Consider the following 72,089-nt stretch of genomic DNA (forward strand, 5'->3'; position numbering starts at 1 on the left):
TATAGCTGTTGTGGCGTGCAACCCGATCCAATATAATATCTGTTGTGGCGTGCGACTCGATCCAATATAATATCTGTTGCGGCGTGCAACCCGATCCAATATAATATCTGTTGCGGCGTGCAACCCGATCCAACTATACAGTCACCAATAATCATAATTAACCGTCCGGCAAGGGATCAACAATAGACTACACTATCCCGGCAAGAGAACTCAGCAGTACAAGTATATACGTCCTGGAAACGGAGAATCAGCTATAACCAATCTTAACTCAACTCCTACTCGTCTCAATTACCACCATTTCTCAATCATAAGTAGATTCCAACAAACTAAGTCTTTGCTCAATATCAAGGATTTACTTACTATTTCAACCATAGTAACATTCAAGAATACAACAAGTATCAATTTAAGACGCACGGTCATGCTTGACACCAACGTATAGATACTCGTCACCATGCCTATATATCGTACTCAACAAGGAGCAAATCACAAATAGGACTCAACTCCTAATCCCTCAAGCTAAGGTTAGACCGAACACTTACCTCGATCCCTCGAACACAACTCAAGTTTCAATTATAGCTTTACCCCTTGATTCCACCGCCAATTCCCTCGTATCTAGCCACAAGTTACTTAATTACATCAATAAACGCTAAATGAATCAATTTGAATGCATGAAAATTAGTTTTCCAAAGTTTTACCCAAAAAGTCAAAATCACCCTCGGGCCACGTGGTCAAAATCCGAAGTTCGAACCAAAACCCGATTACTCATTCCCCCACGAACTCAAATATATAATTTGTTTTGAAATTGGACCTCAAATCGAGGTCCAAATCCCCAATTTGAAAAACCTAGGTTCTACCCAAAACACCCAATTTTCCCCATGAAAATCATTAATTTGAAGTTAAAATCATGTTAAAAGATGTTAATAATTGAAGAAAACTAGTTAAAAATGACTTACAATTGATTTGGAGAAGAAAGGTTGTTTGAAAAATCGCCTCTTATGTTTTTGGGGTTTTGAAAAATGAAAAATGATTGAAAATCCCGTCTATTAATACCCCTCTTAGACCCCCTGTGCGGACCGCACAAAATGGACTGCGGCCGCAAAGGCCTTCCTAAGATTACTGCGGTCCAGTGCCCTGTGCAGACCGCACAAAGTCGACCGCGGCCGCACAGCCTCCACCGCGCACCGCACAAGGTCCACCGCAGACCGCACTGGGGGTTCAGAGACCTGTAACTTCTGGTTTTAAGCCTAAAACATCCTGAAACCTACCCGAAACTCACTCGAGCCCTCGAAACTCCAAACCAAGTGTGCATACTAACTCAAAAACATCATATGGACCTATTCGGGCGATCACATCATCAAAATAACATATAAAATCATGAATTAAACCTCAAAACTTAACATTTTCATCAAGAACTCTCAAAGTCCATAACTCCTCAACCGGAAGTCCAATTCACATCAAATAAACTTCGTTTTTCACCAAATTTCACGAAAATGTCTTAATTGGTATATACGACCTGTACCGGGCGCCGGAACCAAAATACGGGCCCGATACCATCATGTTCTAAGCAAATTTCATTTCAATTTTCCTTAAACAGTTTCAGAAAATAATTTCTTTTAAAAATTCATTTCTCGGGCTTGGGACCTCGGAATTCAATTCCAGGCATACGCCCAAGTCCCATATTTTTCTACAGACCCTTCGAGACCGTTAAATCACGAGTCCGGGTCCGTTTACCCAAAATATTGACCGAAGTCAAATTAACTCATTTTATAACCAAACTTTATCATTTTTCACAGAATTTCATATTTAAGTTTTCCGGCTATGCGCCCGGACTGCCACGCAAATCGAGGTGACTTTAAATGAGGTTTTTAAGGCCTCAGAACACAGAATTTCGTTTTTAAACAAGTGAGTACCCGAACATTCTCCACCTTTAAAACAATCGTTCGTTCTCGAACGGACAGAAGAAGGAAGTACTTGAGTCGGGGAAAAGATGGGGATAACGGCTCCGCATATCGGACTCGAACTCCCAGGTCGATGCCTTAGGAGGCTGACCTCTCCACTGAACACAAACAGAAGGAAAACTCTTCGACCTCAACTGGTGAACCTGCCGGTCTAGAATAGCCATCGGCTCCTACTCGTAAGATAAGTCCTTTTCCAACTGGACAGTGCTGAAATCTAACTCGTGGGATGGATCGCCGTGATATTTTCGAAGCATGGACACATGAAACACTAGATGCACGGCTGATAAGCTCGGTGGCAATGCAAGTCTATAAGCCACCTCTCCCACTCGATCCAGAATCTCAAACGGGCCAATGAACTTAGGGCTAAGTTTGCCCTTCTTCCCAAATCTCATCACGCCCTTCATAGGCGACACTCAAAGCAATACCCGCTCACCAACCATAAAAGTCACATCTCGAACCTTGCGGTCTGCATAACTCTTTTGCCTGGACTGAGTTGTACGAAGCCTATCCTGAATAATTCTGACCTTATCCAAGGCCTCCTGAACCAGATCCGTACCCAATAATCGAGCCTCTCCCGGCTCAAACCATCCAACCGGAAACCGACACCATCTACTATATAACGCCTCATAAGGAGCCATCTAGATACTCGACTGGTAGTTGTTGTTATAGGAAAACTCTGCTAAAGGCAAAAACTGATCCCACGAGCCTCCAAAGTCAATGACACAAGCTCAAAGCATATCCTCCAAAATTTGAATAGTCCGCTCGGACTGCCCGTCAGCCTGAGGATGAAATGTTGTGCTCAACTCAACCTGCGTACCCAGCCCTCGGTGAACTGCTCTCTAGAAACGCGAGGTAAATTGCATACCTCGGTCCGAAATGACAGACACAGGAACACCATGAAGACGAACAATTTCCCGGATATAGATCTCAGCTAACGTCTCGGATGAATAGGAGACTGCCACAGGAATGAAATGCGCTGACTTGGTCAGCCTATCAATAATGACCCATACTACATCAAACTTCTTCCGAGTCTGTGGAAGTCCAGTAACGAAGTCCACAGTGATCCGCTCCCACTTCCACTCGGGAAGCTCAATCCTATGAAATAACCCACCAGGCCTCTGATGCTCGTACTTGACCTGCTGACAATTTAAATTACGAGCCACATATGCTACAATATCCTTCTTCATTCTCTGCCACCAATAATGCTGCCGCAAATCCTGATACATATTTGCGATGCCCGGATGAATAAAGTACCGGGAGCTATGGGCCTCCTCTAAAAATCAACTCCCAAAGCCCATCCACATTTGGCACACACACTTGACCCTGCAATCTCAAAACTCCATCATTATCTAGGGTAACTTACTTGGAACCTCCACGCTGCACCATGTCTCTAAGGATGCACAAATGGGGATCATCACACTACCGATCACGGATACGCTCCAATAAAGAAGAACAAGCGACCGTGCAAGCTAATACACGACTAGGCTCAGAAATATCCAACATTACGAACTGATTGGCCAAGGCCTGAACATCCAAAGCAAGCGGCCTCTCACCGACCGGAATATAAGCAAGACTACCCATACTGGCTGACTTCCTACTCAAGGCATTGGCCACCACATTGGCCTTTCCCGGATTATATAAGATGATGATATCATAATCTTTTAACAACTCCAACCACCTCCTCTGCCTCAAATTCAACTCCTTTTGATTGAACAAATACTGAAGACTCTTGTGATCCGTGAACACCTCACATGACACGCCATACAGATAATGCCTCCAAATTTTCAATGTGTGAACTATGGCTGCCAACTTTTAATCATGAACTGGATAGTTCTTCTCATGAATCTTCAACTACCGCGAAGCATAGGCAATGACCTTGCCATCCTGCATCAACACTGCACCAAGACCAATACGAGAAGTATCACAATAAACTGTATAAGGCCCTAAACCTGTGGGCAAAACCAACACCAGTGCCGTAGTCAGAGCTATCTTGAGCTTCTGAAAGCTCGCCTCACACTCGTCCGACCATCTGAACTGGGCACCTTTTTGGGTCAACCTGGTCATCGGGGCTGCGATAGATGAAAACCCCTTTACAAACCGACGATAGTAGCCTGCCAATCCCAAGAAACTCCTAATCTTTATAGCTGATGCTGGTCTAGGCCAGTTCTTGACTGCCTCAATCTTCTTCGGATCAACCTGAATACCCTCTGCTGACACAACATGACCCAGGAATGCAACTGAACTCAACCAGAACTCACACTTCGAAAATTTAGCACACAGCTGACTATCCCTCAATGTTTGAAGAACCACTCTGAGATGCTGCTCGTGCTCCTCCCGGCTGCAGGAATATATCAAAATATCATCAATGAAGACTATCACGAACGAATCCAAATAAGGTTTGAACACCTGGCTCATCAAATCCATAAAATATGCTGGGGCATTTGTCAACCCGAACGACATAACCAAGAACTCATAATGCTCGTATCGAGTGCAGAATGTTGTCTTAGGGACATCAGATGCCCTAATCCTCAACTGATGGTAGCCAGATCTCAAATCAATCTTTGAAAATACCTTGGCACCCTGAAGCTGATCAAACAAATCATCAATCCTCAGCAATGGATACTTATTCTTGATTCTAACCTTGTTCAACTACTGGTAATCAATACACATTCTCATCAACCCATCCTTCTTCTTAACAAACAACACCGGCGCACCCCAAGGTGAAACGCTGGGCCTAATGAAGCCCTTCTCAAGCAAGTCTTGCAATTGTTCCTTCAACTCTTTCAACTCAAGCGGGGCCATATGATACGGCGGGATAGAAATGGGCTGAGTGCATTGAGCCAAATCAGTGCAAAAATCAATATCCCTATCGGGTGGCATACCCGGCAAGTCTGAAGGGAATACCTCAGGAAACTCACGACAACGGGCACAGAATCAATAGAGGGAACCTCAGTACTAGAATCACGAACATATGCCAAATAGGCCAAACACCCCTTCTCGATCATGCACCGAGCCTTCACATAAGAGATAACACTACGGGTAGAATGACCAGGAGTCCTCTCCACTCTAAACGAGGCATACCCGGTAAAGCTAAGGTCACAGTCTTGGTATGGCAGTCCAAGATAGCGTGGTAAGGTGATAACCAGTCCATCCCCAATATAATATCGAAATCGACCATGTCCAAAAGCAATAAATCTATATGAGTCTCAAGACCCCCAATCACCACAATACAAGCACGATGGACTCGATCAACTACAATAGAATCACCCACCGATATAGACACATAAATGGGAACACTCAATGAATCACTAGGCATAACCAGATATGGTGCAAAATAAGATGACACATACGAGTAGGTTGACCCTGGATCAAATAACACTGAAGCATCTCTATCACAAACTAGAATAGTACCTGTGATAACCGCATCTGAAGCCTCAGCCTCGAGCCTGGCTGAAAGAGCATAACATCGGGGCTGGACCCCACCACCCTGGGCTCCATCTCTAGGACGGCCTGTAGCTGGCTGGCCTCCACCTCTAGCGGCCTGAGCTCCACCTCTAAATCCTCTACCTCCACCTCTAGCACCTCTACCCTCACCTCTAGCTGGCTGGGCAGGCTGTGGAACACCTGGTGCCTGAACCATAGCACGGGGACCCTGCTGCTGCGACTGAGTACCCACCAATCTCGGACAAGCCCTCCTGATATGACCATACTCACCATACTCATAGCATCCACTTGAGTATTGTGGCTGAGGAAATTGAGACTGACCCTAGCGACCCGAATGACCACCCCAAAAACTCTGGAGCGGCGGTACACTAATAGGAGCTGATGGTGCACTGTAGGACTGCTGATCGGAATACTACATCTACGAACCACGGCTACTTGAAGCGCCGTGAGAGACCTGAAGAGCTTACTGAAAGGGCCTGGCTGGATGGCCTCTACCATATGAATCTTTACCTCCAGACGAGGCACTACTGAATCTACTTAAATGACGGGCCTCTTATCCGACCCGTGACCACCTCCCTACGACAAGACCATCTCCACTCTATGGGCCACATTGGCCGCCTCCTGAAAAGTGATCTCACTCCTAGCCTCCCTAGCCATCTGAAGGCGAATCGGCTGAAAAAGACCATCAATAAACCTCCTCACCCTCTCTCTCTCTCTCGGTAGGAAGTATGACAAGAGCATGGCGAGCTAAGTCGATGAACCTGGTCTCATCTGGGTAACCATCATGGAACCCTACTGGAGGCGCTCAAACTACCTCCGATAAGCCTCTCGCTGAGTAATGTGGAGAAACTTCTCTAGAAATAGTTGTGTGAGCTGCTCCCAAGTCAAGGCTGGCGATCCGGCTGGTCTAGCTAAGCAATAATCCCTCCACCAAGTCTTTGCGGATCCAGACAAGCGAAATGTAGCAAAATCAACCCCAATGCTCTCAACAATACCCATGTTCCTGAGAACCTCATGGCAGTTGCCTAGATAATCCTAGGGATCCTTAGTAGATGCACCGCTGAAAGTGGAAGTGAAGAGCTTGGTGAACCTATCCAGCATCCACAAAGCATCAGCAGACATAGCCGCTCCATTACCGGTCTGAGCTACGACACCCGACTGAACTGCTCCAACTGGCTGAACCGCTGGAGTCTGAATCTGAGGAGCTACCTGGTTCGGAGTGCGAGTAGCAGGAGTCTGGGCCCCTCCCCCAGTCTGAGAGATGGCTGGTGCTACAGGAAGCAAGCCCACTTGGGTGACACTCTCCATGAGGCCCACTAATCGGACAAGAGCATCCTAAAGGACTGGGGTAGCAATAAACCCCTCTAGGACCTGAGCTGAGCCCACCGGAGCTGCTGGGGCCGGAACCTCATCATCAAAGTCAACCTGAGGCTTCGCTACTAGGGCTGTTGCTCGGGGCTGAGCTCTACCCCTACCTCGGCCTCTGGCACGACCTCAGCCTCGCCCTCTACCCCTCATGGGAGCTGCTGCTGGAGGCTCAGGCTGCTGAGCGGTAGATGAGGAAGCCCGTGTTCTCGCCATCTACGAAAGAACAGAGTAGAAATTCAATTAGAATTGAGAAACAGAACCACCCGACATGAAAGAACAAATGTGAAGTTTTTCCTAACTCTATAGCCTTTGGGGGATAAATACAGACGTCTCCGTACCGATCCCTCAGACTCTACTGAGCTTGTCCGTGAATTGTGAGACCTATGTAACCTAGAGCTCTGATACCAACTTGTCACGACCCGGATTTTCCCACCCTTGGGAGTCATGATGGCGCCAACTCGTAAAAGCTAGGCAAGCCAGGAAAATTTAGAAATCTTTAACTCTTCTGTTTTAATCTCTCTTTTACAACTTATATTAACAAGTGATAAACATCTAAATAACAGCGGAATATGAGATTTAAGCGGAAGTCTTAAATAAATATAAAACCAAAATGTTTCGAAAGTCAACACATGCCTCTACCCAGAAATTGGTGTCACAATATTCACGGACTACTAAGAGTACTACATACAATAGTTTGAAGGAAAAATAACACTTTTTGTCTCGGATACATGAGATAACAAAACATAATAAAAGATAGAGGAGACGTCGGGCCTGCGGACGCCTACAAGGCTACCTCGGTGTCTCGGTGGACTGAAGGCTGCTTCTCCTACTGCTACTGATCAAGTGCCACTCCGGTATCTGCACAAAGTGTAATATCAGCACAACCGACCCCATGTGCTAGTAAGTGTCTGGCCTTTCCCCGGGGAGGTAGTGACGAGGCTAGGACCAGACTCCAGATAAACCTGTGCAGTTATATAATATATGGCAAAAAATAAACAGGAATAAGCAGTGTAAAATGGGAGGGGGTACATGCTTCAGGGAAACATATCAAGACCAACAGAACTTAATAAAATATGAAGGGACAGCTCAATATCTACAACGATCCAATAACAATATTGTTGCGGCGTGCAACCCGATCCAATATAATATCTGTTGCGGCGTGCAACCCGATGCAATATAATATCTGTTGCGGCGTGCAACCCGATCCAACTATACAGTCACCAATAATCATAATTAACCGTCCCGGCAAGGGATTAACAATAGACTACACTATTCCGGCAAGGGAACTCAGCAGTACAAGTATATATGTCTCGGAAAGGGAGAATCAACTATAACCAATCATAAATCAACTCCTACTCATCTCAATTACCACCATTTCTCAATCATAAGTAGATTCCACGATAAACAAACTAAGTCTTTGCTCAATATCAAGGATTTACTCACTATTTCAACCATAGTAACATTCAAGAATATAACAAGTATCAATTTAAGATGCACGGTCATGCTTGACACCAACGTATAGATACTCGTCACCATGCCTATACGTCGTACTCAACAAGGAGCAAATCACATATAGGACTCAACTCCTAATCCCTCAAGTTAAGGTTAGACCGAACACTTACCTCGATCCCTCGAATACAACTCAAGTTTCAATTATAGCTTTACCCCTTGATTCCACCGCCAATTCGCTCGTATCTAGCCACAAGTTACTTAACTATATCAATAAATGCTAAATGAATCAATTTGAATGCATTAAAATGAGTTTTCCAAAGTTTTACCCAAATAGTCAAAATCGTCCCCGGGCCCACGTGGTCAAAACTCGAGGTTCGAACCAAAACTCGATTACCCATTCCCTCACGAACTCAAATATATAATTTGTTTTGAAATCGGACCTCAAATCGAGGTCCAAATCCCCAATTTGAAAAACCTAGGATCTACCCAAAACACCTAATTTCTCTCATGAAAATCATTGATTTGAAGTTGAAATCATGTTAAAAGATGTTAATAATTGAAGAAAACTAGTTAAAGATGACTTACAATTGATTTGGAGAAGAAAGATTGTTTGAAAAATCGCCTCTTATGTTTTAGGGGGTTTTAAAAAATGAAAAATGATTGAAAATCCCATCTATTTATACCCCTCTCAGACCCCCTGTGCGGACCGCACAAAATGGACTGCGGCCGCACAGGCCTTCCTGAGATTACTGCGGTCCAGTGCCCTGTGCGGACCGCACAAAGTCGACTGCGGTCGCACAGCAACGCCTTGTGCGAACCGCACAAAGTCGACTTCGGCCGCACAGCCTCCACCGCGTGCCGTACAAAGTCGACCGCGAACCGCACTGGTAGATTCAAAGACCTACAACTTCTGGTTTTAAGCCTAAAACATCCCGAAACCTACCCAAAACTCACCCGAGCCCTCGAAACTCCAAACCAAGTGTGCATACTAACTCAAAAATATCATATGGACCTACTCATGCAATCACATCATCAAAATAACATGTAAAATCATGAACTAAACCTCAAAACTTAACATTTTTATCAAGAACTCTCAAAGTCCATAACTCCTCAACCAGAAGTCCAATTCACGTCAAATAAACTCCGTTTTTCACCAAATTTCACAGAAACGTCTTAATTCATATATAAGACCTGTACCGGGCGCCGGAACCAAAATACGGGCCCGATACCATCATGTTCTAAGAAAATTTTATTTCAATTTTCCTTAAACAGTTTCAGAAAATAATTTCTTTTAAAAAATTATTTCTCGGGCTTGGGACCTTGGAATTCGATTCCGGGCATACGCCCAAGTCCAATATTTTTTTACGGACCCTCCGGGACCGTCAAATCACTGGTCCGGGCCGTTTACCCAAAACGTTGACCAAAATCAAATTAACTCATTTTATAATCAAATTTTATTATTTTTCACAGAATTTTATATTTAAGCTTTCCGGCTACACGCTCGGACTGCGCACGCAAATCGATGTGACTCTAAATGAGATTTTTAAGGCCTCAGAACACAGAATTTCGTTTTTAAATAAGTACAAGTATACAATAAGAAAAATCTAAATCATACAAGAGGAAAGATATTCAATACCTTATGGTTTGCTACTAAAGATCGCTGGAATACCAGTAGCTTGCTACTCAACATGATAGCTATAATTAATTTAGTTTCAGTAGGAGTAGCATAACATGTTTGAGAGTTGAGACTTTGGGCTTTAATTACTTATTGGCTTGTAAATATTTCCATTATCACAAGGCCCAAGGAAAAAAATTAATATTTTATTATTTTTAAACTTAATATATAAAATATACTTTTCTTATATCAAATTATTCGGGTTAGTTCGGTATTTTTCGGTTTATTTTTGTGAAATTAAAAACCTACCCTAATTATCGGTACGATTATAGTTTTATATAAAGACCTACGAAGAAATCTAATAATCGGTTCGACACGGTTCGGTTCGATCGGTTTAGTCGGTTTTTAAAGATTCATTGACACCCCTAAATTGGCATATGTAAGCGGCTTTTCAGTGGTGCCTATACAATATATGCAGGTGGTAAAAAAAAATCAAAATGCTGCAGGATCAATGATTTGAATCAACTAAAAAAACATTTAAATAAAACTCTTATAATTTATCAAAGCCGAAAGAATATAATTCATGGTTCATAGAACTCCAGCAAAGCCCACAAACCAATTAGGAAAAAGAAAAAATATATCAATGACTAGTTTGGCAAAAAAGAGGAATTCCGTTGCCGGGGCTTGAAAACGATTCTTTTGGGTGAGAGCCAAATATTCTGACCAACTAGACTACAACGGAAGCTGTATTAAGAAGTATCGCATACATTATAGAATGGGTGAGAAACATTTACAAAGAAACTGAACATACTTCCAAAAATATATCTTAAAAATTGTGATAAATTGAATAGTGGGGAGGGAGAAATGCTGTTGGATTGACTCCATTATTGATAATTTCACGGGATATTTGGACTTCACTACTTTGAAGGCACAAAGGTTAAATGGATAGCTTCCATTTACAAGAATGCCGATGTTGCGTAGAGAGGTTGAAATTACTCAATTTTTTCGGAATAAGGTAAGTATCATGCGAAGGCTGAATATATTGGTTGTGCATAAATTTAAAGATTTGAAGAGTTGGATCTTTATGATGTGCATTACAGGGTTTGAGTTTTTCCAGTTTTTACTTTTTAGGAACATTAGTGGCCTCAAGTGCATAACTAAACTCTCGGACTGTCATTTTTCCATTATAGGTTCTATTATATGTTGTGCTTTCAAGATAGTCAATTTTATGGTTCTGTTTTCTATATTATAGCATTATTTTATGATAGTCAACTCCTCGCGAATTTATTCATATGAAAAAATAAGGCCGAACTGTCCCAATTAGAATGACTTTGGTTCAATCATTCCTTGAACTAATTTATAACGGAGGCTTTTGTACAAGAAGAATTAACTTAAATAGTCGCTCACCTAACCGCTTAAACTAAAATAGCAAGTGAAAATATAATATATGTATTATCAATTTATAAACCATGTATATGGCTAGAAAAGGTAAACACCATATATGGCCGGCTATTTGTGTAAAGATCCCGTTGTACAATGGACCTCAACGGCTCCACCAACCCACATTCTGAAGCTCCCAGATTAATAACATGAAATAAGAGGCCCACTTCGTGCTTTAAGCCATGAAGAAGGAAAGCCAAATAAAGCTCGAAAGAAAATGCAAGAAATGATGAGTATAGCATTTTAAACTCAACATTTTTAGCATTAACATTTTAAAACTAAACAACCTTGGATTTGGATAGGCTTTAACACAAAGAAATCTTGAAATATAGACCCAACTCTTCACAGGCGTTGTTGTAAACTTATTGCTTGTCCCAGGATAAAGAGAAAAGGGTATATTAGTAGCAATATAAAACCTTTCCAGCCTCCACCATTTTTATACATTTCAGCAATATACTGTTTATATTGGCAAAAAAATAAGAGACTAATTTTCTATACACTGACAGTGTACAAGAATTTTTTATATTATCAGATCACCTAAAAGAATAACTCTAGGTAACTATCAATATTAAGTACCGGAAGAATAGATCAAGCAACATGTTATAAAAGGTGAAAGCACTGATAGTATAAAAAAAGTTTTGCATAGTTGGTGTATATAAGTTAAATCCAGAAAATAATGAGTGTATCTATCATTCATTCGTTCATTCATTTATTTTGATAGTTCAGTCATGTAACATTGGTCCATTAGGATTAATAAGGTGTATTTTCGGCAGTTTTCTTATTTAACTTTGTGCCCGCTGCGCTATGACATCTTGTTTAGATAGAATACGAAGTTGGAACAATAACAGAAAATTGAAGTTAATTTTTAGTGCAAAGGTAAAAGCAGGAATCATTTACATAAATCTCTTCAGTTGCTATTTGATCAAGGAAGAACTAGAAGGTGAGGGAAATATATGTGATTTCCTTTCTCATATATTTCTGGCTGACAAATAAGCTAGTATTCCCAAAAAAATCATAACCTCTATCGCATTGTGTATTGGGTACATTCTATAATTCTTGCTTGTCTGTTGGAAATATTGACATGAAAGACACATGTTTATTGCACGTGGGGAACTAGTTGCCTATAGGAAATGAGATGGGAATTACAAATTCATCAGGAAATCAAGGTGATCAGTTTGGAACTTTTGAAAAGTTTAGCAATGCTAATGTTTATTAGAATTTTGAAAATCTCTGTTACTCCGTTCGGTCTCAGATATGGCAAACTGATTTGTTTCACAGTATTTGACGTATTAGAAAAACAAGCAACAGTTATCACTACTTCTTTTATTCAAAATTTTAGTAGAGGTGAGATTATTGGTATATGATTGAGGTTGAGGCTATTCAAAAGTAGTGATCAAAAACAATAAAAGCCAGATAATATGGACCGGAGGTATTAGTTTGCAATTTTTGACGTTTGATATTCCAGGAGAAGAAAATGCTGCTGTCAACACTCAACAGAAAGGAGAAGTTGCTGTCAATGCAGACAATGTTCAAGGAGAAAGTAACCTAGCTCCTGAAGCTGAAGGTGAAACTAATGATTATTTTCATGAAAATGATGCAGATCTGTCTTCAAATACTAAAGATCCTAATGTTTACGCTGAAGGTGACAAACAAGGTTTATTATAGTTATGGTTTATGGAATTAGCTTCACTTCTGTAGCTAGTAAAAATACTACACCAATTTGGTTTATGGTAATTGTCGTTTTCTTGACCAAAAATATCCTGTTTGTAGAGTTAAACAACAAAGACTCAGCATCCTTATCAACTTTCAGAGGTTCAACTAGAACCAAATGACTGATCAGTTAGTCCGGACATGCTGATCCTGATTCTTGCCAGAAAGATGGGGAAAACATTGACCATTATCTGGAATCAATTTTGGAGGGAAATGATGAAATGCCTAACGACATCCTGATCAATTCCTAGCTCAGCTTAGTTTAAAGTAACTTAAGCATTTCATCAAGTTGAAAGATTATTCCTAAATCTGCAGATAAACAGAATAGTTGTGTCAGTACCAAAAGACAAGAGAGGAGGGAAGGAAGAACAAACCATTTCTTTTGGGTTCAAAAGATAGCTTATATTACTAGTAAATTTTAATATGCATTGGTACAAAATAGAAAAATCAGACAAATATTGAAATGTTACCAATCTTTCAACATATTGCTCCTTCTAAAGCACCAGAAAACATCCAAAGGTTCAGTGTTGGATCAAATTCAGAGAAATCAGGTGATTAAACCGAGCTTATTAAGTGCCCAAGCATTGATTTTGGTGTCCCTTTAGATGCTAGGTCTGAAGAATCAGATCAAACTCCACTTCTTTAGCCTGAGAAGACACTAAGAAGCTTATTGTTAGGCTCCCGTGCTAAGCTCTCAAACTCAACAATGAGAGAAGAATATGGCGGAAACTTGTTAAACTACGAGGCTGTGGCAGTTGAAGATAAGACTATGATGGAATTAAGTGATTCTGAGATTTCAAACTGGAGGAGATCATGGTGATTCTAAATCAGAGACAGACTCAAAGACTTTAGCGCCAAAGGAACTGTCTCTAACTTCACCAAAAGGAAGTCCTAGATCATCCTTTTTCAGCATTTGCATTTGCTGCACAACAACAATTCTGTTATTTGTGGCTTGAATTATTTTCTTGTATTTTTATGAAACTCATAGTCCCTATAGGTTTAGGAAAACTCATTGTCCTAATAGATTTGGGAAAGGAAAACCTATAGTCCTTGTCAAATTGGGAAACCTTTCTCATATATGTTTGGGACCTTTTGGGATCTATATATAGGGGTTGTAGTTGGGGATTCTATAGATTGTATTGTGCTTTTTTTCTCATTCATAGTGGAAAACTCTCTCTTCTTTTGCCCCGAGGATTGGGCTTAGTCGAACCTCGTTAAATCCTTGTGTTGATTTTTCTTCTCTATTTGCTTTATGTGAGATTGTGTGCTAGTTAACCCACGATATTCTGCAATAATTGGTATCAGAGCAAGGTTCGGGTTTCTACACATAATATAGGGTTAAGATGTCTTCATCATCTTCAACAAAGTACGAAGTAGAGAAATTTGACGGAGGTTCTAGTTTCAGTCTATGGAAGATTAGGATGAAATTGTCCTTAGTGTTACAAGGATTATGGAAAGCAAATGATGAGGATTTTCCTGAAGATATGAAAGAGACAAAGAAGGAAGACCTGAAGGAGAGGGCTTTAAGTGCGATCTTCATGAGCGTTACAGATAGCGTTCTTCGGGAAATTGCTGAAGAAACTTCTGCAGCAACGGCATGGAAGAAGCTGGAAGATCTGTATTCTTAGAAATCGCTGACAAACCGCCTATACTTAAAAAAAGAGGTTATACAATCTCCGTATGAACGAAGGTACACTTGTTAAAACTTACCTTGATGAGTTTAATTCAATTATATTGGACCTAAAGAATGTGGATATCGAAATTGAGAGTGAGGATCAGGCTTTGATTGTGTTATATTCTTTACCACAATCTTATGATACTTTTGCCGATACACTGCTATATGGAAAAGATAGCATTTCACTAGAAGATGTTAGTAATGCACTAAAATCTAAAGAGTTGAAAAAGAGCTTTCCAGACAATAGAATTGAGGGCGAGGGTCTTGTGATTAGAGGAAGAACACAACAAAAGGACTTTAACAGGAAAAAGTCAACCACAAGATCAAAGTCTAGAGCAAGGAAGCAAAACTGTTATGAGTGCGGGGAGCAATGTCACTACAAGAGAGATTGTCCTAAGCTAAAAGAGAAAAGAGGGAAGCAAAAAATAGATAATTCGGCAAATATTGTTGACACTGGCAATAATTCTGATGATAGTGATTATGTAGGGAAGTTTGTGCTGTGAGTTCTAGTCATGGGCAAAATTCTTGGGTTCTTGATTCTGGTGCTACTTTCCACATGTGTCCACATAAGAATTGGTTTGTAACTTACAAACAAATGAGTGCGACTGTCTATATGGGAGATGATAATCCATTACCAGTAGAGGGGGTTGGTAATATCAAATTGAGAATGTTCGACGGAATTATCAAAAACATTGAGTGTTGGCATGTTCCTCGGATAAAGAGAAATTTGATTTCTCTTTCGACTTTGGATGATCAAGGATATAAATTTCACTTTGAGAATGGAATACTTAAAGTATGTAAAGGCTCCATGGTACTCATGAAGGGTAAACTACATTCTAAATTATATCATCTTCAGGCCAGTGTAGTTGAAGGGGAAGCTGCTGTAGCTTCTGGAAAAAGTGATCTGAATCAGTTTCAGTTGTGGCACTTGCGACTTGGCCATATGAGTGATAATGGATTGTCTTTGTTGAGTAAGCATAATTTGCTGAATGGGTACAAAAATCAAGTTTTGAATTTTTGTGAGCATTTAATGTTTGGTAAACAGACAAGGGTAAAGTTCATCAAGAAGGCCGAGCACAAGACCAGAGACAAGTTAGATTATATACACTCTGACTTGTGGGGTCCAAACAGAGTTCCCTCCAAGAGTGGTGCCAGGTATTTTATGACTTTGATTGATGATTACTCAATGATGGTGTGGGTGTATTTTTTGAAAACAAAAGATGAGGCATTTTCGACATTTGTTAAATGGAAGACGATGGTTGAGAGGCAGACGGAAAGAAAAGTTAAGCGTCTTCGAACTGACAATGGGTTGGAATTTTGCAATTGTGAATTCGATAATTTCTGCAGCAGGGAGGGCATAGTGAGACACCGCACTTGTGTTGGAACACCACAACAAAATGGTGTTGCAGAACGTATGAATAAAACGCTTTGTGATAGTTCACGAAGTATGCTTTCACACTCATGTGTTAGCAAAGATTTTTGGGCTGAAGCAATCAATACAGCTTGTTATTTGGTCAATAGATCTCCATCCACAGCTATTGAGTTCAAAACTCCTTTTGAGGTATGGTCCGGTTCGTCTGCTGATTATTCAAATTTGAGGAAATTTGGTTGTCCTGCTTATGCTCATGTGAGGGATGGAAAACTTGAGCCGAGGGCAAAAAAGTGCATATTTCTAGGGTATGCAACTGGAGTGAAATGTTATAGGTTGTGGTGCACAGATCAAAAGACTCCAGGGCTAATTATCAGTAGGGATATAAGATTCAATAAATCTGCCTCACTGGACAGTCAGAGGGAGAAGGCAATAGCAGAAACAGATCGTGGTGTCAGTGACCGCATAAAGCTAGAAATTGAATCTCTACTAGCTCAGCCTAGTAGTTCTAAAGTAGAGGAAGTGGAGGAGGTGCAAAATATTGATCAAGATGATAATGTTGATGCACCTGCGCAACAACAACCATATAGCATTGCAATAGGCAGAGAGAAGAGAGTGATCAACCGACCACAAAGGTTTGCAAATGTAGTTGATGAGAATCTTCTTGGATATACGAATCCAGTGGGATTTGCTTTGGCAGTTGCAGAGACCGTTGATGCGTCTGAGTGTTATAGCTATCTAGAAGTTATTCCGAGTATAGAACCAAATCGACGGATTAGTGCTATTGCTAAAGAGATTGAGTCTCTTGACAAATTTAGGTGTTGCCTAGAATTGGTTGATGTATGCGAAAATGGATAGAGCCCTTGCGAGGGCTGAGGGCAAGGTAGAGAGACGTTGTTCCTGTTGATGAAGAGAATTCAAGACAAGGGGAAGATTTGTTATTTGTGGCTTGAATTATTTCCTTGTATTTTTAGGAAACCCATAGTCCCTATAGGTTTAGGAAAACTCATTGTCCTAATAGATTTGGGAAAGGAAAACCTATAGTCCTTGTCAAATTGGGAAACATTTCTCATATATATTTGGGACCTTTTGAGATCTATATATAGGGGTTGTAGTTGGGGATTATATAGATTGTATTGTGTTTTTCTTCTCATTCATAGTGGAAAACTCTCTCTTCTTTTGCCCCGAGGATTAGGCTTAGCCGAACCTCGTTAAATACTTGTGTTGATTTTTCTTCTCTATTTGCTTTGTATGAGATTGTGTGCTAGTTAAACCACGATATTCCGCAACAAATTCATTGAGTTAAACAACATATATTTGTTTTCTATCGTTTGACATGGTTTGCTTTTTCATCCTATTAATATTTTTCCATGCGTGGAGCATTAGAATCATGTATAAGTCTGCAAGATATTGAAGATTTGGTAAGAATGGAGGTGTCTATCTGTGTGTGTGAGAGAGAGCGCGCTACGATTAATATTTGAGTGATGACTGCTATAACTAAATATAGCCAATAGATGTAGAATATATATATATATATATATAATCGTGTATAATTTATATATATCGATTAGAAAAAGTAAAGAATAAATATGATTTGCGTAGAGATACCTTTATTCATCCAACGGACAATCAAGTATTAGCATTTGAGATTGATCATCAAAGAAAGAAATGATGTTATATGCAAGCATCTATAAATGAGTTCCAGGCGGAATGCACTAGGAGATGCAGAAACTTAGTACTCCAAATTATTTTTCCAACAAAAAGTTCCATTTCTACTAAAATTGAAAGAATTACAAATTTAAAAAAAAAAAAAAAAAAGAGTACAATTTCAGAGACTAATAATCAAATCATCCTACAATTTCTTGGTTGGTATGTTGACGAGTTAACAAAAATTAAATAAATGATAAAAGAACAATAATAAGGCCATCTGAAAAGAATAAAGAAAGAAATTATGAATTTTAATTAATGTTTTTGCGCTTCTAAGTTCTATCCGACGTTCATCATCATTTTCACAAATTCATCAAAGTTGACTTGACCATCACCATCCAAATCTGCTTCTTTAATCATCTGCTCGACCTCTTCATCTGTTAGTTTCTCCCCTAAATTGATCATTACATGCCTCAGCTGCATAGGATCAAACACAAATTTCAATTCAATATCTTGTTATAATTTCCTGTATTTAAACCAGAAAATTAACTTAATTATACTAAAAAAGAAAGTCAAACGAGCCAGTGCATTGCTCGGTGTGAACTATGGAAAAATTCATTGGACGAAAAGGACATGTTTGAAACAACTGTATAATTAAGAATATTTTATTATAATGACAGATCAATTCACGTGTCAATCCCTTAGCAGCCAGGGGTTAACTAAATTCCTTCCACTAAACCCTATTAGTTGTGATAAGAATGAATTTATTTTTAATATATCCATTGAGTATATGTAGTTCTTTTTTATTTGAAAAGAACGTTTTCTTGTTGTGGTCCTCGTCAACAATATGAGTACCGGCCGTACACGATTGACTAGAAACAGATCTAGTGATTATATAAGAGTATTTGATATAGATTAGAACATGGATATTTTACAGCATATTAGAAGAAAATAGCATAACATGATAATTGAATTTATTCAAAACAACAATCAAGTTACGATAAAAAAAAGGTTTTTGGCTAATTTCCTTTTCCTACTATTTATTCTTTTGGAATGTAATTTTACATTAGACAAGCTTTTTTAATATGGTGCGTGATTCAACAAGCGATTCAAATGATAACAAGTTTGTGGTTTGTTCACCAAAAGTAAATCTAGAAAGAATGTGATTTATATTACCTACATTTTGATTTTCTAAATAGGTATACATATATAGTTCGAGCTGAAAAGCAGTAAATTTATACGTAAATTTATAGAACTCGACATAGAATTATAATTGCGACGAATAAAATCATACTTAAAATAGTTGATTTATTTGGAAAAAAGAGTGACCTCGTTAGCAGATATATAACCATTTTGATCTTTGTCGAACACCTTGAAAGCCTCTTTAAGTTCTTCCTCAGCATCAGTGTCCTGTTTATGAAAATAAGAAAAGCGTTAATAGCCCTTAATCAGAGCCTTGTTTACTAAAAAGGTGGCATATGTTTTACTCATGCATATGTATAACAAAGATAAATTTGTTCAAGTCCAAAAATAAGCTGCAAATTAAAGAGCTATTAGCTCGACATATATATTCATAGGGAGGGAGGGAGAATCAAAATTTAAAACACCTCATATTGTTTTGTTAAATTTTACCTTCATTTTCTTGGCCATAAGGTTCAGGAATTCAGTGAATTCAATGGTTCCATTCCCATCTGAATCAACTTCAGTGATCATATCCTGCAGCTCTTCCTTTGTTGGATTTTGATCTAGTGACCTTATTACTGTCGCTAATTCTTCGACTGTAATGCAACCTGTTACATGGAATTCATTGAAAGACCACAATGTCAAAGTTAGAAACAACTTACTAAAGGAAAAATTAAGAGACTAGCTACTAATTACCATCTCCATCTCTGTCAAATAGACTGAAAGCTTCTTGCAATTCAACAATTTGTTCTTGGTTCAATATATCTCCCATGATATTTTGGACTTTTTAGTACCTCGAAATTAAAGGACAGAGAAAGAACAGCTTGAAAGAGAGTAGAAAATGGGAGAAAAGAAAGTTGCGTATAGCTCAATCCTCGCTGGGCTTTATGTAGAGAAGTTATGTAATACTATGTCAAGAGGGGACTTACGTATAAATGCATCCCATTTTCTTTTCAAGCTCCCCAAAAATATGGAAACGCATATTGAATTCAAAAGAAAATTAGGGAAGTAGAGACAACAATCTAGGGTGTGAGTGTGACGTACGTGAGAAAAGTATTACTTAGTATAAATATATAATTAAACACATATCTAGGAAAAATTACGCCAATCTTGTACTAGTAATGGAGTAGTATTTTAAAGAATATAGTACTACTCATTTTGAACTAATAATAAGTCTCTCTTAACAAGATTTAGACAAAATTAATTAGCAGAGTCAAAAATGAAGTTAGTCGTGGATTAGGTGTTGTAGTCATGACTCATGACTTTGTCACTTCCCATCTCAGAGCATGACCAAATTAAACCATAAAACGATTCGGCAATCTGCATTTTCTGCTGCTATTAATTTCTTGGATATTCCACCTCTTTTCGGTGCACAAAATTATTTCCTTTTTTTTTATAAATTCAAAAGATAAAGAAAAATAATACTTACTCATACTAAGTAAATAAATATAAACAGCTGGAGTGTTAGATGAGTAGGGGACAGAGGGCATTGAAAGAGAAGACTGGAGAAGGCATGGGGAGGTGTGTACTGTTGTACTTCGACTAAAACTTAATTCAATATGGAGTATTGTTTTGTTTTGTTTTTCTTTTCCACCAAATATTGATCCACTCAATGAGAACATTGGCATTGCTTGCAAAATTTTATTTTTTGAGCTTGCAACATTTTAATTTTGAGTTTCTATAAAAGTATTTATTTAAAAATAACTTATTCTTTCCACATATGTAAAGTTACTTGAGATTCAAAGTGCATTAGAAAAATATTTTTGTAAGGAAACTAGGGCCACTATAACCATTAGCGATGCCTAATTTGCTAATTTAGTTACGTAGGGTAGGGACAAACAATTAGTCAAAGTATCCAGCTGGATATTCTTGTACACAACTCTCAAGGTAATTGGTGGCCAACCAGTTACTGTCTCACCCTATTGAAAATGAATCAATATATTTATGCAACACGATTAAGGCGACATCTTATTTTTAGCAAGCATAACTGCATGCTCTACCTGTAAAATAATTTTAGTAAATAAAAAACGGCATGCTCTACTTGCTATGTATCATTCACAATTGAATACCTGCTTTCTAGCAATTTTGTGAAGTTTTGGGACTTGAATATTGATGTTGAAATATGTTTTGTAGCAATTTTGTGAAGTTTTGGGACTTGAATGTTGCTGAAATAAATACTACTAAGTCTTCGTGATGATCAATTGATAAAATGGTCGTATTCATAATAGTAGACCTCAAAAGGGCACGTCTTTTTGAAAACATATGGCCTTTCATGAAAACGTGTTATTTGGAGAAATGGAACTTTTCATAAAGTATGTGTCTTATTCCTTCACAAAAATACAATAACTAATGTCTTTGTTGACCTTTGAATAGAAAGACTTAAGGATCGTTTGGTAGGGTATATAACAATAGTAATAATAGGGTGTATTAGTGATGACGGGATTAGTATACCGTTGGAATTAGCTATGCTGAGATTAGTTAGGTTGAAAATATATGATTATCCATGAATTAAACCATGATATAGTTAATTTTATGGTTTGCTATGTATAGGAATAGTATTGAATAGGAAATATAACTATATAGGTTGGAAAAAGAATACTACCAAAGGATTAATAATATCAAAGCTAATATATGTATTATTTTTCCTAATACAGCCTACCAAATCACGGCTAACAGAGCATGCATAATATGTGATGTGTAGTAAACTCACTTCACAAATACTGAAGTGTGAAGTGAATCCCATAGCTAATAATAAGAACCGATTTTTGCGCTAAATGTAAAATTTATAAGATTTCTTTGTATCAAGAGAGAATACATGCTGTTAAACCGTTAGCAAACTTGGAGTTTCTGGCAAAAGTTATCCTTAAATTATAGGTCAAAGCAAGGGGTACATCCTTGTCTTATCCTAGTAAACAAAAATCATCCTTATACTATTTAAAAAGTTGCAAGAATCATCCTTCAGTTAAATTTTATCACAAAAACTAACATCATCATCAAAATACCATGTCCATCACATGCCTTTTCCCATCAAATTTCCAATATTGTCCCTCCTACCCAATCGTCTTCCACCTTTGCCAAAAAGAACTAAGACTTCAAAACTAGAAGTTTCTTTCCATATGAACTTCACACCCAACTATGGTATGATAGTTGGAACTCTCCGATCTCATGCTATACTATTTCTTGCTACCTTCCTTTTGGAGAGGAAAGTGCAAAGCCTTTAAAAATAGTGGAAGAGTTTTGACTTTCTAAGCAGCAACATGTATTTCAATGCACGTACGGTAGATTTTTGATATTCTATCTTTAATTTGAGGTGATGATGCAAGGTTTGTTTTTAAAATGTGACTCCAACTTCGGTTTAGCTCAACTATTGTGAAACCACTCACTCCGACAAATGGAAGAGAACTAATCTAGTTTCTGACTTTCAGGTTCTTGATTTAGAGCTAGAACCTTTTAATTTTTCTCATTTATAGGTAGACTAATAAAACTGACACAAAGAGAATCGGCACCCTCATCAAAGCTCGGCACAAATATAAGATTTTACATGATCATAATGCACTTCCATCTCAAGGTCGTGCCAATCTCTTGTTATCATCTGCTTGTTATAAGAAGACAACTTAAGGAGAAGTTATTTCAGTGTAGGCCATTTTTGTTCATTAAATAGCAGCAACTTTAAAGAAGAAATAAGCAGCACCTAGTTCATCCTGCTAGTTTTCTTGAAGAAGAAGAAGAAGAAAGGGAGGAAACAAAAATTAAGAAGGAAAAAGAAGACGGTCAACATGTTCTTGGAAAAGTCGATTGGGCAGGAGGGACAATATTGGAAAATTGAGGGGAAAAGGCACGTGATGGACATGGTCTTTTGACGATGCTGTTAGTTTTTGTGATAAAATTTAATGGAAGGATGATTCTTGCAACTTTTTAAATAGTATAAGGATGGTTTTTGTTTACTAGGATAAGACAAGGATGTACCCTTGGTTTGAGCCATAGTTTAAGGATGATTTTTGCCAAAAACTCGCAAACTTGTGAACCTTTAAGTTACTCCAAGTTTTACCAATATAAATTAAAAGTTTCAAATAAATAAGCGCATCTTGGACAATCGAATTCTCTTGTGTCGCCTAAATAACTAATTAATATTGTTTGACCAAAAAGTGTTGAGCTTTTAGTTAAACTAATTAATAAGAAGACTTTGGGCAAATCTTAACCAACAATAATTTATTCTAGATCTAAGATAGATGATGAGAGTAAGCAAACATAGCATACATAAGATTTAACTGTAATATTGATTAAATCACATTATATAAAAAGAGGATGACAATTTCAATAATGTTGAACAACAATGAGGATACATGGATGGAACAGGCCACCGATCTTTAATAAGGTAGAACCCCATACATTTGGTGTGATGAGACTAACGATATATGTTGAAGATCTGAGGTTCCTTGCTTCTTTCTCCTTCGTGGAGAGAGAGAGATGAAGATCTCTCCTCTTTTTTGGGAATAGTTTTTTGATTTGTCCCGCCCCTCTGCTTCTTCTTCTCACATAGTTTATATACTAGATTTTCTTCCTTACCCAACGATCATTAACCATAGTACTTAAGCCATTTGACTATATTATGGGTTGACCCCTTGAAATGCCTTGATATCTAATTCACCTCTCAGATATCCTAAATACATGACTTCGGTCGTGGCCGAGGTGCGTGTCGTTACAACATGGTATGGATATGACAGTTCCAAGTAACTTTTCGTCGTCCCTTCCCACGCTGATTCTTATCTAGTCAGATTTTGAACCATACTGTTAGTCCCTCCGCTCGTTGGGGTCGCCTCTTGGCGAGCTCGATGGGCGAACTCTATTGATTCGAAAATTGGGAAAATTTTGAACGCTTTATGCGAGAGGCGAGCACCTCTTGGCAAGGTAGCGACGTGATGTTTCGAGAGCTACGTCAGACCGTTACGTCAGTTCAGAATGTCATTAATACTTCTCATGCGTCATTATAGCACATGTTCTCTATGCATTATGTCGTTTCCAGTGCCATTTCCGTTTTCTAAATGGCGATGTTTGGGTTTCCCGCTCAGGCCATTCATATCCCTATAATTAGGAGAGAATCTTTCATTTGAATGTTACGCTTCTCAATCGCTCAAGAGATTCTTGCAACTCTTCTTCTTCTTCTTCTTCTTCTTCTTCAGTTTCTCATATTTCTGCTTCTGTGAGGATTTGCTGTGACTGCTACCTTTTTTCCCTCATCACTCTTGTTTCCTTTAATCAAAGAAAAGATGGTCAGTGCTTCTTCTAATTCTGATAGAGTTGTTGGTGCTCCGATGCCGGAAAATTATGTACCCCTAGTCGGAGAGGGAGTGGAGATGGTGGAGGATGGGGGTTTTCCGACGGTAGATGAGGTGGTTCCCCGCCCAGGGAAGGCGAGGACCAACTTTAATAGCCCTACTAGAGACGAGCCAGAGCCCGTTCTTTCTACGATGGATGTTTGCAGCGCTCACAGTGTTCAAAGCCAAATGGGGGATCCCTGATCACATTGAGCTGGTTCCTGTGGATCATGACATAATGCATTTACACCGTCTGAGCTACTGCATGTTTTATGCATATCCCTTTGTCATCAGGTACACGCTTCCCCTTCCTTATTTGGTGGTGGATTTCTGCCGCTTCTATGAGGTGCGTCCGGCTCAAATTTCTCCGTACGCGTACAAGCTTTTCCTTATGCTCATCAAGTACGCGGAGCTGGCCGGCCGAGGAATTTCTCTACGACACATGCTTCACCTCTTCGACCCCCATTTTCTTCGGGGTACGATGATTCACATGCGTCATCGAGGAACGAAGCGTTTGCTGGTAAAAATGGACGACAAGGCAAATCGCCGCTTTTGGGAGAGCTTTTTCTATATCCGAACAGAGCACATCATGTCAAACCCTGTAGGTTTCCTGAGATGTCGAATTTCGCCCGTAGGTCTTTTTTTCTTTTTACTTTATGCATTTTTTGTGTAGTTGTTGGTTGTCTCCCTTTAATGACCTCGTTGAGGGTTTGTTTTTGTTTTTTGTAGCCGAGAGAGTACCTCCTCTGCTAGTTGCTAATATTCGCGAGTGGGTGAGCACGATTCTTCCCCATACGATGGGGATTCGCGAATTGGCACCTTTCCATAAGAAGTTTGGGCACAAACCTCTTGCTGGTGAGTCGGCTCGTTGTGGTCCGTTACTTTGTTCTTTGCTCCATATTTTCTTTTACCTTGTCTTTGTTTGACCGAATCTCCTTTCATTAGCAGGTCGGAGAGGAGTGAGAAGGGCGAGGGCTCCTGCGCTTGCTTTCCTCCAGCCGGCTTCCTCTGCTCGGCCCATTCTAAGAGCAACCGCGAGTGAGGGCACCCAAAGTTTGGCTACTCGGCAGATCATGTCCGCGGCTGGACCTGTTCGTTTGGAGGTTGCTCCCCGGTCCGACACTCCGGTTCTCACATTCCGTTTAACAGATGAACCTTCTCGCAACAGTGGCGAAGAAGCACCGTCAAAGAGGCGGAGGTTGTTAGAGAGGGTGTCTTTAGTTGACACGTCCTCGAAGGGCGACCCTACTTTGGCGGTATCTGAAGCTGGCGGTGACACCATCCTAGGTACGGAGGCGACACCTATTTTGATCATGGAAGAGACCATCGTGGCAGAGGGATAGAGTTCGAGGGCCACCGCAATTGTTCCAAGTTGTCCATCGTCATCTCGGCAGGGTCGCACCCCCTCTTCGACTAATAAGAGGTTGAAGGGTGTGGTGGTGGATGATTACGAATCTGATTCCGACATCGATCCTGAGGACATGAGGATGTTCGAGTAAGGCTTTACCAGGGTCGATGTGAGGGCGGAAGTTCCTTCTCGTGTGCTCAAGATTCCATAGAATTTTAACTTGTTGGAGGACACAGTTGAGTTGGTGCCTCAATTTGACCTTCTGTGTTCCGTCGTTAAAAGTGAGTCTCTTCGAGAGATCAATGATTCCACTTTGTCACGTGGTATGGCCAGGATGGCCTTGAGGGTGAGTTTCCTTTCGCCTTTTTCTTTGTTTTGTGCTATTTTGTTTTTGCTGATTACTCCCCTATTTTTCTTTTTTATTTAGACTTACATGATGGAGATCGAGAGTGCTCGTAGGGATGAGACCAGGGCCGAAGTCTTTTTGAAAATGGCTGCAAAGTATCGCCAGTGTCGCACCAAGTGCCGTGAGATGCAGCTGGGCGGGCAGTAGCACTCAATCCATTAGAGAGGAGTTGGAGAAAAGGGATGAGGAATTGATGCGGTCTATCCGTGAATACAGTGAGCTCGAGGAGTTACTCCATGCCAAAGCCGAGGAGCTCGAATTGGGCAAGGGGGTTGCGGCGAAATGCGAAGACCTTCAGGCGAAGGTGTTGTCTTTGCGAGCCGAGCTTGAACAAAACACCACCAGAGTCGCCGACCTAAGTGCAGAATGGACGAAGAAAGTGGTTGAGCTAGAAAAGAACGTAGCTGAGTTAGAGAAAGTCGGGGGGCTCGAGTATCGGCTTTGGCGAGGGCGGCGGCACTGAAAGACACTATCCGCGTCCTTAGGTCTGAGCGGGAAATCGAAAGGGCGACGGCCACACTATGGGAGGCACGGCTCGAGGAGCGGATCGGTGAACTTGATCGGGATGCTTCAAGCCTGGGAGATCGAGTTACGGCTCTTGAGGATGAGAAGGTGCAGTTGTTGGCTCAAGCCCGCCCTCAAGAATCTGCCCATGCTACTGTCCTCCATCGCTTGTGTAACGACCCGACTGGTCATTTTGAGTAATTGCATCTGATTCGGCAGTTTGAGGTCACAAGACACTTCATATTAGGTGTATCGACTTGAATTCATGGTTGAATTCAATTTCCGGTTGATTCGGAGTCGAATTGGAAGAAGGAATCTAGTTTTGGAAGCTTAAGCAGTGAGAATTTGACCGGAATTTGACTTTTGAGTAAACGGCTCCGGAATAAGTTTTGGATGATGTCAGCAGCTTCGTATGATGATTTTGGACTTAGGTGTGCGTTTGAATTCGGATTTGGAGTCCTGTAGGGTAATTTGAGGCATTTCGGCGAAAGTTGGAAAAGTTGAAGTTTGAAAAATGGAAAAGTTTGAACCATAGTTGACTTTGGTGATATTGGGGTCGAAATGCAATTCCGAGAGGTTGAACAGCTCTGTCTTGTCATTTAGGACTTGTCTGCAAAATTTGGCGTCATTCCGAGTTGGTTTGATTGGTTTCGGCACGAGTTTTCAAAGTTTGAAGATTTGGAAATTCATAAGTTCGACTCATTGTGTGATTCGCCATTTTGACGTAGTTGGATATGATTTGAGACCCCGAGCGAGTCCGTGTTAGGTTATAGAACTTGTTCGTGTGTTTAGACGGAGTCTCAGGGGCCTCGGGTGTGTTCCGGGTGGGCTACGAGCCATTTCCTTCTATTTTTGAACTGCTGTTTCTGTCTTCTGGTTTCCTTCTTCGCGATCGCGAAGTGTTTCTACTGATCACTTTATAATCCTTCTTCGCGCTTGTGTTTATCACCTCGCGTCCGCGAAGGTCTGCCTCCTCCTTCGTCGTGTTCGCGTAGTTATACCATTTCACTCTCCGCGTTCGCGTACCACTTCACGTATTCGCGAAGAGCAGTCGTTGGGCCATCAGATTCTTATTCTTCGCGTTCGCAAACGTGTTGTCGTGTTCGCGAAGCATAACCTAGGCAGCCTTCATTCTTCCTTCTTCGCGAATGCGGTCCTTCCTTCAGGTTCGCGATTCTTTGACGCCTGGGCAGAATATATATCTTCGAATTGAGGGTTAGACCATTTTTATCATATCTTGACCTGTAGAGCTCGGTTTTGAGCGATTCCTTGTGTTTCAAGCAATTCGATTGGATAAGTGTTATTCACCTAGAATTTAACATATTCCATGATTTTGTCTTCATCTTTATCATTTAACTTGTATTTTGGGTTGAGGAAAATGTGGATTTTTGAAGAAAATTTCTAAAATGAAAAATCATGATTTGAAGGGCGAAATGATATCGGAATTTGATAATTTTTGTATGGTTGAACTCGTATCAGAATGGGTATTTGGTTTTTGTAAAATTTATCGGGTTCCGAGGTGCTGGCCCGGGGGTCAACTTTTGGACTGATTTTCAGAATTTGATAAAGATTGCAGCTTTATGATCCAGAATAGTTTTTTATGTGTTCTATTTGTGATTTGAAGTTATTTTGGTTAGATTTGAGCCATCTGGAGGTCATTTAATCCGAGAAGTTTATTGTTGAGTATCGGTTTGTCTTCTTTGAGATAAGTATCTTGGCTAACCTTGTGTGGGGGACTTCCCCTTAGAATTTGAGTCCTCTATGCTAATTGTAGTCCGTGCATGTGAGGTGACGAGTTCGTGCTCGGTCTTATTTGTGGAAAACTTGCCTTTTAGGGTTATTAGGTCCTTATGTTCATTAAGTGGGAAGTTGTTCTAATACGATTGGGTTCCTATTTGCTAGTTTCACCTCTACATGCTCTATACGATGTCCTTAGTACTTATTTACCTCTTACTTGTTATTTGACCCTTATTTGCCTTAATTGAAGTGATTGACCTCCTTATTGTTTTGTTATTTCTTAATTGTGAGTTCCTCTATAACTTGGTGCATATATGCTACATGTCCAAATTGTTGTGGTTGTCTATGTAGTTATCATGTGCCTTATTTGTCTTGTTGTTTTTGTAAAGGTTGTTGTACTCCTTGATTTTTTCGTGATTCTCTTGTTATTATGTACTCATACTCTTGGTGATAGAAATTCTTGTAATTGAGTTATTGAATTGTTGTTGTTATTTTAAACTATGTCTGCTGGGATCGAGTTGCACGCCGCAACAGGAGGAATGTTATTGAGGAGGAATAAGGGTGAAATATGATTGTCTAGTAGGATCGGGTTGCACGCCGCAACAAGAGTAATAATGGTGGATTGGTAGGATCGGGTTGCACGCCGCAACAGGAGGAATAAGGGTGATATATTGAGGAGTAATAAGGATGGATTGATGGGATCGGGTTGCGTGCCGCAATATATTATATTTTTTATTATGATATCGATATTGTCCGGTGGGATCGGGTTGCACGCCGCAACAGGAGGAATAATGGTGGATTGATAAGGAGTAATAAGGGTGAATATACATATCTTGTATTTTGGTATTCCATGTTTTACTGTATTGACTTTAGTTCATTCGTACAAGACTTTGATAATTTGTATTTTTAGTTTCGCTGAGTTTTGAGGATCGAGTTATTGACATTAATTTATTGACTTGCCGTCATTTCTTGAGTTCTGTCCAAGATACTATTATTCTGATGAATTAATTTTCAAGGTAAATTTACTATGTTGATTCAATTCCTACTGCCCTGCGAAGTTGTTAGTAATATGGTGTTTTAAAATAAAGGAATTAATATTACGCTACCTTGTATGACTTTTAAATTAGAACTCGTCGTATATAAATTTCAATAGTACATATTCTAATAATTGTTATATTCTATTTCAATTGATTTTTCAATAAAATTTTCTTAACCCGTCTGAGGTTGTATTTATTTAAAAGGAATTTTTATTAAGTTTTAATTTAATAAATCTTATATGAAAGGCAATAGCTTATTCGATGTTGTATTAAAGGTTATTTTCTTCACTCAAATAATTTCTAAAATAATTTCATCTTTTCTCGCTGATTTTCCTATTTGATTTAGAAACTGTAATTTACTTTATGTTACATAAATGTGACTCCTTGAACATCTTAATTTGCGTTTGTTACAGGCATTATGTACTGAGTAGAACGTGATTTTATTGTGCAAAGTGAAAAGGAAATATGTGGGCACAAGGTGTCATGTGTGTTAAAGGTTTGGAAGTTATGATTTTGAGATGAGGTTCCGAGTACCAGGATGGTTGGAACTCTGTGTATTAGAAATGATGTGATTGGTTGAGTTAATATTTCTTTCTCTTATTTGGTCACATTTTACTGATATGTATCCCGACTGTGTTGGCGTGTAATACCTGGTTATTTTCGTTATCATATGTATTTTCCCCTTATTGTCTCCATTGTTTTAATTTGATTTCTCCCCTGCTACTGGTATTACTTTGTTATCTTTATCCTGTTAATGTATTCTCATATCCTGTTCAATTTATTAGACCAGTAGATGCCTTGACAGTTTTTCGTCACTACTCCACCGAGGTTAGTCTTGATACTTACTGGGCACCATTGTGGTGTACTAATACTACACTTCTGTATATTTTTGTATAGATCCAAATATATGATCGTTAGTGTGAGTAGCTAATTTTTTACCATGTTTGAATTTATTCCCACTTTTCTCCACTCACTACCCACTTTACCCACTTTCCCCACTCATGTTCCTCACTCTCCCCACTTTCCCCACTCATGTTCCCCACTCTCCCCAAAATATTTCCTCCACTCATACCATTCACAACCTTAAGACACACATTAGCTCTCTCTCCTTGGAAAATAAGCAGAAATACCAGCTCCATTCTCTCCACTAAAAACACAGCTGAAAGCAGCCCCAACGGACCCCTATTTTGCACCAAAAACGAGCTTGAATCCACCCTAGAAATGACCTCAAAACAGCTCCAAAAATGATTTGAAAAACTATCCAAAAACTAGCATTAAACTACAAACAAATCAGCCCCGGAAATGCCCCAAAATCCAGTTCCAAACTGACCCAAAATAGCCACTAAATTTGCTCAAAATAACTTCAAAACAAGCTAAAAATACTCCTCAAAATAGCTTCAAAAACAACCTGAAAAACCGGCCCAAACCCAGCTGAAATTCTGCCACCAAACAACCATGAAACGAGCTGGAGTTCACACCAAAATTCAGCTCCAAAACTTCAGCACAACAGCTTCGAAAACCAGTCCAAAAAATCCATAAAAAACCAGCAAATCGTCCTCACAATGTTCGTGCTATGGGTCAGTGAAAGGGTCGAGTCCGTCGAGGTTGGCGTGGAAGTTCTCTGGTCGATGCTTCCTGTTGTTTGAGTTCATTTGCTGCTCATTTTTGGTCGTTGTCTTTGTTCTGTTGAGTTGCAAACGCTCAACCTCAAATTCATTAATAAAGGTCAATTTTTATTCTTACTCTAGTTAGAAATCTTGCTTTGTTTGTTTTCTATGATGATTAATTTTGCTTTGGTCTATTTAATTGTTAGAGATAAATTCATGTAGTATTTCTTCCACTCTTTAGTATGTTGATTCTTTGAGTTTAATTCCCAATATATGTTTTACTTCGCGTTAGTTATTGAATGTTCTTTCCATTATGATTGATCAAAGAAGATTTTGTTAGCTTTTTTTTTTAATTTCTCTGTCATTTCCAAGTTATATGCATTTGAAGAACTATTTTTCGGTTGAATTCTAGCAGAGACATGCGTTCTTTTAGAATGAATGAGCTAACATAATATGCATGTGAATAGGGAATAAGAAGCGTTGTCTTCCGCCACTGAAAGAACCTAGCTTTATTTACTCATTATGCCTTGAATTTGGTAGTAATTCATAAGTTTTATGTTAGAATTATTTAGCTAAAATATTTCTTGAATTCTACATCAATTCCATTTCCATAATTCTGCTTCACAAATAATCTCAAAGTTAGCTTAAAATATTAATTTATAAATACATCGTAACTTGCTTTAGGCGCGATTAATTAACTATCGTGACTATGGGTACGGTTCCCGTAGCATAGTCATGATACCTAATTCCCAAATTCGGGGGTGCATTTCATGTAACCCGATCATAACAACTTCGAATATTAATAAAATAAAATAATATTACGAATCGTGGGTGCATTTCATGTAGCGTGGTTTTCGATATGTTCCAAAACGGAAAGTGTACGACAATCGTAACTTGTTCAAGAAATAATTCCATAAAACCTAAAAGGGGTTAAAATAATTAAAAGCAATTATAAGGGAAAAATGCACAATAGGTTTAACACATGTAATAAATCAGATAATAAGCCAATTATAATATGTTTAAGAGACTGTGCTAGAACCACGGAACCCGGGAATGCCTAACACCTTCTTCCGGGTTAACAGAATTCCTTACTTAAAATTTCTGGTTCGTAGACTTCAAAAGGAAAGTCGAAATTTCCTCGATTTGGGATTTTAAAATAAACCGGTGACTTGGGACACCAAATAAACTATCACAAGTGGCGACTCCGATAAATAATTAATCCCATTTCGAATAATGTCACTTAAATTGGAAAAACTCCCTTGTACACCTCTCGGGGTGTAAAAAAGGAGGTGTGACAGCTCTGGCGACTCTGCTGGGGAGATACCAAAACCCAGAACTTCGGTTTAGGGTTTAAGAACTCGAGCTTAGGATGGCTGTTATGATTGGCTTTATCTGTTATCTGATTTTCCTACATGTTTGAGCCTAATGTGCTAAATGCTTTTACTGCTTTGATATTCTGTGAACTGTATATAAGCTGCTACGAAACCCTTCCTCTCTCTGAGTCTTCTAAATCATGGAGAAGGGTGCACTTCGTGTGACTTCTCTTCTGTCTAGAGTTTTATCCCATTTTAGAACGAGGTTCGGACAAGTTGCTAAGTTGGTGAAGCTTCTGTATTCCCGGTACACTGCCCCCTCTCGGCTCGAGTTGTCCGCTCGGGTAAACCAGGTCTAGAACAATAAACCCAGGTTTTAAACCTAGTATAACAAAGCCTCATGTCGGATCCCTAGTAGGAACGTTTGTTTGCATCACGTGCATTTGACTTAGGAGGCTCAACACAGGGGTTGGGTTTGTCTAGGATAGGTGTACCTGAAATGAAAGACCATCCTGATGCATTCTACTTGCTACTTATACATTTATTTGCTTCGGATTTGCATGTTGACTGGCTTGTGGATAATAGAAGGAATTGGGAAAAGAAAATAGCAGTGTGAGGGCTTAGAGAGATAGTTACTTGTTTTGAGAAATCAGTGTCCAAAATATACTGAAACTCTGCCAAAATTCTGGAAAAAAAAAGAGAAAAGAAAAAGAAAGTTTTGTCTTTAGAATTAGTTGGTTTTCATTTGTCAAATCTGACCGAACTACGCGGGTCTGATTCTTACCGAATGTGAGATACGTAGGCAAACCTCATCGGTTTCGACCCCAATTTTTAAAAATCCAAAAATATTTTCCTTTCTTTAGAAATATTTCCTTAAAAAATTTAAAAAAAAAAGAATTTTTTTTAAAAAAAAATCAAAAAAAAGAAATAAAAAGAAAAATCAAAAAAATCACAATCAAAATCCAAAATACAAGTTTCCGTTATTTTGAATTATTTTTTTAAAAAAAAAAATTCAAAACAAAATTCAAAAAAATATTAGAAAAAAAAAGAATTAAAAAAAAAATTTTCCTTGTTTAAAAGTCTTTCTTTTGTTAGATGTCAAAAAGAATTGTTGAAAAATTAAAGTCCAAAAAATATTTTCGCTTTTCTTTAAAAGTACACTCAGAAATCCGAGATGTTTTCTTAAGAGTCATTCTTTCGAAAATCCACAAGTCAAACAAAAATCCAAAAAAAAAATACTCTTTTCTCTCTTTCGAAGTCTTTCTTTCGTAAATGTTAAAAAAAATTAAAAAATTGAATTCCAAAAAATATTTTGCTTTTCTTTAAAAGTACTTTTGCAAATAAATAAAAAAGCTCCAAAAATATTTTCTTTCTTCCTTAGAAAAAGATAAAACAAATAAAAATTCAAAAAAAATATTTCTTTTACTTTTGGAATTCTGAAAGTTCAAGTGAAGAGAAAAGAATTTTTTGTTTTTTTTAGAAGTCTTACTTCCAAAAAAAAAAAAAGAATCAAAATCAAACTTTCGAAAACTTTAAAAAAAAAAAAAAGAATTCAAAAAAAAATGTTTTTCTTTTTCTTAAAGCTTTCATGGTTGGAGTTTATAAAAGTAACCAAAGGAAAAAAAAGAGTTAGCTTATTTACTCCATTCCCAATCTTCACAAACTACGCCAGTTTTATTCTCACTTGATGTGGGATACGTAGACAACCATCATTGGGTCCAACTTCCCTTTTGCAAAAATAGCCCAAAAACAAAAGAATTTTAGTTTTTGTCACAAATAAGTAGGTTGATGTCATTCTTGTCTAAAAGAAGCCGAATGTCTCCAAAAGGGCGCCAGAATGCTATTTTTGCAAGAACAGCCACATCTGGTCATTTTTTTATTATTTTTCGACCGATTAGTAAGCACATCCTTAAAATCTTCTTCCCCAAAGTGCTGAAAGGCCGTATCTGCAAAACCGGATTTTATTTTTAAGTAAAATTTTGAAAAAATGGTATTACTCTTTTGGGTCAAAATGAGTTATTAAATCACCTTAATAAATGTGTAGGATGAGCACAAATGAAATTGAACCCTTCACAGCTCTTAAAGAGATCCCCTTACAGCTCCACATGTGGTGGAATGATCTAGGAAAAGGCAGTAGAGAAATTGTGGTAAAGGTTCTGGGAGGCCTCGTTGGACTGTTGAACATCGAGCCAAGGTTGGACATAATTGAAGCTTTAGTACCTTTTTGGGACCCAACTCGCAATGTGTTCCATTTCTCTTACTTTGAGCTCACACCCACGCTGGAGGAAGTTGCGGGTTATGCGGGCCTTAATGGAAACCTTAGAAGTCAATATCCAATGTCACCAAGACCGGTATCTCCCCACAGATTTCTAGATTTGCTGAGTATTAGTCGGGATATCCAGGATGGAAGTTTATCTGAAGGTCATTGCACTCTCCAATTCTTGTATCAATGCTATGGTAATCCCCGAAGTTTTGAAGAGCCGAACACTGGTCTGACCCATGTCGGGAATAAAGACAAATGGGAGGCAAGGCGGGGTTTGGCTTTTATAATAGCATTCTTGGGTGTTGTAGTCTGCCCGCGAAAAGATGGTAATATAGAGGTAGGTCTCGTAGGAATGATCGATGTTGCAATCAAAAAAGCCAACGACACTATAGTTCCCCTGATCATATCTGAAATCTACCGAGCCTTGACTATCTGTCGGGAAGGGGGAAAGTTCTTCCAAGGCTGCAATCTGTTATTACAATTATGGATACAGGAACATCTATGCCACTGGGTTGGGTATATGAATTACGATATGACCGGTTTGAGTTGCATTGAAGAATTTGAAAGCCGAGTAGTGGGTATTGAATTCCCCGAGGGGACTGAAGCTTGGCTTGCACATTTGAGCTCATTGACAACCGATAAAATTGAGTGGTCATTCGGATGGCTTCCTGTCACCGAAGCAGTATACATGTCAGCTGAAGTGTGTTATCTCTTCCTGATGGGCATCCGGAGCATCCAGCCGTATGCTCCCCACAGGGTTTTGCGCCAATTAGGAAGATTTCAAACCGTCCCCCATGACGAAGATTTGAGTAAACATGTCATTGAATTGGGCCCAAAAGTCGTATTTCCAGAAGGGAGAATTCGCCAGGTGTGGAATGAATGTAGATTTCTTGAACCTAAGACCATGGTGCGAGATCTAGCTAGAGGTGAAGTGGACCCTAAGTACATTGTTTGGTTCGGTAAAAGATTTCATATTCCTGAGAGACCTGCTAAGAGAGCCCATGTTCAATAATTTACTAGCGACTCGCAAGAGCAGTGGGGCTGGTTGGCAAAAGAAGAAAGCTACAGGGCTAAAATGAGCCAGTTGAAAAGGCAAGTCATGGACCTTCAGTTTGAAAATGGTTTGCAAGCCGCTGCAGATGAGGGAGAAAAGAAAAAACTAACTCAAGAAAATGAAGCCCTCGAAGCTCAAATCTGGAAGATGAAAATAGCTGCTAGAAACCCGGAAAGAAGCCGAGCAGATGAAAGGCTTATAAGTAGTCTGAAAAAGAAAGCCCTTGAGTGTCAAGATGACCTAGAAAAGTCTAAGGCCAGTCTAGCAAAAGCCCAGGCTCAATTAGCGGAAAATGCAAAAGGTTGAACACAGTTTGTGCATTAAATGAAGAGAAAATATGAAGGGACAGTCACCGGTCTGAGAAGAAAGGTAACTAGTCTTGAGAATGAGGTAGCCAAGCAGGCTAAAGATTTCGAAGCTGACAGGGAACACTGTTATGATTTGATGGCTCAGATGGAGGAAGGAATACAACAATTGCAAAATCAACACCTTCATGACTCTCAAGTGTTAGAAGTTAGGAATCAGCAGGTCGGGCGTCTGCTTCAGGAAAATGGTAGAATCCGAGAAAGGGTTAGAGCCATTGCCGACTACATTGTCATGAGATGTCAAGCATGTGAGTACATGACTCGAACCACTTTCTTCGCTGCAGTGATGACATTTGTCCGCCATATAATGAGTGATTTGTAGCGACTTCAAGGGGATCTCGCATATAGGCCCGTGGCGAGACCGAATGATGTCCCACGGGCCCTAGGAGTTGAAGCCTTAATGTATTCCTGATTTTTCATTTATCGAGTCTGTATTTTGGTTTATTTTGAGTCTGTTCGCAGTTCCAAGAAAATGAGTAGTTTGAAGTCTTTTGTAATAGAAAAGTTTAGGAGTTTTTATTAATGAAAATCGAAAATTCCCAAAAAAAATAAAATAAAATAAAATAAAATTTCTTTATTTTTTGCATTTTTTTTAACTACGTAATGATCTGATTCACGCGGCGTCGTGATACGTAGGCAATCCTCATCGGATCCGATCATGATTTTGTAAATAACTCCAAGAAGAAAGGGATGTGAAAAGAAAGACCCAGAAGAAAAAAAACCAAAAAAAAGGAAGAAAAGAGAGCCGAAGAAAAATCAAAGGAAAAATGAGAAAAGAGAGTGAGGAAAGAGAAAAAAAAAAGTGGAAGATTGGAAGTGGAAAGAAGAGAAAATCGGGGAAAATAAGTAAAGCCGGGATGAAACATGCAACCGTTGCGATACACGTAGAAACACATTTGACTGTATAGGTGCATCACACCCCAACATGCGATTACCTATGTGTTATTTGCTTCAAACTGACCGGTTTGTTGTCTACTATTGAGTCCAGGTTTTATAGAAAGGTGGTTGGTATTGTGGTAGTCTGGCTTTGCATCCTACTTCACAAGGTCGAAGGGAAACATTGAAATGTCCTTAGAAATGACTCTGCCAACAGTTCCTATTACGGATGAGAGTCCGATCTCGGGCATCCCAACTTCAAAATCAGCAGCTGCCGAGGAAAATAGGTTACTGCATCTCCGCATGATGGAAATGTGGGATGCCTGGGCAAACGGAAGAGAACCACCAAGTGCAATCCCTGGATTTCCCGAGCTTTTTCCCAGAGCAAGTGGGACCTCCAACATCCCCATAAACTATCCAAATACCTCACTAGGATACCCTACTATTTCCGCCAACTTTGTGGGAACACCTTCTGAGGCTCGCCCCCAGGTGTTAGATTCAGGTGCAACTTCGAATATCTTCACTGCTCCTCCTTGTTCGGCTACGGCACAGCCTACACTGCCTAGGCCCAACTTTGACCCATCATCCTTCACCTTCCAAACACCATCTTTCCCACTGGAACCTATACAGTTTCCCACTTATACTTACTCCTAACTACCCCGGTATGAGTTCACCGCAGGGCAAGAGAAAGCTACCAAAACCCTTGAGTAAGAAGAGATTGCGAAGAAGATGAGGAGTATGGAACAGAGTCTCAAAAGCATACAAGGCTTGAGTGGACAGAAAAGTGTATCCTATGCCGACTTATGTATGTTCCCTCATGTGCATCTGCCATTGAGATTCAAAACACCAAAATTTGAGAAGTATGATGGACACGGTGATCCTATTGCTCATCTCAAGAGATATTGCAACCAGCTGCGAGGAGCCGGTGGGAGGGAAGAACTCCTCATGGCCTATTTTGGAGAAAGTCTGGATGGCATCGCATCTGAGTGGTACATGGACCAAGATATATCCCGCTGGTACATCTGGGATGACCTTGCTAGAGATTTCGTCAGGAAGTTCCACTACAACATTGATATTGCTCCAGATAGGAACTCATTGACAAACTTGAATAAGAAATCCTCGAAAAGCTTCCGAGAGTATGCAGTTAAATGGCGTGAACAGTCCTCCAAGGTAAAGCCTCCGATGGATGAGATTGAAATGGTCACAGTTTTCCTCCAAGCTCAGGAAGCTGACTACATCCAAAATATGATGTCCGCAATGGGTAAACCGTTCGCTGAAGCCATCAAGATTGGCGAAATGGTTGAAAATGGGTTGAAAACGGGTCGAATTCTAAGCCAATATGCCATCAGAGCTACCTCCCAAGCCATTCAGGGTGGGTCTGGAGGAGTAGCGAAGGGCAAGAAAAAGGAAGAAACATCCATGGCTGCGTCGGGTGCAAGAAAACACCGTACTCCCATATCCCTTTTCTCATAAAGGACCCCGCAACACTATTACCCCCATCAAGACGTAACATATGCTCCTCAGCCATACAGGGTCATGAATGCTCAACCTTATGTCCGGCCACAACAACAAGCCAACCGGAACCAAGCTCCATTCTCTAAAAACCAGCCTCCTTACCAAAACCACTACAACCCCCGGCCTCCATAAAATAATTTCCACCCTCGTGAACGATCTAAGAGGCCAAATTTTACACCAATTGGCGAAACCTACTCCAGCCTGTTACCAAAGCTTGTTCAAATGGGTTTGGTACAACCTGTTCCTCAAACCAGGCAAAACCCAGCATCACCCGCTTATAGAGTCGGTACCCAATGCGCCTATCACTCAGGGGAAAAAGGGCACGACATGGATGATTGCTGGACTCTGAAGAGAGCCGTGGAGAACTTGATAGAACAAAAGAAGATAGTGTTAAGGGATGAAGATATTCCCAATGTGACTAACAACCCACTGCCAGCCCACAACAACGGGTCGGTAATTGGAATGATTTGTGAGGACAAGGAATTCGACCCAGCATTGAAGGTCATCATTGCCATCGCTGATGTAGAAAAGAAACCAAAAGCTTCCCCGAAGCAAGACAAAGGAGAGAAAAACAACAAAACCACCCCTCCAAAGTCAGAGAAGAAAGTTGAAGTTGAAACTGGGGCAATGCCTCCCAAAGACGATATTATCTATGTCCCTCGAGGCCGCAAAGAAAAGCAGATGACTTTGAGTCCTCTCAGGAGATTCGAACTGAATAAGACAACCCAAATGTATGTGCCCAAGGGAGCTTATGTGATGTAGGGGCCAATTAATCCACCAAGGCTGAGTGAGCCCGTGTTTATTGGCCGCGCATCACAAAAGCCCATGACGGATCCTACCGCTGTGCCCTGGAACTACAACAAATTAGTGGTGACTTACAAAGGCAAAGATATCTCGAGAGAAGTTCAAGAAAATAACCCGGTTGAAAAGTATTTCAATTTGGAAGAGGTGAACAATGCTACTAGAAAGCGCTTCCCATCTAAGAAGCCTGTGAGTGACAAAGAAGCGGAGGCCTTCTTTCGAAAGATGAAAATGGCGGATTATAAGGTGATCGACCAGCTTCGAGAATTTCCCGCACAAGTCTCCTTGTTATCTCTGTTGATGAACTCCATCGAACATCAAAAGGTATTGATCAAGACCCTTAACGAAGCATATGTGCCTGTTGAGACTTCTGTAGAGCAGTTGGAGAGAATGGCCGAAAGATATTTTGCAATCAACCAAATCTCCTTCAGCAAAAATGACTTGCCCCCAGAAGGAGCCGCACATAACAAAGCCCTGCACCTGACAGTCAAATGCGAAGGGTACTACGTGAAAAGGGTTATGTTGGACGGAGGCTTTGGGGTAGACATTTGCCCACTCTCAACTCTACAGCGTATGGAAATTGGTACCAAAAGAATCCGACCCAACAACGTCTGTATACGTGCCTTCGATGGTATCAAAAGGGACACAATTGGAGAGATTGATCTGATTCTGACCATCGGCCTAGTAGGCTTTGAAATAACCTTCCAGGTTCTAGACATGGACACATCTTACAACTTTCTTTTGGGGAGGCCCTGGATCCATGCAGCGGGGGCTGTACCCTCTACTCTTTACCAGATGGTGAAGTTCAAGCACGAGGATCAAGAGATTGTGGTCCACGGGGAAGATGAGAAATCAATTTATCGGGACCCATCAGTCCCGTGTCTTGAAGCAAGAGAGGGGAGCGAGCACATAGTCTATCAAGCCTTTGAAATCGTGGTCACTGATCAGTGCGAAGAAGTAAAACCTTGCCCTCAACCCTTCCTTTCTAATGCATCAATCATAGTGGCCAAAGAAATGATTAGGCATGGCTACAAACCTGGGAAAAGGCTTGGGAAATCATTGCAAGGAATAGCTGAACCTATCACCCTGACCGCCAGTGAAAAGTTCTTTGGGGTAGGCTTCCGACATACTACAGCTGATGTAAAATGGGTAGATGATATAAAGAACAATGGTTGGGTCTTGCCTCAGCCGGTGTTGCATCTATACAGAACATTTATCAAGCCGAAATACAATGAGGAAGAGGAAGATAAGGCCTTTACGGCAGAATAAATTGAAGAAATCTGTGGGGCTATGAGGAAGATATTGTATGAAGCCCACATGGTTCAACCAGGGGAAGGCTCAAGCACCGCTAAGGTGCTGTATATGGGACCTAATGCCAAACTGCAAAATTGGAAGGCCACGCCATTCCCAATCAGGTGGGAATTCCGGTAGACCTATCCTGCCACTTTTTCTGCATCATGAGTTATTCCAGGGTGTAACTCAGATGTTTTCTTTAGTTTCTTGTCTTTTAATTTCCAATGTTAACCCTGTTATCTTCAAATTCAATGAAATGAAATCAATATTTCATTGTTCAACTTTCTTTATTCTTTCTGATTCAGTTATTTTTCTCTTTTATTTCTTCTTTCAGTTCTAATAATGCGGCTTTAAATAACATGACATGCTTGCGGACTTCATGCCCAGATCCAAACACGTTGTCTAACTGTGAAATAATGAACCAAGAACTGGAATACAATGAAGAAGAGGCTTTTAGGGAAATAAATTGAGAGTTGGAACAATTTGAGAATAAACCTAAGCCGAACTTAAATGATACCGAGCCGGTTAATTTGGGCAGTTCTGAAGAAATCAGGGAAACCAAGATAAGCATTCACACAGATGGAAAAACCCGAGATGCATTAATCCAACTCCTTTTTGAGTTCAAAGATGTGTTTGCTTGGTCATATGATGACATGCCAGGACTAAGTGTTGATTTGGTGGTTCATAAGTTGTCGACTTACCCTAACTACCCCCTGTCCAGCAAAAGCAAAGAATGTTTAAAACTGACATTAGTGACAAGATCAAAGAAGAAGTCACGAAACAGCTGAAAGCGGGGGTGATCCGAGTAGTTCGGTATACCACATGGCTAGCTAATGTAGTTCCAGTGCCAAAGAAAGATGGGAAGACTCGAGTTTGTGTGGATTACAGAGATTTAAACAAGGCAAGTCCCAAAGATAACTTCCCTTTGCCGAACATCCACACCCTTATTGTTAACTGCGCCAAACATGAGATACAGTCCTTCGTGGATTGTTACGCAGGATATCACCAGGTGTTGATGGATGAAGAAGATGTAGAAAAGACAGCTTTTACCACACCTTGGGGTACATACTGTTACAGAGTCATGCCATTTGGTCTGAAGAACGCCGGGGCAACCAACATGAGGGCCATGACTACAATTTTTCATGATATGATGCACCAAGAGATAGAGGTATACGTGGACGATGTAATCATCAAATCCAAAACTCAGGATGACCATGTTCGGGACTTGAGAAAATTCTTTGAGTGGCTACGCAAATATGATTTGAAGCTAAACCCTACCAAATGCGCATTTGGAGTCCCATCTGGCAAACTCTTGGGTTTCGTAGTCAGCCGAAGGGGCAATGAGTTAGACCCAACAAATATAAAGTCCATTCGGGATTTGTCTCCTCCGAAAACCAAGAAGGATGTTATGAGTTTGTTGGGTAGATTGAACTACATCAGCCGGTTCATTGCCCAATTGAGCTCCACGTGTGAACCCATATTCAAGTTGTTAAAGAAAGATGCGGCGATCAAATGGACAAACGAGTCCCAAGAAACTTTCGATAAAATTAAGGAATATCTGTTGAATCTGCCAGTGTTGGTCCCACCTGAGTCAGAGAGGCCTCTGTTTCTATATCTGACCGTCTTGGAAAATTCTTTCGGTTGTGTCCTCGAGCAACATGATGTGACCGGAAAGAGAGAGCAAGCCATTTACTATTTGAGCAAAAAGTTTACTAGTTATGAATCCAAGTACACTTTACTGGAAAGAACTTGCTGCGCTTTAACTTGGGTCACTCAGAAGCTGAGGCATTATTTGCAGGCCTACACCACTTACCTCATAACCAGGTTGGATCCTTTAAAATACATATTCCAGAAGCCAATGCCCACTGGGAGGTTAGCGAAGTGGCAGATCCTACTCACGGAATTTGACATAGTCTACGTCATTCGCACAGCAATGAAAGCCCAGGCATTAGCAGATCACCTGGCTGAAAACCCGGTTGATGATGAATACCAACCTTTGAGCACTTACTTCCCGGATGAAGAGGTAAATTCAGTTGAGGCAATATCCGAAGATATTAATACTTGGAAAATGTTCTTTGATGGAGCGGTAGACGCAAAAGGTGTTGGAATTGGGGCAATCTTGATCTCACCCACTAGTCAGCATTATCCACCCACGGCCCGGCTTCGGTTTTTCTACACAAACAACACCGCCGAGTATGAAGCCTGCATTATGGGTATGAACATGGCAATTGACCAAGATATCGAAGAATTGTTAATCATGGGAGATTCAGATCTGATTATCCAACAAGCCCAAGGAGAATGGGAAACTCTAGATGTCAAACTTATTCCCTACAGGCAATATATAGAATATCTTAGCAAGTGGTTCAAGTCAATAGAGTTCAGATACATCCCTCGTTGTCACAATGAATCAGCCAATGCACTTGCTACTTTGGCCTCGATGCTGCCATACCCAGGCAATGCCCATATTGATCCCTTGGAAATCCAAATCAGGGAAAGGCATGGCTACTGTAATATGGTTGAGGCGGAACCAAATATTCAGCCATGGTATCATGACATCAAAAGATTTTTGAAAACCAAAGAATACCCCGAGCAAACCAGCGGAGACCAAAAGAGAACCATTAGACGGCATGCAAGTGGTTTCTTTTTGAGTGGTGATGTCTTGTACAAAAGGACCCCGGACCTCAACTTGTTAAGATGTGTTGACGCCGAAGAAGCCGGAAGAATCATGTACGAAGTGCACGTAGGAGTGTGCGGAACCCACATGAACGGGTATGTTTTGGCAAAGAAAATCCTTCGAGCGGGTTATTACTGGATGACCATGGAAAAAGACTGCTTTAGTTTTGTTCGGAAATGTCATCAGTGTCAGGTGCACGGTGATTTGATTCATGCACCTCCCACATAACTACATCCCATGTCAGTACCTTGGCCATTTGTTGCTTGGGGCATGGACGTCATTGGGCCAATCGATCCAAAAGCCTCAAATGGGCACAAATTCATATTGGTCGCCATCGACTATTTCACAAAATGGGTTGAAGCAATCACTCTCAAATCTATCACCAAGAAAGCTGTGGTAGATTTCGTGAACTCCAATCTTATCTGCCGTTTTGGCATTCCTGCAACTATTATCACAGACAATGCTGCAAACTTGAATAGTCATTTGATGGGGGAGATATGCGAACAATTCAAGATAACGCATTGGTACTCTACTCCTTATCGGCCTAAAGCCAACGGTGCCGTCGAAGCAGCAAACAAGAACATCAAAAAGATTTTGAGAAAGATGATTCAAAGTTCAGGCAGTGGCATGAAAAGTTGCCTTTTGCATTGTTGGAGTATCGCACTACTATGTGCACGTCGGTCGAAGCAACCCCGTACCTTTTGGTTTATGGCACTGAAGCCGTAATACTCGTGGAAGTTGAAATCTCTTCTCTCTAGATCATTGTTGAAGCTGAAATTGAAGACAGTGAGTGGGTCAAAGCCCGTCTGGAACAGTTAACCCTGATTGATGAAAAGCGAATGGCCGCAGTCTGCCACGGGCAGTTGTACCAACAAAGAATGGCCCGTGCTTACAACAAGAAAGTACGGCCCAGAAATTTTGAAGTGGGACAACTTGTTCTAAGGCATATTCTTCCTCATCATCAGGAAGCAAAAGGGAAATTTGCTCTTAACTGGAAAGGCCCATACATTATCCAAAAGAAATTACCAAGAGGAGCGTTATATCTGGAAGATATCAAAGGAAACGACCCTGAGGCAGCTGTGAATGGAGACGCGGTCAAAAGATACTATGTCTAGTCCTTCTGAAGCAATAGCACTATCCGACTGGGATGACGAAGGCTTTCATTCTTGCTACCCCAAACACTCTAATCCTTTTGCTAACCCTTTGAGCCGGTTACTTTTCTTTCATTACCTTCTTTAAAACTCAAAAAAACAAAAAAAAGGAAAGAAAAAAGAAACAAAAACAAAATGTTTCCCTGAACTAGGTTCGACTTGATTCCGAAAGGATACGTAGGCAGCCTCTCTCCTGGGGTTCAGTCATACCAAAACAAAAATCAAATTTTCCCCAAAAGTGAAACTGGGGCAGATGTTATAATGGTTCGGCGATGATCCCGTCTGAACGGTTCCAAAGTTGTAATTCGATCCAACTCTTTTTACCCAAACCTTGTTCAAGTCCTTTCGATCAATCGACGAAAGGTTTTCAAAATTAGAGAACGCAGTTGTTTGGATCCGATACAATCAAGATGAGAGAAATAAAATGAGAGAGTCTTATTGGTGAAAACCCACGGGCACCATAAGTCGACGGTGAACAGAGAAATTGAAAATGAGAGAGTCTTGTCAGTAAAAACTCGTAAAGAGCACTATAAGGCGACGGTGAGAAGAGAAATGAGAGAGGTCGATTGGCAAAAACCCACAAAGGGCGTTGTTGATCGAAAAGAAGAAACCCCTCACCACCATTGGTACTGAAAGAGTCCTAGCAAAGTTTCTTGGTTTTAAAACACGGATCGCAATGGGTTTATGAGAAGTTGGTAGTTGTGCAGATCAGGTATCCAGTCCAAGAAGCATGTCATGTCTATTGAAGTCCACATGCACTCTAGATAAGTCTTTCTTTCCTCCCTGAAAGGGACACTTCTCCTTAAATTCACTTTCTTGTCCTTTATTTTATTTTTCTTTGAATCCCTTTCGGTCTAACTCTGTTCTGAAACTAATACAAAGAAAAGGTGGCAAGATTGGTCTTACCGGGTTCTGCTTAACAAAATCCAAGTCCAAAGAAAAGTACCCAGCCTCAGCGGGTGCATCAAGTCGATCCCAACTGGCCATGATGGTCGATGCTTTGAAATCAAAGTCATTGAAAATGAAAATAAATCCAAAGTCAAAAGCCCCTAGAGGCAAAATAAGGTGAAAAGACCAAAGCCCCACGTGTTTGAACCGTCATATGGAAAGTTTGGAAATTTGAGTTCCTTGGTTTAAGGAGAGAGATAAATCTTCAGAAAAGCCGGCAAACGGCAGAGGTTCTCACCAGAAGAGTTGGGCTGCGATCAAGTGACCAAAACAGTCAAGGCCACAAAACCAACCACTATTTCAAACTAACAATTGTTCTTTATTTGAAAAATTGAAATAGGTGCAATCCAAAGCAACCGTGCAAGAAGCAGGTGCAACCAAAATGTAAAAAGAAATGTGCAAGTGCTAGAAACAGCTTTGCAACAATAATCAACCCAAAAGGGAAGTCTCCTCCAAATTCTTTCCTGCATTTTTTTTACTAAAAAATGAATTGAACTAAAAGAAAATAGATAAAAAGGAAAGAAAAAAAAAGAAAAAGAAAAAAAGAAGAAGGGTAGTTTAGAAGCCCCAATATCAATCTTTTACCTTTTTGCCAACATTAGGGCTCCAATCCCTGAGTTGAGATTTTTAGACATAGGGCCTCCACTCCGTAGTCGCCTTTTGCCAATATTAGGGCTCCAATTCCTGAGTTAAGATTTTTAGACATAGGGCCTCCATTCCCTAGTCGCCTTTTGCCAACATTAGGGCTCCAATTCCTGAGTTAAGATTTTTAGACATAGGGCCTCCATTCCCTAGTCGCCTTTTGCCAACATTAAGGCTCCAATCCCTGAGTTGAGATTTTTAAACATAGGGCCTCCATTCCCTAGTCTACTTTTGCCAACATTAGGGCTCCAATCCCTAAGTTGAGATTTTTAGACATAGGGCCTCCATTCCCTAGTGTCTTTTGCTAACATTAGGGCTCCAATCCCTGAGTTGAGATTTTAGACATAGGGCCTCCATTCCTTAGTCGCCTTTTTGCCAACATTAGGGCTCCAATCCATAAGTTGAGATTTTTAGACACAGGGCCTCCATTCCTTAGTAACCTTTTGCCAACATTAGGGCTCCAATCCCTGAGTTGAGATTTTTAAACATAGGGCCTCCATTCCCTAGTCATCTTTTTGCCAACATTAGAGCTCCAATCCCTAAGTTGAGATTTTTAGACATAGGGCCTCCATTCCCTAGTCGCCTTTTGCCAACATTAGGCTCCAATCCCCGAGTTGAGATTTTTAGACATAGGGCCTCCATTCTCTAGTCGTCTTTTGCTAACATTAGGGCTCCAATCCCTGAGTTGAGATTTTTAGACATAGGGCCTCCATTCCCTAGTCGCCTTTTGCCAACATTAGTGCTCCAATCCCTGAGTTGAGATTTTTAGACATAGGGCCTCCATTCCTAGTCGCCTTTTGCCAATATTAGGGCTCCAATCCCTGAGTTGAGAGTTTCAGACATAGGGCCTCCATTCCCTAGTCGCCTTTTGCCAACATTAGGGCTCCAATCCCTGCGTTGATATTTTTAGACATAGGGCATCCATTCCCTAGTCGTCTTGTTGCCAACATTAGGGCTCCAATCCCTGAGTTGAGATTTTTAGACATATGACCTCCATTCCCTAGTCGCTTTTTGCCAACATTAGGGCTCCAATCCCTGAGTTGAGATTTTTAGACATAGGGCCTCCATTCCCTAGTCGCCTTTTTCCAACATTAGGGCTCCAATTCCTTAGTTGAGATTTTTAGACATCGGGCTTCCATTTCCCTTGTTGCCAACATTAGGGCTCCAATCCCTAAGTTGAGATTTTATACATAGGGCCTCCATTCCCTAGTCTCCTTTTTTTTGCCAACAGTAGGGCTCCAATCCCTGGGTTGAGATTTTTAGACATAGGGTCTCCATCCCCTAGTCGCCTTTTGCTAACATAGGGTCTCCACTCCCTGGTTGATTTTTAGTGTAGATATAGGGCTCCACTCCCTATTCTCTTTCCCAAGGATACACAATCCTTATTTTATCGCTTTCAAATAAAGAAATAGTTTAGATTTTAGTTACAAATAACTCACGAAATTTTCCTAGTAAAAATTGGGGCAGAAAAATTTCGTTCGCTTGTTCATTTTGGTGTTTGAGCAGGTTTTACCTTGAGGCACAGGGTTTGAGGCGGCCAAAAAATGAATCTCAATCAAGAATTAAGAAAAGAAGAAAAAGATTAAAAAGAAGTAAACTTAATGTGCGAAAGCGGAGAAAAGACATGGACTGCTCAAGACGTGATTGAAGTCACAAGCTTTCCAAGTCCCGTCTTGATCCGAAAAGTTGAAGATGAAAGAACCAGCACCTGTAGCTAACGAGCAACAAGATTCAGATCAGAGTCTGCAGGAAGAACCAGCCAAGGCTCAAGATCAAGCTTCAGAAGATTTATAGATAGGAATCTTATAACTCGCAGTTGATAGGCTTAGCTAGTTTAGTTTTTTATTTTTCATTTTGGTGTAATAAGGAGCTCAGCAAGCAGAAACAACAGCAAAATCACAGCTTCCCTGTAGTCCCAGCTACCAAGACTTCCAGAACTACACGCGATCTGATTCCTTTATGACCCAGGATATGTAGGCTGTCCAAAAGTAGGACTCGGTTGCACCCTTTCCTTTGTTTATTTTCCCTTTTGAAAAAAAGGGGGGATTTGTTCAAAAATTAGTCACATGGCTCACCTTATCTTTGCTTGAAAACTCTTCTTGTTTCTAAACAAAGAGGGGCAGCTATGAGTAGTTAATTTTTGACCATGTTTGAATTTATTCCCACTTTTTCTCCATTCCAGCTGAAATTCTGCCACCAAACAACCATGAAATGAGCTGGAGTTCACACCAAAATCCAGCTCCAAAACTTCAGCACAACATCTTCGAAAACCAGTCCAAAAATCCATAAAAACCCAGCAAATTGTCCTCACAATGTTCGTGCTATGGGTCCGTGAAAGGGTCGAGTCCGTCGAGGTTGGCGTGGAAGTTCTCTGGTCGATGGTTCCTGTTGTTTGAGTTTATTTGCTGCTTATTTTTGGTCGTTGTCTCTGTTCTGTTGAGTTGCAAACACTCAACCTCAAATTCATTAATAAAGGTCCATTTTTATTCTTACTCTAGTTTCAAATCCTGCTTTGTTTGTTTTCTATGGTGATTAATTTTGCTTTGGTCTATTTAATTGTTAGAGATAAATTCATGTAGTATTTCCTCCACTCTTTAGTATGTTGATTCTTTGAGTTTAATTCCCAACATGTGTTTTACTTCGCGTTAGTTATTGAATGTTTTTTCCATTGTGATTGATCAAAGAAGATTTTGTTAGCTTTTTTTTTAATTTCTCTGTTATTTCCAAGTTATATGCATTTGAAGGACTATTTTTCAGTTGAATTCTAGCAGAGACATGTGTTCTTTTAGAATGAATGAGCTAACATAATATTCATGTGAATAGGGAATAAGAAGCGTTGTCTTCCGCCACTGAAAGAACCTAGCTTTATTTACTCATTATGCCTTGAATTTGGTAGTAATTCATAAGTTTTATGTTAGAATTGTTTAGCTAAAATATTTCTTGAATTCTACATCAATTCCATTTCTATAATTCTGCTTCACAAATAATCTCAAAGTTAGCCTAGAATATTAATTTATAAATACATCGTAACTTGCTTTAGGCGCGATTAATTAACTATCGTGACTATGGGTACGGTTCCCGTAGCATAGTCATGATACCTAATTCCCAAATTTGGGGGTGCATTTTATGTAACCCGATCATAACAACTTCGAATATTAATAAAATAAAAAAATATTACGAATCGCGGGTGCATTTCATGTAGCGTAGTTTTCGATGTGTTCCAAAACGGCAAGTGTACGACAATCGTAATTTGTTCAAGAAATAATTCCATAAAACCTAAAAGGGGTTAAAATAATTAAAAGCAGTTATTAGGGGAAAATGCACAATAGGTTTAACACATATAATAAATCAGATAATAGGCCAATTATTATATATTTAAGCGACCGTGCTAGAACCCGGGAATGTCTAACACCTTCTTCCGTGTTAACAGAATTCCTTACTTAGAATTTCTGGTTCGCAGACTTCAAAAGGAAAGTCGAAATTTCCTTGATTTGGGATTTTAAAATAAACCGGTGACTTGGGACACCAAATAAACTATCCCAAGTGGCGACTCTGATAAATAATTAATCCCATTTCGAATAATGTCACTTAAATTGGAAAAACTCCCTTGTATACCTCTCGGGGTGTAAAAAAGGAGGTGTGACAGCTAGTAGCTGTGCGGATCATTGCTATGGAGACTTAAGGTAAACCTATTGTTGCGTTCGCAGGCCTCGGAGTCAATTTCATTTGTATTTATTTTCATTGATTCATTTTCTTATAGAACGGTGATGTATTTATTATGTATAACTACTCTTAGAAAGGCCTATGACTTATACTACCAGTTTTTGAAATTGTAATTGTTAAGAGTTATCTAATTCGAAGTTAGTGAATATCATTGTTATTTATGTTAATGTTAGGCTTACCTAGTTTAGAGACTAGGTGCCATCACGACTCCTTCGGAGGGATTTTGGGTTGTGACAGCTTGTATGAGCTATGGGTTCATGCTGAGGCCTAACAAGATATATATATAAGGACTTGTGGGAGGCAGGGGGTGTTCTTAAGGTCACTTTTGAAGATGCTCGGGCGAAGGCACGCGAGGCTCGTCTTGCCTGTGGTTATGACCCCTCAACACCGGAGGCTGGTGAGGGTGTTGAGATTGAAGATGGAATTCCTTCTGATGGTGACGATGCTGGGGAGAACGGCGGTGGAGATGACGCCGAGTGAAAATTTGTTGCAGCCTTTGTACTTCATTTTTTTTGTTCTTTTGTTGTTTGTTTTCATCTTTTTCTTGGGGTCCAGTTTTGGCCTTTTGTAAGGCGCACTGTTGCATACTTTATTGGAGAACATTCATGTTGCTGCATTGTTCATGCGTGCATCGGGATGAGTCCCAATTTGTTTGATTTTGCTTTCATTGGAGGGTACTGTACGTTGGGGTGAGTCCCGGTTTGTTTAATTTTGCTTTCATTGGAGAGTACTCTGCGTCGGGGTGAGTCCCGATTTGTTTAATTTTGCTTTCATTGGAGAGTACCGTGCGTCGGGGTGAGTCCCGATTTATCTAGTCCCTTCTTTGGAAGGATGGGTGATGAATTTTGTCGCTTGTGCTTCTGGACATCCTGGGATTTGATTAATTTCGAATGCATTTCGGGCATGACTTGTAATATCTAGTTGGTTAAACCGGCATAGGATTGCCATGGCGAGCAGCCGTGCAAGTTTTTTGTGCTTACGTTCTGCCTATGTTAGAGAGACTGTTCCATGGACTAACCGCCCAGTCCCAGGTCATGGAAATTTTCTTAATAATACCGGCTCGTTCTGAGCTATATGTCTATTATTTGTAATATGGCATGGTGTGGAAGGTCTTGCTCGTCCGGCGCCTGTGGGATGGTATGGTGCGGAATGTTGTCCTGATGTGTTTGGTGGCATTTGTTCCTTGTTCGCGCACCTGTGAGAATGCTCGTTTTCCTATCCCGATGCAAAAAAAACAACAAGTTAAGCCCAAGCGAAATTGCCTGTTACCTTGACCTAATAAGTCGGCGAAGGGAGAAGGGGCACTGTAGGATGAGTGTTTGGCTTCGCCGTTAGTCGCGTTCGAGTTCTTATTTGCTGAACATACTTTGCCTGTTGGGATCTCGCGCTCAGGTCCCGGTCCGATCCCGTCCGATGTGCGCAAAAATAAGGGAAATGTAAGTTATACTCCGTACATATATTACTCACTATGCATAGGGGTACAAAAATAAGGCAGGATAAACTGGTTATTTCAAAGAATCACAGTAGGCTACCGCCCTTCCCTAAGAGGATGAGGTATAGATCGATATATAATGTTAATACAGCGAATAGGATTGCAAACGTGCTAAGTGCGTAGTGGTCATAATCCCGTTTTGAGTACTCGTACGACGTACCAAACCCATCGCCACAGCAAGATGCAGATTTTGTATAGATATCACACATAATTTCGATTTCATGCAAAGATATGACCCTGATTGGTTTGGTTATTTCAAAAGCTTGTCTACCACTTTTTTAAGTTGGTGTTTATATGGAGATGGTGAGGCTATGACAACCGGGAAGTGATACTCTGGCTAGCTTTAGATCTAGAGGAAACTAAAATTTTGGCTAAAAAATCTCACAGACGGCGCCAAATTGTTTGACTAAAAAGTGTTGAGCTTTTAGTTAAATTAATTAAATAAGATGACTTTGGGCAAATCTTAACCAATAATAATTTATTCTAGATCTAAGATAGATGATGAGAGTAAGGAAGCATAACACACATAGATTTAACTGTAATATTGATTAAATCACATTATATAAGAAGAGGATGACAATTTCCATAATGTTGGACAACAATGAGGAATACATGGATGGAAAAGGTTACCGATCTTTAATAAAGTAGAACCCCATACATTTGGTGTGATGAGACTAACGATATATGTTGAAGATCTGAGTTTCTTTGCTTCTTTCTCCTTCATGGAGAGAGAGAGATGAAGATCTCTCATCTTTTTAGGGAATATGTCCGTATTTGGATTTGTTCCCCTCCCCCCCCCCCCTCTTCTTCTTCTCACTTAGTTTATATACTAGATCTTCTCCCTTACCCAACGGTCAATAACCATAGTATTTAAGCCATTTGACTATATTACGGGATGACCCCTTGAAATGCCGTGATATCCAATTCGCCTCTCAGATATCTTAAATACATGAATTCGGTCGTGGCCGACGTGCGTGTCGTTACGACAGTTTCAAGTAATTTTTCGTCGTTTCTTCCCACACCGATTCTTATTTGGTCAAATTTTAACCCGTACAAATGTCACCTTTTATCCATGTGGTTTTCCTTTGTGAACCTCTAAGTTAGTCATAAATTAATGAAAAACAATTTTAACCTTTAGAATTTTCTTCCCTCGAAACTCAAAGTAGGTATGTAGGTCATATCTGAGTTCGTCCAAACTGAAAAGCTTGACTTCTTTGAAACCCAAGTCGTAAAATTCTTACGAAACCCTTCCACCTCTTCTACCTCTCTCTCTTTCTTTCTATTACTCCTATAAAATAAGTCCGGTAAGAACTTATTTGCATTGAATATTTATACAAAGTTAATAAATACATGAAATGTATTTGCACATATATATTTTTTAATTAATTATTATTAATTAATATGTATTTGTACCTCATTAACTCACTTGATAATTTGATACTACTCCCTTCGATCCACAATAAGTGATCAATTTACTTTTGGCACACCATTTAGGAAATACTAAAATCTAGACAAAAATAGTTAGTGTGACTAAACTACTCTTAATCAAATGTTGCAGCATAATTTAATGTGAGGAGTAAAAAGACTTTTTAGGGATACATACATAAGGGTAATTTTGGAAAAACAAAAATTGAATTTTGTCTTGATTATATAAATGAACACTTATTTTGGACCAAAATAAAAAAAAAAATTGGTCACTTATGTAGACTCGGAGTGTGATTTAGTGTGAATATTCGAGTCCGAAACCTAAATGATAACTTTTTAGACTCAAAACACGTTTCTACAATTTTAAAAAAATTACTTTTCTACCTAAAATGCAGTATAATATTGCATTTTACTTTTACGAAATTTTAGCCGTTAAAGTTATTATAGCGCAATAGTATATTGCGTTTTACACCCCTATTCCTTACTAGGTGTCTGACAACCCAGCTATATTGCCACTATGTGGGCTTGAATTCACTTGCAGAACCAAGAAAGACTGGTCCTAATGTAATGATCCATTTTCATGTTTCGTTTTAAAATTTAAACTCTGACCAATTTGAGATTATATATCTTGACTTTCAATCTGCTGTGGGTACGAGAAAAATCCAAATATTGTGTAAAAATAGCACGGTATAACTAGTTTTCGGACTGGTCATTTAAAAATAGCCAACGTTTATGAACTCAATGAAAAATAGTCATTATTTTGCTGCAACAGAGACCGATCCAGCATAATATACTGGAGTTCGGTGCACCTGTGTATGAACTCCAGCATATTATGCTGGACCGGTATACTTTGCTGACTCCAGTATAATATACTGGAGACTGGAGCACCAGTGCTCCAAAGTCCAGTATATTATACTGGACAATTATACTTGTTGGAACTCCATCATATTATGTTGGAGTTCCATCATACTTATCCTGGAACTCCAGTATAATATGTTGGAGTTCAAACATACTTATGCTGGAACTCTAGTATAATATACTGGCGTATTTTTCGGGTTTTGAACAGTGTTTTCGCTCAAATTTATCTTTACATGAAAAGTGACTAAATTTCGATTACTTTTGAAACTAGATTATTTTTGAACGACCAGTTGTAAATCTGACTATTTTTTAATTTCTCCCAAATATTGTGACTACTCAATAGCAACCATCTCTTTATAAATCCAAAAAAAGAAAAAGAAAAAGAATACTGTATTACAAAAAACACTATATAAAAAATTAAAAGTCACATGAAAAAAATCGGATTAACCTAAGATCTTTTCCTTAGATCCAATATAAATCTATTATATATATATATATATATATATATATATATATAATTGTGAACACAATAACTTAAACAAATTATGAGTCTGATTGTGAGTATAAACACATAAACTTTAAATTTGAGCTCCGCTTGTGCCCGTCTTTTGTAAATTCTTAGCTAGCGTTTGGTCATAGATTTCCAAATTTATTTTGGAAAATCTGATTTAGGTGAAGTTTGGTTTGAAGAAGAAAATGTGTTTGGACATACGTTTTCAAAACATATTTCCCAACTTTATTTTGGAAAAACATGTACTATATAATTCCCAAGTTTTGATATTTTGGCTCAAAATCAGCAATTGAGGTGATTTTGGGATTTGAGGTTTGGGATTTGGGATTTTGCTAAAATGTGGGCAAAATTTATGACCAAACATGAGTTTTGAAAATAAATCCCAAATTTATTTTGGCAAAACTCATAGCCAAACGGATCCTTAGTCTTTATCTGCCCTTAGGACAAACAATACTTTCTCATATGGGCGGAGTTTCCCTTTTCACCAAACAAGGTAAGCATACCGAGTCCAAAACTTAAATAGTGCCAAAAATAGCACAAAATACGTTTCTACTTTTAAAAAAAGTTATATAAATACATAAATCCCTATAATTTATTATAGGAACGCAGTATTGTACTGTATTTCCCTATAATAAATTATAGGGACCCTTCTTCTTCCTTGGCTTCACGACAGAAGCCATTCTCGTTCCCCACCACTGCTGGTCCCCCCCCCCCCCCCGATTTTAAAAAAATCTTGGGCCCCACTCGTACACAAAAAGCGAAGAGTGTAGGTCCCGCACACATCACAAGCCTTGGATTCCTTCTTTCGGGTTGAAAAATTCAATTTGGATCTATTTCAAAACACTTAAATTGAGGTATTTCGATTTGTTTATGTCGAAACTCGTAGAACATATACATATTTGTTTTATTGAATGTGTTTTCACGTTGATTTGTGTTATGTTTGTGTTTAAATTTGTATGTTGTTTTTACCCGGATTGAATTATTAGCCTTGGGACAAAAAATAGTTAATTATTAGCCTTGAATTATTTAATTAATTTGTTGTTCACATGTATGTTATGTTTGTTGTTTTTATATGTAATAATGGCCTTTTAGCGTAGTAAAATATAGAGCCTTTTAGCGTAGTAAAATATAGAGCCTTTTAGCGTAGTAAAATATAAAGCCTTTTAGCATAGAGTCTCTGTAGTTTAAGTATGTACTAAGTACAAACTCTATCCAATTACTCTTTACAAAATTAATTATTTAATTTATAAAAATAAACATACAAAAATAACAAATTAATATATGTTGTCAAATTAACTCAAATATCGAGCCTGGAACCCATAGATAATTACTCAGTCCAATTCAATAATTAATTATTTAATTTATTAAACTAACAAATTTTTAAACTTATTGAAATGGACACACATAATAATTAAGGATAACTTGGTGCTACTCGGCCTCAAATATCGAGTCTGGAACCCATAGATAATTACTAATTAAGGATAATTTGGTGCGACCGGGCCTCAAATATCGAGCCTGGAACCCATAGATAATTACTCAGTCCAATTAAATAATTAATTATTTAATTTATTAAACTAACAAAATTCTAAAAATGTTGAAATTGACACACATAATAATTAAGGATAACTTGGTGCAATCGGACCTCAAATATCAATCCTGGAACCCATAGATAATTACTCAGTCCAATTCAATAATTAATTATTTAATTTATTAAACTAAAAAAATTCTAAAAATGTTGAAATTGACACACATAATAATTAAGGAAAACTTGGTACTACCGGGCTTTAAATATCGAGCCTGGAACCCATAGATAACTACTCAGTCCAATTCAATAATTAATTATTTAATTTATTAAACAAACAAAATTTTAAACTTATTGAAATTGACACACATAATAATTAAGGATAACTTGGTGCTACTGGGCCTCAAATATCGAGCCTGGAACCCATAGATAATTACTAATTAAGGATAGTTTGGTGCGACCAGGCCTCAAATATCGAGCCTGGAACCCATAAATAATTACTCGGTCCAATTAAATAATTAATTATTTAATTTATTAAACTAACAAAATTCTAAAAATATTGAAATTGACACACATAATAACTAAGGATAACTTGGTGCAACCGGGCCTCAAATATCGATCCTGAAATCCATAGATAATTACTCAGTCTAATTAAATAATTACTTATTTAATTTATTATAACACAAACACACAATTAATATTGTTTAAATTACAGTAGACGATATGGACTTGCCGCATGTGCATCCTCGACCAGCCGAGGATCAGATATTAGTGTTGCAGGGCGGCTATAGGTCCTCCTATGTATGGGAGGGACATCTATTGGATCAGACTCTCTGCGCCAGGAGACCTGACGATTTGTGGGACTTTTTGAGGTAGAGACATTTCCATGCCCGCGTAGTCCATCGCCTGGAGGCTACGGGCTTCCTTAGGATTTTTCAGATTGAGCGGATGCAGCTCGATTGATTTCTCATCACGGCGTTGATAGAGAGGTGGCGACCGGAGACGCACACTTTTCACTTGCCCACTGGAGATGCCACCATCATGCTTGAGGATGTTCAGGTTTTGTATGGGCTGCGTGTAGATGTACTGGCCGTTGCACTGCCCCAGTACATGAGATCTATGGCGCATCCCCAGTATTTGGATTTGATGGGGCAGTATACTGGTTACAGACCACATGGTGAGGCTACTCTTAGAGGGGGTAGTCGCGTTTCTGTGACAGCTATCAGAAAGCATATGGAGGTATTGGACCCAAACATTAGCGGCGAGACAGAGGCTATCCATATTGAGCGGTACACAAGGTTGACGCTACTCCTTCTTTTTGGGGGTGTCTTGTTCCCGAACACTTCGAGAAATCTAGTGAGTATGTGCTTTCTGCATCATCTGCGGCAACTAGATGAGTTACCCCGGTACAGCTGAGGTGCTGCTATTCTAGCATACCTGTACAAGAGTATGTGTCGGGCGAGCATGGGCAGCCATGTGGACATATGTGGTTTTCTGCCATTTCTACAGGTGAAAACATTTTCGAATACTCTATTCATTACTCCGAATTCTATATGGTCAAAATGACTCTTAAATTTTACGTCAACCTTTTATCTTAGGTTTGGGCCTGGCAGCGGATCCTGCCATTGCAGCCACCTTTACCACCACTAGAGCCGGGTGTAGCACCTCCGTTTCTCCCTCTAGCTATGAGGTGGGTTCTCCGGCGTAGGAACTACCGAGGGACTGATGCTCATCATAATCTCCCCCTTGTTAGGGATGTGTTAGATATGCTGGTGGCCGGACAGATAAATATGTACCTAAACTTACTTGTTATAAATTCACTTGTGATGCGCATACTCACTTTTATGTTATTATTTGATAGTTCATTTGGACGCCATACAGCGACGAGTTGCTAGCTCAGCTGCCCGATTATTGCTCAATCGACCGACTTCTTTGGAGCACTTCCGTCCTGATGATCTTCTTCAATGTGGTTGAGAATCATGCCATAGAGCGTGTGCTTCACCAGTTTCACCGTCCCCAGCCTATACCGGGGGACCCTACATGGGTGCCTACACATTATCAGCGGGATGACCGTACCAGGGTAGACGATGCATTTGTAGGATGGCTAGAGCAGCAGGTCCATATTTGGGACCAGCGAGAGTATCGTATTCCGCCACCACCTTTGCATATACAGGAGGCCACTATTGAGATGCATACGCCATGGTACCGCCGTCACACCCGATTGATGATCGGGAACCCCATTCATGTACTTGGCGATCGGTACAGACCATACGCCAGGAGGCACGAGGCACTGGTATGTTTTAGTGACTTATTAATATCATATAATTGTGGTACAACATTATTTAATTAATATTTTAAATATTACATAGGTTATTGGGCATCACATGTTCTACCAGTTGGGACAGGAGATGCAGCAGCATGGCGACAGTGCTGTAGTCGTTGAGTATGGCCGGCAGGTGGAAGAGTTGGCTCATTGGACCCTGTATCAAGCGAGAGATGGCACGAGGTTGGATCACGAGGCTGAGTATGCCGCGCCAGAGGATTACCATCGGGGTAGAGCTATCCTACGAGGCAGGGGTAGGGCACGAGGGAGGGTGCCCCGCGAGGCAGGGTTGTCCCATGAGGCAGGGGTGCCCCACGAGGTCGCGGAGGACGGCAAGGAGGTGGTCCTCAGCAAGGGGGCATTGAGGCACCTGTCGACCCACCTGTTGAGGCACATGATGAGGATCTTGGAGATGAGGATCTTGGAGATGATCAGCCGGGTTATTTCCCTCAACTAGATGAGCCTTCCAGCAGCATGCCGTCGTACAGCCTTCAGCTATCTCTGCCAGCATATCAGGTCACCCCGTCAGATGCATTATTGATCACGGGTACATTCGACGGAGATGTAGACCAGTTCTTTTCATGACCATCTACTGTTGCTGAGGATCGGCTGACCCGGGACGTGGATGGCGCGCAGGTTGAGTTATGCCTCATCCCCGACGGTTGATCCGGATCTACCACAGGCGCATGTATGCTTTTATTTTTGTAAAATTTCAATTTGTTTTTTTTCCTTAATGATTTGTCATTAATTAATTTTTAATTTTCTTATTCAGGCTTCATCCCAGCCCATCACGGAGGCCACTGTATGCGCTGATGAGGACACCACAGATGCATATACTCAAGAGGCCGACGAGACCACGGTGATAAAATACTTTTGACTTAACACGTACAATACTAATATACATTTTCACATGCTAAGCTTATTACTTGTTTTGTAGGTTGCTGACGGCCCGAAAGCCTCTTTTACCGATCCTGCCAGCTGTACTGTCGATGCTGTTGCACATCCTCACATAAAGAGACGACTTGATGATGATGATCCCGATAGTGTACCCAGATGACAAGGGATGCGACTCAGGCCAGCAGCAGCACTGAAGCACACAGGCTGCGGGACTCATTGATTTACTTATGTTTGTACTTTGTGTAAATATTACATTATGTAAATAATGGCAACAATTCTATTTTAACAACAATTTTATTTTAACTGCGGTTGAACAATAATTTTATTTTAATAGTACAACACAAACACAAACATATCAGACCTAACACAACACAAACAATACAAGTAATGAAAACACTTGACAAGGGGAACATAAAGATATACTACTACGCTCAACATGTACATGCCATTTTTTAGTCACAACCGCCTAGTATTCTCTGCTCCAACCACTTGAGCTGGTCTTCCAGTTTTTTTTCTCTTCTTCCACCTCCTTGAGTTTCGCCTTCAACTCCACAATTTTTTGCTTTGATTGGCGCTCTCTGTCCCACTACCCCGTACACACATTATGAAGATGATACAACTTGTCTTTGTAGTATTCCTGCTCACTTGGTTCATCAATCCATACCTCAAAATTGCATATAGGTACGTCAGGTTGCCTATAAAACTTGTTCATACACGCCCAGTAGCGACATCCAGCTTCTTCCCAACAATCGTACATCATGCATTTGTTTCCGCATTCGCACCTAGGGACATAAAGGGGTTGTTGAGACATTTCTTAAAGAGAAACTTTGGTTTTATGCAAATATTTGTTATAGGTTATTGTTAAGTGCTGAAAATAACTAGAATGCGCTCGTTATTTATAGGCAAAATTTCACATAAAACATAGTATTATACCACGCTTTACATACATACAAAACATAGTATTATACCACGCTTTGCATATTAAATTTTTCTGCAACAAAACAGCTTTATCTGCAGTCATTTCAGCTTTTTTCGTTTCAACTTTTTTGAGAACGACAAGACAACTCACAAAACGTAATACAATACCACGCTTTACATATAGTTTTTTTTAAAAGTTTTTAGATTGGTATTCTTTAGTAACACCAATAAGTTGAATATTTGAACAATTCTATGAAGAAAATTCCCCTTTATGTAAATAATGGCAACAATTCTATTTTAACAACATTTTTATTGTAACAGAAAAAACTTCAACAATTTTATTTTAACATGACAACACAAACACAACTGATAAACCTAAAGATACGCATAACAAAAACAAACAATACAAGTAATAAAAACACTTGACAAGGGAAACATAAAGATACACTACTACGCTCAACACGTACAAGTCACTGTTTAGTCACGACCGGCTAGTATTTTCTGCTCCAACCACTTGAGTTGGTCTTCCAGCTTTTTTTTCTTCTTCCACCTCCTTGAGTTTCGCCTTTAACTCCTCAATTTCTTGGTTGGATCGGCACTCTCTTTCCCATTGCCTCGTACACAAATTATGAAGATCATAAATTCTGTCTTTGTAGTATTCCTGCTTACATGGTTCATCCATCCATACCTCAAAATCACATGTAGGCTCGTCGGGTTGCCTATCAAACTTGTTCATACACACCCAGTAGCGGCGTCCACCTTCTTCCCACCAATTGTACATACTGTATTGTTTTCCGCAATAGCACCTTGGGACATAAAGGGGTTGTTCAGACATTTCTTAAAGAGAAACTTTGGTTTTATGCAAATATTTGCTATAGGTTATTGTTAAGCACAGAAAATAACTACAATGCGCCCGTTATTTATAGGCAAGATAAAACGTAGTATTGTACCACGCTTTACATATTAAAGTTTTTCTGCAACGAAACAGCTTTTTCGTAGTCGTTTCAGCTATTTTCAGAACGACAAGACTACTGATAAAACGTCGTATTGTACCACGCTTTACATATTAAAGTTTTTTTTAATTCCACAATCTTGGTCTTCTTTACTAACACCAATAAGTTTAATGTTTGAACAACCATATCAAAATGTCATGTTAAAAATAAGATGTAACAAGATTGTGGAACATAATTTTATTTTATAGATATTGCAACATACACAAGTACAGACACGTATTACAAATAACAAAACGAAAACAAAAGACTAGGGGTATCATTGATAGTTGGGTACATTCAACGAACTTGCACCAATAGCTGGATTACCACCACCAGGCACACCACCTGAAGGACATTTACGACGGTCGTGTCCTATTTGCGAGCATATGCTATATTTACGCGCATAAACGGTGTCACCAACATCCATTTGGTTCCGTATACGCGTTCTCTTTTGCACTTGTAGCTTGCGCAAATATTCCTTGTTACAAACCATCTTAAAAGGTTCCAGCGGCCAATAATGCTTAGCACCTAATGGCTGCAACTGCCCACTATACGTGTCTAAGTATGCAGCAACATTGTATTGCCTATCAATATAGTTGGTTTCCCCTACACCAACTTGTTGAAAGCACTTCAAGGCATGTGCGCACGACATGTGGTAGATGGTCCATTTCCCACATGAACACAACCTGCTGGCTTCATTCACCATCTGTAGATTATTCCCACAGTATCCGCGGATAGCGATCTTAACTTCAAAAATACCCCAGTCGTGATCGTACTGTAAAAATGAATGCCAATGTGCTCGCCTCCTGTACCTTTCAAATCTTCTCATGGGTATTGGCATAAATTGAACACCCCTGTCCATCAATGCCGATGCAGCTCCATGCCTTTCAACTAACCTCTCCGCACTCTGTTTGAATGTCATGCGGACCATGGTGTAGACATGTGATTTTTGACCCTCCCCAAGATTTTTTATATATTAGCGTAAAATATTTAATTTAGGCATAATATAGATATTTTAAGTAATTTTGACTCTTTTACTTTATTTTATTACAAGAAAACAAAAAAATCACAAAAATAGGTTCATTAATGTTTTGTAGTCATTTTTAATCTAAAGAAAAATCTTAAAAAAAATATATAAAAATTGTATCGTATTTTTATTTTAATATGATATTTGAAAATGCCAAAAATAGGTTTGTTTAATGGTTAGTTTTATTTTAATAATTATTTGAATAGTAAGATTAATTAATAAATGGGCCCGTATTTTTAATCTCGGAAAGAATAGAGCTTGGGCTCGAGCAACCCATCTTTAGGCCTAATTTTGGACCTAGCCCACAATTGTCAAGCCCATAATTCTTATGCCCATACCCCTTAACCTAAAACCCTACCAAAAACCTAGATTATATAAATAAAAGAAAGGCAAAAAACGAAAAGGGCTGGAACGAAAAAAGCAACAAAAGTTGCGCTTGAATAACGAAGAAGGCTGAGAACGAACAAAAGCTAAAAGCAGCAGCTAAAAAGGCTGCGCGAAAACGATCCCACCCCCCGACTCCATCTTCTCCAACGAACCCCCCCTTTTCCAGAACTGCTTCTCCAACAACCCCCAAAACCGGGAAGAACCCAACTCGCCGGAGAAAACACCAATGACCCCTGAACGTTAATCATCAAACGACCCCGTCTTTGCCTGAAACTCACCGGAAAAATGAGCTCCACCAGCTCGTCAGATTAACGAGTTCCAGACGCGACAAACAGAACCAAGCAACCTCACCCAGCTCACCATCGTCACTGGACCTCCGTTCACCGCGAAGCTGCCATTTCCGGCGAAGCTTCACGTCACAAACGACCAGCCAACACCATGAACAGCCACGCACAGCAGTAGACAATCTCCTCCCATCCATTCTGTTATGAAAAACACGACACTCATCTCCCTCTCACTGGAAAACACTTAAATATAGCCACACACACGCATAAAGCGGGAAAGGGACAGTAGCGAACCCGTCGAGTTTTGTGAGCATGAGAGGCACGTGAATATGGTTTCAGGCTTCACTTGGTTTATTACAGAATATCGTCTATTCAATCTGTTGAAATCGCGATCGAGGTACAGTCGGAGATTCGAGTTTGCCGTTGATGTCGTCGTCGAGTTCTCCGGTCAGTAAAAGTCTCGCTAGAATCGCCGACGTATGTTTTGGTCGGGCGCTGGTCAGTTGTCGGCTTTCCACCCAAGGTTGTATTACCATCGAGGTCCGTTGTTGAGTTCCGTCGCGGCTCCGTCGAGATTCGTTAAGCATTTTCAGATTCCATTTTAAAAAAAAATATATCTCAGGTCCATTCTAATCCCTTCTTAGTTGCTTCAATGTTTGGGTACATTTTCAACGTTGAATCTTGAATTCCCCTGCATGTTTGTTTGGTTTTACTGCTTATTTGTCCTGGTTTACTGCTTATTGGTGTTGTGTTAGATTTAACACGTCTAAATCATGTTTAGTTTAAAGGAAATGGGTTGGTAATAGTTGTTTGTAATTATTCAGGTTATTGTTTATCTCTTTAATAGTTGGGATCTTGTGTTGCCGTAGGGCCATTATGATGAATTCATGTTTAATTGCCTGAGAGTATTGGTTCACGTACAATATTGTTCTCTCTTACTACTTATTCTAGCCTACTTAGTCGAAACATTCACCTTTCTGCACTTATTCGAATTCATGAATGAAACTTTGGTTAGTTTATGTTGAGTTTTGTTCATCTACCTGATTCTGGTTGCAATAATTTGTCATGCACATGAGTACGTCTGGAATGTGTTGATTATTACGTTAATAACATGATGTAGTTTTAAGTAGTGACAAGATTAATTGTGAAGAGTAGTTATGGCCCTCGAAAGTTTGGTTTTGAATTTCCTTTAAAAATTTGGAACTGAGGTGTGCCGTGCCAAATAAAAATCTTAAAACGCACGGCCCTCGCTTAATTAATGCTTGAGTCCTTAGAAATCGAGGTGTGCCATTTAGTTGAATTCCCATGACCCTCGCAAGTTTAAAATGCGTAATTGTTTTAGGCGCGATGTTTTAATAATTTACTTTCCTAAATTCGGGTGCGCATTTATGTGACCCAAATCCAAATCCCAATGATGTTAAAATATGTCAAAAATCACGGGTGCATTTATGTGACATGGTTCAAGACACGTTTTAATAACGTTGCAATATTCTTTAAAAATGAATAAAAGCGGTTTACAGTTAAAATTGCACATAGGCTAAAACTTGTATTAAAATCAGATAATTAAGCCGGATATAACAGTTGAGCGACTGTGCTAGAACCACGGAACTCGGGAATGCCTAACACCTTCTCCCGGGTTAACAGAATTTCTTATCCGGATTTCTGGTTGGCGGACTGTTAAACAGAGTCAACCTTTTCCTCGATTCGGGATTTGAACCGGTGACTTGGGACACCATAAATCTCCCAAGTGGCGACTCTGAATCTTTTTAATAATATGATCCCGTTTCGATTGTCCTTTAATTGAAAAAACTCCCTTTATTATACTCCCTTCTCACGGGTGTAGTGTAAAAAGGAGGTGTGACAGCTCTGGCGACTCTGCTGGGGATCGAACCCAGAATCTCTGGTTCAGGGTTCAGAATTCGAGCTTAGATGAATTGTTATATTTGGCTTTATTTATTATTTGATTTTATTACATGTTCGGGCCTAATGTGCTAAATGTTGCTTTTACCGCTTTGATATTATCTGAACTGTACATAAACTGCTACGAAACCCCTCTTTTCCCTCTCCTAAGGAGTGCACGCTGGTCGTGACTTCTTTCTATTAGTGTCAAATCCCAAATAGGACGAGGTTCGGACAAGTTGCAAAGCCAGATGATCTTTTGGTTACTGGTACGCAGCCCCCTCCCCTCGGCTCGAGTTGTCCGCTCGGGTAAGCCTGGTCTAGAGCAAATAAATCCAGGTTTTGAACCTAGTATAACAAAGCCTCATGCCGAATCCCTAGTAGGAACGTTTGTTTGCATCATGTGCATTTTGACTTTGGAGACTCAACACAAGGGGTTGGGTCTGTTTAGGACAGGTGTACCCAAAATAACAGACCATCTTGATGCATCCTATGTGCTACATGTTGCATTTCTTCAAGGGTAAAAAAGTCATTTGGCGGACCAATGATAATTGAGGGCGAATAAAAAAAAAGGGAAAAAAAGAGAAAAAAGAGAGGCTGAAGTGTGAGGATGAAGCGAGTAGGGCCCAATTATAATTTTGTTACATTTTATTAAGAAAAAAAGAGCATGGAAACTTCAAAAAGATTTTGCACTTTTTATCATTTTTCAAAAATCAAAAATCGAAAAAAAAGAAAAGAAAATCCAAAAAGATTTTATATGTTTCATCATTTTTCGAAAAAAAAGAAAAAAAATGTGTTTGTTATACGTCAGTTGTTTTTTCTTTATTCTCGCCCGTATCCAATCTGCCTGAACTACGCGAACCTGATTCTCGTCTCTCGGGGCGTGATACGTAGGCAACCCACATAGGGTCCGTCCTTTCTAGTAAATCTTAGGTTCTTGGCTTTGCGGGGTCATAGCCAAATTTTGCACTTCTAGCCATCTTTTGGCCAAATAAGCTATTTTTCAAAAGTAGCCTCAATTATGTCTTGTATGTGTCTAGTAGGGAATGTTATCGTCTCACATAGTGTTGGTTCAAGTTTTCTTATACAGGTATGGATTTATTTATCGGAGTTGGAGCATGACGGAGCCCTAGGACATCTAGTCAGGATCACTGCATTCAGAAGTTGCTCGAGGAGTCATTTTATATTTTTGAGTCAATTGTTCATGTTTTACTTTCTAGTCATGTATAGTAGTATTCGGTCTTTTAGGTGATGCTAGAGTTTATAATAGTCTAGTTAAGTTTGCCTAGTCTTTTGTTATTGTATTCCTTATTTGGTATTTGGAAATGTGTTACAAGTCAAAAAAAAAAATTGCATTTTTATATTTTCGTTATAAGTTTTCTTTAGAATACTAATTCTATAAATGAAAAAAATTTCCTTTGAGGTTGTTTTCCCTTTAGGCAATTAATATCAAAATAAAAATTGTTTTTATATTTCCTTTAGTATATTAAGACCAAAAATTCAAAAAAAAAAGAGAATTTTCTTTAGTACCTCTTTAAAAGTTTTCTTTTAAGATATCAAATCCAAAAATCCAAAAAGATTTTCTGTTGAAGTTTTTCTTTGGAAAATTGATGAAAAATGACTTGAAAAAAATTCTTTTATTTTTATTAGAACTTTAGGACATTGTACATATAAGAAAAAGAAAACAACAATACTTTTTCTTTGGTTTATTTTCTGAGTTTCTTCCTTAGGTAATCAAAATTCAAATCCAAAAACAGTTTTTTTTATCTTTTTCATTTCTTGTTTCGAAGTCTTTTCTTCAGGATATCAAGTGAAAATTCAAAATATTTATTTTGTCTGGCCTTAAGATTTCCTTCTTAAAAAAGAAAAAAAATCAAAAATATTTTTTCTCTTGTAGGGATTTTCCTTAATAATTTCCCATTGAGTATTTATTTCAAAAAGAAAAAATATGTGCTCATTAAGCTTGAGTTTAGAATAGGTTATAGAGCATTCATTCTAGAAAATTCAAAAAAAAAAAAGGATTTGCTTCTTTTATTTCTCTTTTCTCATCGGATTAGTCACTAAGGTAAAAAGAAAAAAAGAAGAAGATGAAAATGAAAAAGAAAACGTTAGTTTATGTGCTTTACTCTCGATCTTCCAAAACTATGCAAAGATCTGATTCATGCGGCGTCATGATACGTAGGAAACCTACATAGGGTTTGATCGAATCATTTTTTTTATTGTTAACAGAAAAGAAAAAAGGAAAAAGAAAAAAAAAGAAGGAAAAAAAAGAGGTGAAATTGTGGGATGTGAGCTATGAGAGAAAGAAAAGAGTGATGATAAAAAAAAAGAGAAATGAAGGAAAATAGGCAAGCCAAGAGGTGCTAGAAAAGCAAAGAAAAGAAAGGATTGAAATGAACAAATTGGGAAGATGCCAACTGACCGTTGTACCCTCGAAGTCATTTTAGAACCGATAACTGTGGCTAGGTGCATTGCTCATAAAGTGAGATTATCTTATGTTAAATGCCCTAACGCTAACGTGATGGCTTCATTTTGTTATATTCATAGCAGAAGGGTAGTTAGTTTGTGGTTTTTAAAGTGGTAACTCTTCTCTACAACACAGAGTCAAAAGGCAATGACAGACAATAACAGAACTGAGTTGGTTGATACCGGTGCCCGGAAGCAGTCGGTTGAACAGGACAATGGGTTGGTTGAAGAGGTAAAGATGTTAATACAACACATGGCGGACATGTATCAGGCATGGATGACTGGGAAGGCACCACCCCCGCCACCGCCTAGCTTCCTAAATGCTGCCCTTACCCAAACTCCGGACACAATGCCAGATGATCCTCCATACTCTTCAGATCTACCCTCTTATCGCAGTTTTCCCAACCACCCTAGTAGCTCCATCACTCGTCCTCCAACTATCTTTTCCCAAAAGTGCCTTCCTATCATATCCACTAGTCCCAACAATGAATATCCACTCAAAGCTCATAACCAAAACTACCACGTAGAGGTTGCCCTCAAGGTTCCTGACTCATACAAAAAGAGCCCTCGGGATAAGTTTCATGTTGAAAATTAAAGGTTCACAGGAAGAGAAGGGAAAGATGGGATACCCAGGAGGCTGAAAGGCATAGAACAATCCTTGAATAACAAACAAGGAAAGGAAGACCAAGGTAGCATGACTTACAAAGAACTGTCTGTGTCCCCTGACGTTCGCCTGCCCACGGGATTTAAAGTGCCAAAATTTAACTTGTATGATGGGTGTGGAGATTCGGTAGCCCACCTGAGGGTCTATTGCATTGAAATAAGAAGCGTTGGAGAGAAAGATGACCTGTTGATGGTATATTTCAGTAAGAGCCTGACTGGGGCAGCTTTGGACTGGTATATTCGTCAAGATGTTGGTAAGTAGCCTACATTGGGTGACATTGCTCAAGATTTTGTTCGATACTTTCAATACAGATCAGGTGTTACCCCAGACCGCTCCTCCCTATCTAAAATGGAAAAGAAGCCGGAGGAAAGCTTTAGAGAATTTGGACTCAGATGGAGGGAGCAAGCTGCTCGAGTCAATACCCCGATTGGGGAAGAAGAAATGGTTGAGCTCTTCCTAAAAGCCCAGGGTCCCACCTACTTCAGTCATTTGATCCCGGCCTTGGGAAAGCCTTTCAATAATGTGTTAAAAATGGGGGAGATGGTAGAAGAGGGAATCAAATCAGGTAAAATCATGAGCTGTTCGAAAGACATTCAGAGCATCCCAGTAAGCTTGGGTGGAAGAAAGAGAAACAGAAAAGATGATCTGATGGGCTTTCTCAATCAACACTTCCAGCCTCGACATCATCCCCATGGATATCCTGATGCACCAGATGATCCTCCCCAATGCCACTTCTCTCCATGGAACTCCCAAAATCGTACATCACTCTCTCAGTACCCAGCTCCACAAAATGCCTATCCACCCCCACGAGCCTATCAAAAACCTCCTGGATCAGGTTTCTGGCCCAATCAAGCATTTAAGAATGAGAGGTTGCTGAAAAAAGAAAACGCTTTCACCCCATTGGGAGTGTCATATGCCAGTTTGTTCCAAAAGTTGAAGCAATTGGACATGTTGAAGTCGATCCAGATAAAAATGCCAGACCCTCTTCCAAAGAAGTTTGATTTTTCTCAAAGGTGTGCATATTGCTCAGATGCCCCGGGGCATAACATAGAGAAGTGTTGGAATCTGAAGAAAGCAATTCAGAAGCTTATTGATGCAGGTGACATTGTCGTGCAAAATCCAGATACAGCAGACACTAGCCAAAGTCCATCGCCTGAGACGCATATGGTGAGTATGATTTTTTTTGAAAAGGAATATGAAAATTCTTCTGAGATCCTTGAAGGCCCATGCGCTGCAAAGTTTTCAGTGCTATCAGAGGTTGATCTTAAGAACGAGACAGCAAAGGGAACCCAAAAGCAATTTGTTAAGAATAATATGATGAAAGTTTGTGAAGGTCCTTGTAATGTTGATGCAGAATTCAGTGGCTAAGATGTCGAGCTTGGCAATTGGAAAGACGCTCCTGTCTTGGTTAGGCAGGGAGGAGTTTTGGTGGTTTATTTTATTGTCATTTCTGTTGTCCGGATTATTTCGGGGTTGTAATCCTGATATTGTCTTGTGACTCAAACCCTTCTATCCTCTTATTTTGCCTAGTTTGTTTAGTATAGTAGCCTGTTTAGTGTTGTCTAGGCTTGTTCTAGGTTTGTGCCCCAGTTTAGTTTGCTTGTTTTGTTGTCCAAACCCGGTCACCATCTGTCTAATGCAATTTTCCGTTTTCTATGATTTCTAGTCATTTTCGTTTAGCTCTCTTTTCTTTTTATAGTTCTTTTCCTGTTGACTCTAGTGACGTGACATGCACGCGTAATTCTCAGCCTGGTTTAAAAGTCAGTTTAATCACGAAGCAACGAAACAATGTTGAAGGTGTATGGGCATTGGAGGGAAATAAGTGAAGGCATTTTGAGATCACTTCAAGCCCGAATTGTGTGAAACTGAGGCAGATAGAACATAAAAATGCACTATTGAAATGCATCATGCTGCATCGGGTGAAGATAATGTCAAGTTTGCCCCAAATTTGTAGGGAGCCGTTCGTGGTAATGAGAGTGAAAGTGTTGTCCAATGGGGCTTGGTAACTAACAGATGTAGAAGGCGAATGCGTGGATATGGTTATCAAATCTAGTGCAATCAAAAGATGTTACAAATGTTTTCCTTGGTTTGTTTAAATTGTGTAGTTTGCACTTAGCATGTTTTGGAGATTGGAATGACGAAGGCATTTTGTTCTGCTATCTAAACACTTTATCCCTCATTACCCCTTTGAGCCTCATTTATTTTATTTCATACCCCTCTTTCGGAATCAGTAGCAAAGATCAAAAACACAAGCATGAAAGATAAGTAAAGGAAAAGGAGAAAAGAAAAGAACGAAAAGGGAGAGAAGAAAAAATGAAAGAGAAGAAAAAAAAAAGAAAAGAAAAAAAAGAAAAAAAGAGGAAAAAGAAGAAAGAAAAAAAAACAACAATAAATCAACAAAAAGAGAAAAAGGAAGAAAGAAAAGAAAAGAAGAGAGAAAGAGAAAAGAAAAATCACAACAACAGAGAAATTCCTATGTCATGAACTACGTTCGACCTGATTCCTTTTAAGGATACGTAAGCAGCCTCACGGTTCGGTCTTAGCAAAATAAAATCCAAAAGTCCCCAAGCAAGACACTGGGGCAGAAGTTGTGGTTGTTGTAAGAAATCTGATTCCGAAAGTTGTAATTTTGAACCCATGAGAATTGTTTTTGAGCCTTTGACATCCTTTCTTTTTAACCCTACCCAAAAGCCCACGTTACGGTCCAAAGAAAGACCTTCCGATTAGTCTTCGAGAGATGCCAAGTCAAGAAAGGAGAGGTAATTCATATCAAGGGCAACACTCTGGTCCAAGCAGAAAAATAATGAAAATGAGAGAGTCTTATTGGTGAAAACCCTCACGGGCACCGTATGACAACGAGAGCTGAGAGAAATCCAAAATTGAGAGAGTCTTATTGGTGAAAACCCTCGCGGGCACCGTAAGGCGACGGTAAGTTGAGAGAAAGAACAGAATGAGAGAGGCTTGATGGTGAAAACCCTTCGGGCACTACAAGTCGAATGAGGATTATGAATCAGATTGGATAATCGGAGCATTGAAGTCCAGTTTCATGGTTCAGGGGTATAACAAGAGTTGAACATCAGACTTGTTTGACAGATTAAGCCACGTAATCAACATGTGCATGTCATGGTCATTAGGGTTGGTATCCACATCTGATAAGTTTCTACTTTGTAGTTTTCTTGTTAGGAATCATCTCTTTCCTTTGTCATTTACTCTGTTCCTTTTGTCTTGTTTACTTCTTCTTTCTGAGTCCGTTTGGTCAGAGTAAGTGAGAAATGACTTCAAAATTTGCCACCAGCTTTCCAATTGCAAAAAACAGGGTTTGGCCAGCACATCAAAGTGGCATAAGTTAGGAAAGAACAACAAGCGCACTGAATTGGTAACGATCAACATGCTTTGGGATCCATAAGAAATATAAAGGTTTGGTATATTTCAATTCGTGAACAATGCAACAGATAGAGGATGTTGGGTGAACGAGTCAAAGGTATTCTCTGTGACGAGATCAACAAAGAAAGTGGTTAACCAGTGACAAGCAAGGTATTCCAAGCCGAAATCAAAGTTATCGTGACAAGTGAGGGAACAATAGACTTCAAGGACAAGACCAGTGATTTAAGTCAGGAAGGAACAACATGCGCACTAAGTGGATGGAAATTAACGTGCTTTGGAATTCATGTCAACACAAGAAACACGATGCAACAGATGGAGGGTGTTAGGTGGACGGATCAAAGGTATTTTCGGTGAAACACAAAGGTTGGTAAATGTCAGTTCATGAGCAATGCAACAGATAAAGGGAATTGGGTCTGAACGGAGAAGGGTATTTTCTATGATAAAGATGACAAAGAAAGTGGGTAGTACATAAGCAAGCAAGGTCCTCGAATGGAAATCAGTTATCATGGGAAGTGAAGAGCAATCGCCCTCAAAGTCAAGGCCACAAACCAAACACCACATTTTAAACTGACAAGATTTTTCTTTGATTTGAAACAAGGGCAGGAAATTTCGGTTGTTTCGGAGAAACCCTCCGTGGAGAAAGGCAGTTACCAAACAGGTTTGATTTTTGATTTTCAGGATCCTCCTAGAAAATGAGACCTAGTTTAAAGTTCAGAAATAGCATAATCTAGCATAAATGTATCCCAAAGGAACATAAGTTGGTTTAGAAGTTTACATGCTAAAAAGGCTGCGCGAAAACGATCCCCCCCGACTCCATCTTCTCCAACGAACCCCCCCCCCCTTTTCCAGAACTGCTTCTCCAACAGCCCCCAAAACCGGGAACAACCCAGCTCGCCAGAGAAAACACCAACGACCCCTGAACGTTAATCGTCAAACAACCCCGTCTCTGCCTGAAACTCGCCGGAAAATGAGCTCCACTAGCTCGTCGGATGAACGAGTTCCAGATGCGACAAACAGAACCAAGCGACCTCACCCAGCTCACCATCGTCGCTGGACCTCCGTTCACCGCGAAGCTGCCATTTCCGGCGAAGCTTCACATCACAAACGACCAGCCAACACCATGAACAGCCACGCACAGCAGTAGCCAATCTCCTCCCATCCATTCTGTCATGAAAAACACGACCTTCATCTCCCTCTCACCGGAAAACACTTACACATAGCCACACACACACATAGAGCGGGAAAGGGACAGTAGCGAACCCGTCGAGTTTTGTGAGCATGAGAGGCACATGAATATGGTTTCAGGCTTCGCTTGGTTTATTACAGAATATCATCCATTCAATCTGTTGAAATCGCGATCGAGGTACAGTCGGAGATTCGAGTTTGTCGTTGATGACGTCGTCGCGTTCTCCGGTCAGTAAAAGTCCCGCTAGAATCGCCAACGTATATTTTAGTGGGGCGCTGGTCAGTTGTCGGCTTTCCGCCCAAGGTTGTGGTACCATCAATGTCCGTTGTTGAGTTCCGTCGCGGCTCCGTCGAGTTTCGTTAAGCATTTTTAGATTCCATTTTAAAAAATATATATCTCAGGTCCATTCTAATCCCTTCTTA

At 39.7% G+C, this 72,089-nt stretch overlaps 1 protein-coding gene across 1 annotated transcript; it reads right to left on the reverse strand.

Moving 5' to 3' along the window:
- Positions 1-17,763: 17,763 nt before the first annotated feature.
- LOC104234220 (calmodulin-like protein 8) lies at positions 17,764-19,838 on the reverse strand. The gene is made up of 4 exons (XM_009787755.2): positions 19,557-19,838; positions 19,311-19,468; positions 19,008-19,088; positions 17,764-18,155 (listed from the first exon to the last, which is right to left on the reverse strand). The coding sequence occupies exons 1-4, from the start codon at positions 19,630-19,632 to the stop codon at positions 18,018-18,020; spliced, it is 453 nt and encodes a 150-aa protein (XP_009786057.1). The 5' UTR covers positions 19,633-19,838; the 3' UTR covers positions 17,764-18,017.
- Positions 19,839-72,089: the final 52,251 nt, after the last annotated feature.

Source organism: Nicotiana sylvestris, chromosome 6 (assembly GCF_000393655.2).
Source record: "Nicotiana sylvestris chromosome 6, ASM39365v2, whole genome shotgun sequence".
NCBI lineage: Eukaryota > Viridiplantae > Streptophyta > Magnoliopsida > Solanales > Solanaceae > Nicotiana > Nicotiana sylvestris.

What these genes read in the sequence shown, in the direction of transcription:
- LOC104234220 (XM_009787755.2), bottom strand. Translation starts at nt 19,632, where the DNA reads ATGGGAGATATATTGAACCAAGAACAAATTGTTGAATTGCAAGAAGCT. An exon ending in TTATGGCCAAGAAAATGAAG is followed by an intron (nt 19,089 to 19,310) that starts GTAAAATTTAAC and finishes TTTCATAAACAG; the next exon opens with GACACTGATGCTGAGGAAGA. An exon ending in GTTATATATCTGCTAACGAG is followed by an intron (nt 18,156 to 19,007) that starts GTCACTCTTTTT and finishes GATCCTATGCAG; the next exon opens with CTGAGGCATGTAATGATCAA.